Source organism: Plectropomus leopardus, chromosome 8 (assembly GCF_026936395.1).
Source record: "Plectropomus leopardus strain MGB_pleo_1.0 chromosome 8, ASM2693639v1, whole genome shotgun sequence".
NCBI classification, from domain to species: Eukaryota; Metazoa; Chordata; class Actinopteri; order Perciformes; family Serranidae; genus Plectropomus; species Plectropomus leopardus.
This window is the reverse complement of record NC_142183.1, coordinates 38,265,578-38,337,666: the sequence shown is the minus strand read 5'-3', so window position 1 is coordinate 38,337,666 and position 72,089 is coordinate 38,265,578. Positions and strand designations below refer to the sequence as shown.

Sequence of the window (72,089 nt, the reverse complement as noted above, 5' to 3'; positions counted from 1 at the left end):
CAATCTCAGTATCACTACTTACGATGTCAGTCAACATACAACATCACACAACTTTGTCAGTGCTAGATAATCATTAGGTGCTGGGTTTTGGACATTCTGACTTAATTTACCCCAAAGGGCAAAGCAGAGAAGAGTCAGGTTAAGTGCCTAGGTGTTCTCGGAACAAATGAGTTTTCAATTGTCTCTTAAAAGTAGAAAGGGACTCAGCAGAACGCACAGAGTTTGGAAGTGTGTTCCACCATTTGGGAACAACAGAAGAGAAGAGTCTGGCAAGAGATTTAGAGCCGTGCTGGGCTGGAAGCACCAGGCGTCTTTCACATGCAGAGCGTAGTGGGCGAGAAGGAGAGTAGACCTGCATCAGGGATTCCAGGTAGGCTGGAGCAGTTCTTGTGATTGTTTTGTAAGCCAAGAGAAGTGCTTTGAATTTGATTCTGGCTGCCACTGGGAGCCAGTGAAGAGAAATTAGCAGCGGGGTGACATGTGCTCTTTTGGGCTGGTTGAAGACCAGACGTGCTGCTACATTCTGGATCATCTGAAGAGGTTTGAATGAGCATGCAGGGAGGCCTGCCAGAAGAGAGTTGCAGTAGTCAATGCGTGAGATCACAAGAGCCTGAACCAGAAGCTGTGTGGCCTGTTGGGTCAGGAAGGGTCTGATCTTCCTGATGTTGTAGAGGGCATAACAGCAAGACCGAGAAACTGAGGCCACATGAACCTTAAAGGTCAGCTGGTCATCAATCATGACACCCAGGTTTCTGGCTGAGTTTGTGGGCACAAGTAGGCTCGAGTCAAGTTGGACACTGATCCGAGGCTGAACAAATGGACAAGCTGGAAAGACCATGAGTTCGGTCTTAGACGGATTTAGCTGAAGGTGGCGTTCCTTCATCCATGTGGAGGTATCAGCCAGACACGCTGATATCCGAGCTGAGACCGTTCTGTCATCAGGTGGAAAGGAGAGGAAGAGCTGAGTGTCATCAGCATAGCAGTGGTAGGAGAAACCATGGGAGCGGATTACTGCACCGAGTGAGGTGGTGTACAGAGAGAAGAGTAGGGGACCAAGCACCGACCCCTGAGGAACCCCTGTCGATAGGCCATGTGACCTAGACACCTCTCCTCGCCATGACACTCTGAAGGATCTGCCTGTGAGGTAGGACTTGAACCACCATAGGACAGAACCTGAGATGCCGAGCTCAGAGAGTGTGGAGAGGAGGATTTGATGGTTCACCGTGTCAAAGGCAGCAGACAGGTCCAGCAGCAGTAGGACAGAGGATTGACCAGCCGCTCGAGCCAGTCTCAGTGACTCAGTGACTGACAGGAGTGCAGTCTCAGTGGAGTGGTCACACCTGAAGCCAGACTGAAAGGAGTCAAGTAGGTTATTGTTCCGCAAGTATTCAGAGACCTGGTTAAATACTGTGCGCTCCAGTATTTTCGACAGAAATGGTAGAAGTGAGACTGGCCTGTAGTTTTCAACCTGGGCGGGGTTGAGATTAGGCTTTTTGAGCAGTGGAGTGACATGGGCTTGCTTAAAAGTAGCAGGAAAAGTGCCAGTTTTTAGGGAGGAATTGACAATGTGTGTGACTGCAGGTTTGATAGTGGGCAGGATGGTCTGCAGGATGCGGGTGGGCATTGGATCATGATCATGTTGTAGGTTTTGAGCTCAGAAGAAGTCTGGAGACCTCATCCTCGGTCAGAGGAGTGAAAGAGCAGAGTGAAGCAGCAGTAGTGGATTTGAGCTGACTGGGCCGGTCAGGCTCAGAGAACTGGTTGCTGATTGCAGCCACCTTTTCAGTGAAAAAGGAGGAGAACATGTCTGGAGTCAGTGTAGGGGAAGGCTGAGCAGCTGGAGGAGAAAGCAAGGAGTTAAACACCATAAACAGTTTTCTGGAGTCAGTAGCAGCACAGATCTTGTTCTGATAGAAGGCTTTCTTAGCAGACTGCAAGGAAGAGGTAAAGGATGCAAGTTTCTGTTTGTATGAGGACAAATCAGTGGGTTCTTGGGATTTACGCCACTTTCTTTCTGCTGCCCTGAGTCCAGTTCTTTGTTCTCTCAGAGCTTCAGAGAGCCATGGACTTGGTTGTTTTTTCTTGGCTGGTTTGGACACCAGGGGGCAGAGTTTGTCCAGAGAGGATGCCAGAGAGGAACAGAGTGTTTCTGTAGCCTCATTAACAGAAAGTGAGGAGAAGTGTGAGTGGTCAGGCATGGCAGAGCTCACCTCATCAGACAGCTGTGCTGCTGTGAGGGACTTATGGTTTCTGCGGAGGGAAATTTTCTGAGTGGGTGTCTGCAATTTCGGAAAGGTAGCTGCAAATTTTACCAAGAAATGGTCTGACAGGTGAAGTGGGGTAACTGTCACATCTGCTATGGAGCAGTTACGAGTCAGCACCAAGTCAAGGACTTTACCAGCTTTGTGGGTGAGAGGAGAAGGAGCTAGTACAAGTGCAAAGGAGGAGAGTAGTGCCAGAAAGTTGTTTGCTAGAGTACTGTCAATGTGAATGTTCATGTCTCCCATGACAATTAGTGGTGTGCCATCATCAGGGATGTCAGAGAGTAACATGTCCATTTCAGAGACAAAGCCATCCAGATTACCCCCTGGTGGGCAGTACACAACCAGAATATATGCTTTGATGGGAGCAGTGACATTTAGAGCATGATATTCAAATGTTGTGTTGCTGCTCAATGGGCGCAGTGTGGAAAAAGACCAGTTGTCAGGAATGAGCACGCCAGCACCGCCTCCTCGTCCAGTGGAGCGAGGGGTGTGGCTTAGCGTAGCGGACTCGGAGAGTGCAGCTGGTGTAGCTGAGTTTTCTGGGCGGATCCATGTCTCAGTCAGGGCTAGGACCTGAATGTCTGAGAGTTTCACCAGTGAACTGATGAATTCTGTCTTGTTAACTGCGGGCTGACAGTTCCAAAGACCAAAGGTAAGTGAGTGTGGGCTGGGACCACTTTCTGGGAGAGCAGACAGGTTTTGCAGATTGTGTGTACGGCAGACTGTGCGTCTTTTCCGGTTGCCGATAATGACTGGGATGCATGAGGGACACATTGTGCATTGTGCATTATACTGAAAGCAGACTGAAAACAGACAGGCAGCGGTAGTCGGTGTCCTTGCTCGGTGGACTCGCGCAGGTAGACTCGCAGGTCTTTACCCTGTGTGGGCTGTGGCAGCCTGTGCCTATTTGGGTACCTGAACACAGTCACAGCTGTTTCCAACTTGACTGATTGCGCCCAGCTGAACCGCACCTGTCTGGTTTCACTTGGGCAATCAATAGAGGGTGTGACCCGCGTCAGCTGACCTCACCTATTGTTGCAGAGAGAAACTGAAACTCAGTGCTAAGCACTTAACGACCCCCCAGCACAAAAACAAACCCAAGCAGTCTTAACCTGGAAATTAAATGAAGTTCAACTCCAGTGAAATTGGATCCTAGCAGCTCCTCTAACATGGGCTCTGTAATTTAGTCTTTCTTTTCTTTCCATCTTTGGCTACAGCTTTGTATCAGTGTGTGGTTCTGGTGATCCATGGTTTCTTGATGTGGAGTGATTTAACTGCCCATACATCCCAACCCTAACAAGATAGCCACGTGGTTGCTCTTCCTGAACATGGGCATGCTAGCCACTGCTAGCAGTGATCCACAGCAGGAATAGGACAGCTGCTCACATTCCCACTGACACACCAGTCCTTGCTCACCATAAAGCACATAGCTCCACTCCAAAGTCTGCTCTCTGTCAGATCAGCATTTAGAAAAAAAGCCTCCTGGGTGAATGGCTCTGTTCAGGATTTAGCCAAGTTTCAGTGAACCAAAGGATATTACAGGTGCGTAAGATGCTAGTTCAGCTGGTGTCCATTCTTCTTCATCTTTTACTCGATGTTCACTGATGTTAACATTTGAAAACCTCAACCTGACAAGCTAGCAAGAAGTCAACAGAATGAGAATTGTGAATTAATTTCCACATCCTGATGATGACCTAGTCTGAAACTGACTGATGTATGTGATTTTAATTCTTTGGTAACATTACCCATGTACTTCATTTGATTTGTTGATGTCAGGAATAATACTTATTTAATTTATATTTTGGATGTCTTTCAAATGTAATGTATTTCTGTGTTTAGATAGAGACTTTGCTGTTTCAAATGTCACTGTTGCTTTGTAAACTCTATCAAAAATATGTATTTATATATAATAAGTAATATGTATTTTCAGAAACACTTGACCTTGATGAAAAATGTCATGAGGTGAGTGTGTGTGTGTGTGTGTGCGCACACTTGTTTCATGTTTTTTTTTTTTTTTGACGTCCTCATATTTCTGAGCACTCTGCAATGTTCTAGACCCCCCCCCTCAAAATGCTCCCAGACCAAAAATCTCATATCTCCTGTCTCCTAAAATGCATGTAAATGTGTTAAGAATTTTTTGCTCATTTTCAATTTTGCCACCTAGTGGCCAGTTTTGGAACTTAAGACACTTTTAACACACTTCCAGTGTCGTCACTCTGCCAGTCCTCATATGTCACTTTGTTCAGACACCCTAACACACTCTCCATCATTTGAGATAGGTGTTAGCATCACTTATATTCCATATAATAAGAGTCAAACAAAAGCATTCTCAGTTGTCACTGCTGATCTAAACCCTTTTTGTTATTATATTAGGTTTGCCTGGTCTTCTCTGTATTTATAACAATACAGTATTTATAACTTCTGCCTTGTAGTGCACAATCAAGTTAAGTACATCTTTTTTTCAGGTCAACCTGAGGTATCAAAATATGTATGCTGCAGTGATGTCACATGAATGGAAAGTTATATGACCAGAAAGACAAAAGACAAAATAAAATAAAATTAAATCTCATAGAACTTTTTTCAAATCACACAAACAATAACGGACAAATAAAGCAGGGCTGTCAGTCTTTTAACATCACTTTTCCAAATAAAAATGTATATAAAATATGTAACATTATTTACTACACTGACGATCCTCTACTCACGATTATAACCTGCTGAAAGAAAAGGACACATCTCATGTTATTCCACAGCACAATGTATTTGACATCAGTGCTATGGCACACATCAGAAATACAGCCTCTGGTTGGTCAACAAGTTAGAAAGGCAGCCTCTGATTGGGCGACAGACTCAGCTTTTGGCCTGCAGCTCATGGTTGGATTGCAAAGCCTCTGAATTGGATAGGACCACACCCGGCTCTTGATGAATAGCACATCCGGGATTTTCAGCACTCAGGAGAGATTTATCTTTGTGTATGAGGTATTCTTTGATGACTATGCTACAATGCCCACCTGATGCGGTAAAGTTAGCTAATTAAGGAATGCAAACAACATGCAGTAGACTCAAACAAACTGAAAGGAGTGCATGATAAGTGGTAATTATTATATTATATAATATTATCTTTGCTTTATCTTACACAACAGGAGTAGAAGTTGTTAAATATAACTGTTCTTAACAATGTCAGTTAGTCAGCTAATTAGCTAATTAGCTAGTTAGTTAGTTAGCAAAAAAGTAATGCAAATGACGTGCTGCAGGGATGATTCTCCAAACAAAGTTTTTCTTCAGCTTCAACTACAGAGACAGTCTTAATTGTTTTTAACTGTTCTTAAACACACATTTTTTCAGCACAAGGTTTGTTTTCTGGCATTTAAATTACAACATTATTTTTTTCCTATTTCACACAAATTGATGATATTAGTTATTCAGTGCAGGTACGTTTTGGCCTATAATGATAAGCAGTATTTATCTTTGAAGATGCTTTCTTGGTGCTTTGGTAGGTTAATATTTCTTTGATAAGGTAATTTAATGCTACACTTTTGTAATCACAGTTGCACAAGGTTTGCACTGATCTGTTAGCCTGATCAGCAGATGAGTTATGATTTAAGGCAGAATAATACCATTTTAGAAGTCCTGTTTGATTCAAAGTAAGTATTGGTCTGTTTTTGTATTTGTCTAGCTGACTTTTTTTTATCCTCCCATGTAGATGTTTGCAGGTTGAGGAGCATATGGCCAAGTGAAGAGCATTTCAAAAAGAAGAGCCAGACCTTGTCCTGAAGCTGAGACTATTACGTTTATTTTATCATACTGTCAGCTGTCGGCATACAATCTAAACATCTCTGCAACGCAGTGAACGATGTCATAATCACGTGACAAAACAAATTGATAATGAAATTTGTTGCCAACTTTTTTAATAACTGTTGTTTTTAAAAAATCAATGTTATTGATTCGTTGTCGCAGTCCTAAGAATTGTGATTCAAATCTTTTTCTCACTGTTTAAAAGTTCTGAATGTTCTGCATATGTTTTTTCAATAGCTGATCAACTGCAGTAAGTAGTGGTGCAATATGAGTTGCATTACTTGACACTAATTAGTGAACTTTGGTGTATTAGGATGTGGTGTAGTTGCCTGTGCGGCAATTGAAAAGGGATCCTTTGTGGTTGAGTAACGTGGGGAATTGATCTCACAATATGAACAGGACAAGAGGCAGAAAAAGTACACAGAGAAGCAAAATGCTTTCCTGTTTGATTTTGAATGGAACAATAGCAAATGGTGGTAAGTAAAGGCCAAAAAAGGATCAGTTGTTCTTTACACCACAATGGTATTACTGGAGAAAAGTTATGTTAAATATGTTTCTTTGTTCAATTTTATTATTGATGCCTCTCATGAAGATGGCTCAATGGGCCGGCTGGTGAATGATGCCCACAAGTCTCCAAAAATTGCAAAATGAAAAAGTTGACGGTCAGTGGTTAACCTCATCTTTTCTTGTTTGCTATTGAAAACATCCAAACAGGGAGTGAAATAACCTATGAATCTCAGTGGCCATGGCGAGCTTAAGGGAATATTATGGTCCAGATGTGAAGTCAATCAGATGAAATCTATAGGGCAAGATGGTTTTCAAATGGAGGCTACACTCTAAAGCTGTGTCCCAACTCAGGGTCTGCATCCTTCGGAGGACCCAGCCTACGCAGCCTTTGGAGGCGACTCCTTCGGAGGCACCTCCGAAGGCTGCATTAACGGTTGTTAATTGGGACAGTCTAGCCTTCGGAGGATTTCCTGGTTGCGTCACCAGATGTTCCCGCCCTTACCCCCACATCAGCTGAGAGGGGGTGGGGTGGGGGGGGGCACTAAAGCAAAGAAATTATTGTATTTTTAAAATTCACTTTTTATTTAAATTTTGCTGGAGGAGGAGGACAAGCGCCTCTGTCCGCGTCGGAAGCTGATTTTTCGCGCAGTAAAGCCTCCGTCAGGGGACGGAGCTCTCCGCTGCTGCGGACGGAGCTCTCCGCGGCTGCGGGCAGCACAGCGGGGCTGCTAGGTGGCTACATGTTAGCATTACTAACGTCACGTATTATGAATGAAATTATGAGATTTTAATGTCCCTCTAAGTTTAACATATGTGGCGTTTGATTTTCAAATGAGTAAAAACCCACATTAAGTTAAATCAACGCTCCGATCTCCGCTCTGTGCCGCCATTATTTTTGAAGATCGCGGGCGCGCAAGGAATCTTGGGAAATGGAAGGCCGCGAAGGATAGTAGCGATGTGTCCTCCAAACAGAGGGAAAAGGAGGACGCATTTGTGGGCTGCGAAAGGAGGAGCCTTCGACTTGTGACCAAATGGGACAGCCTTGGCAAGAGCGCCTCGTAATTGGCCTTCGAATGCAGCCTCCGAAGGATACAGACCCTGAATTGGGACACAGCTTAAGAAAGGATTCTGGTGGTTAGTTAGTATGACTTAAAAACGTGAGCTTTTTCAGCATAATAAATACAATTTGTTACATGTCCATTGTTTTATTAAGTTGATAACTTGTTTCAATAAGTTGATCAAAATTATAAATGAAGAAAGTTGTCTTAACTCAGAAATATATAGATTTTGCATAAGCATTTCTGCCCTCTCTTAACAAGGAAAAGTATTAAGTTAATGAAACTTAATATCGTATTATAATATTAAGTTAGTGCAGCTTCCTATCACGTGTGCATGTATTAAAGCAGAGAACCTGACCAGTGGCCATTTTATGCTGCCAGACTGCGCCAGCAACAGCCAGGGAGAGACCGTGAGGACTGAAGGTCAGGGTTGGATTCACTTTACTTGGTGAGTAAATATATATATTTTTTATTTTCTTAATTTTATGTGCAACAGCAAATAACTATCAGCGCTCAGTCCAGTTACACAACACTAAAATTGAAATGTCCGCCGCGTGCTTTGTCCTCAGCTTTTAGCTAGCTAGTTAGCTAATGTCTTCAAAGTAACTTAACTTTTAAAGTTAGAAGTGCATTGGAGTCGGCTATAAGGTGCCTAAACTTGCGGTCTCAGAACTGCTGCGGGCATGAATCTTCAGCCCTCATGTTTGCAGACACATGTATGGCATCGTGAGGAATATGTTGTGGAAAGGTGCTAGTTGTTAGCCGCTAACGCTAATAATGATAAATGAACAGAGAAGCACCAGCCATTAACCGTTTTTTTGTTTTTAGCCGTTAGCTGTTAACGCCTAGCTAGTTATGTCTTCAAAGTAACTTTTAACGTTAGAAGTGCATTGGAGTTGGCTATAAGGTGCTTAAACTTGCTGGCCTAGCAGGCAAAGCTAATGGCAGTAGCAAAGCTAATAACAGAACGTCAGCTGTTAAAACCCTCCTGTTGTTAGACACGAAATTAAACTACTTCAGTTGGCTCAATCTTGTCGTAGCTAAGATATCCACTGGAAAAAATATTTTCTCATGGACCGTTTATTGAGTCACTGAGCTATTAAAGTGACACAGGTAATGGTTAACCCTGCCAATTTACCATAACCATGACTAATTACAAAAACGTGCACACTGAAATAGTAATGTTTGTTCAGTAATTGGTTTTATCGATATAAACAACATCCGATTATTCTAAACGGTGATATAGTGATGTGAAAAATGAGATAAATATAGGAAACTTGTCTGACAGTATTGTTCTCATGCTGGTTTTCTACCCGAAGTATGTGTAAAAAACAAGGCCATTCGTTTTTTAATCTGAAAAGCTCTCTTGTTAGATGTTAACTGCTGATGTTAAAGACGATCTTGCAGTGGAAACATGGTTTGTGCGGCACATTAGGCTCTATATGGATTTAGCTTATGTAACTTAGTCTTTTTAATATTTGGTTTTAACGTTACAGTCTCAGCCGAATTACATTAATACTTATCTGCAAGTTAATTTAAAATTGAGCTAAATTGATAGTTAGGTCAGCAACAGGCTGTATGTGGGTCGTTTGACATGCATAACAACTTAAACATTAAACCTCGAACAAATGTAGGTCATATATTTCAGATTTAAATGGATGTATGTTGATGTTTAAACTAGCATTGTCAAAGATAAAGCATATGATTAATCTAACCCCGTGCAAAAGAATTTCCACTGCAATCACAGTAGTAATACAATTAATCAGTTAATTTTTTAAATTATATGACTGCTGTAGTTTAAAAATTGTTTTTATGTTAAAAATTGGTTAATTAAAAGAAAATAATATTCCCCACATGCACTCTGCAAATGTACACTAAGAGCCAACACCACATTAAATAAGTTACAGCCCCTGAAAATAAAATTAAGGGCCGTGTTTTCAAACCTTGAATATGGCAAAGAATATTAATCTTTTTTATTGAACGGTTAATATTTTCTGCAAATAAAACCAGAGAAACCGATGATTTGGCAATGATCTCTTTAATTTTTTTCTGTAGGTTAGTAATAAGCTATTTATTTTGATCACATAACCATTTCTGGTACGACTTGATTCTAACTGTGTTTTTTCTTCTTGTTTTTCAGAAACAGGAGAATTGGTCACAACATCCAGTTAGGAAAGCAACATTTCCCAACAACGGTTCGGAAAGCAACATTAAAACATTAAAAAACATCATATGTACAGCAAGTTATTACTACAAGACTACTGCTACCTAAAATCTAAGTTCAAATAAACATAACTTTCATTTTTAAAATGAATTGGACCTGTAAAATTTGCAAATTTGAAACACCAAGGAAGACTGACCTATTAAAGCATTACAGACTTAGACATGGCCATGGTGGAGAATTACTCCCTTGTCTTTATTGGGAGTGTTATTGCTCATTTAAAACATGGGGCAGCCTGCGAACCCATTTGTCAAGAAGCCATTCGACCCGTGAGACAGTGATACACACAGAAGTCCTGTCTTTTAAATGTCCGTGTTGCTCTTTAAACACCATCTCCACAGAAAAGAATATTTTGAGCACATTGGCCGCCATTTAAAAGAACAGGAAACTGTGTCTTGTGTTTTTGAAAATTGTCCTTTCAAAACTAACATTTATGGAACGTTTGCCACTCATAGGAGTCGGAAACACAATCCACACTCACTGGATGACTTTAAGTCTGAACTTTTGCAGAGGCATGTCAATCCCTTAAATGCAGGGGATGATCCTGGTGTTGATGAGGATACTGAGAGTGCAGTGAAGTAAAGATGAGGAAATGAGAGAATTGCCTGACTTGATAGAGAAAAATGTAGCCCACCTGCTGCTGAAAATGGAAAGTATATTTAATGTACTGCAAAGGTGTATTAATGAGTTAGTGGAAGATCTGCACTTTATTTCTTCATCAGCTTCAGGACCTATTTTAAAAGGGATTATACAGTCACGTTTACAGAAGCATAATTGTGAGGTTGATGATTTGATTATCTCAGAGATGGTGACAGACCTATGTGAGTGCAACCCAACTACATTAGCTCTTGGGAGTAATGGTCCTCTTTCCACCTCCTACAAAAGAAAAGAGTATTTCAAGGAGCATTTTTTCGTGGTGGAACCCATAGAATATTTGCTCAGTGCCAGGGAGCAGAGAAGTTTCCAATATGTACCCATTTTGAAGTCCTTACATGAGGTTTTGAAGAAAAAAGAGATGCAGGATTTCCTCACACACAGTTGTGAAGTAAACAGCAGTTCTGAAACTCAATACAAATCATTTCATGATGGCACACACTTTAAAAACAATACACTGCTATCAGAAAACAACCCTGCCATTTCTCTCATTCTGTATGTGGATGATTTTGAAGTATGTAATCCACTTGGCACATCAAGAAAAAAGCACAAAATAACTGCTGTATATTGGGTCTTAGCTAATGTGCCACCTCTGCTCAGATCCTCGCTGACATCAATCTACCTTGCCATTCTCTGCAAGGCTGATGACATAAAAAAGTTTGGCTATAGTGCTGTGTTAGAGCCACTGCTAAAAGATCTTGCCAGCCTAGAAGAAGAAGGACTGACACATTCCTTCATTAGGCAAACGAGTCAAAGGTACTGTGTATTATGTTGTTGCAGATAACCTCGGCACCCACTCCATTGGAGGATTTGTGGAGAGCTTCTCAAGTACACATGTCTGCAGGTTCTGTCTTGGAGAAAGATCCCAGTTCCAAGTAAGTGAAGTTAGAACTGGAGCATTTTATCCCAGAACCACACAAGAACACAGAGAGCATATCCAGACAGCACAAGGAGATAATGGTCAATCTCATTGCTGTGGGGTAAAGAGACAGTGCCCACTGACTGAAAAACTAAAACATTTTGATGTTTTATCTGGCTACCCACCTGATTTGTTACATGACCTCTTTGAAGGTATTGTACCTTTAGAATTAGCACTGTGCCTAAATGCCTTAATCAAAGGGAAATATTTCACGCTTGATGAATTAAATAAACTAATTAAAGAGTTCCCATACAGATAAAACAGATGCACCACAACCAGTTCCAGCGACATTTGCTGCAAGAAAAACTGTGGGTGGGAATGCCCATGAAAATTGGGCTTTGCTTCGCCTCCTACCCCTCATAGTTGGAGAAAGAATTCCAGAGAATGAACCGACATGGCAGGTCCTTCTGAATCTTAAGGACATAGTAGAACTTGTCCTTTCTCCTGTTCATACAGACTCAACTATTTGTTTCCTTGACAGCAAGATTTCTGAGCATCGGCACAGATTCCTGAAGGCTTTTCCTTAGGACAAACTTATTCCGAAGCATCATTTTTTGGAGCATTACCCACAGCTGATAAAGGCTTTTGGTCCTCTTGTGTCTCTGTGGACTATGCGCTTTGAAGCTAAACACAGCTTTTTCAAGCGTGTAGTAAGGCATACTCACAGCTTCCGAAACATATTGCTGTCTCTTGCAGTGAAACATCAGTTAATGATAGCATACCATCTACATGGCAGTAAATTTGTTCAACCATCTCTACAGGTAACCAAACTGTCCACAGTGGATTTGACTATACTGAGGGAAGACATCAAGAAAGTACTGGAAACAAAATTCCCCGGTGAGTCAATTGTCCAGATTGCAAACACATTGTGTTTCAGTGGCACATTGGTGGAATGGTAGAATGATCCTGGCACATGGCTCAACAGGTGGTCTGCCAGATTTTGTGGAGTTAATTCAGATAGCTGTTGTTAATGGGAAGGTCGGCTTCATTGTGAAATGTTTAAATACATGGTATATTGAACATCTTGGAAGCTATGAGCTTGAAAATACAAGAAGTGTTAAAGTGATTGAGCCAAGTGAGTTGTCTGACGTCTTCCCAATGACAGCATACACTGTTGCAGGGAAGCGTATGGTGACACTGAAGTGCAACATTTACATACCATAAATGGCAAAGTGGTAATTACAGTACACCTTTGTCATTTGTTTGACTTTACCCACAAGACCTGATAAGACTACCATGCAGATGCCAAAAAAGTAATGAGTGGTTGGAACTATGAGCTCCATATATTTAGAGAAGGTGAAATGTCATAGTTGTGGCTTTTTTGTGAATTTATCACATCATTTTAATCCACGGGAATTTCCTAATCTCTGTAATTTTACTTTGATTATGTAATCAAAGTGAAATCAAATCAAATCAAAGTGTGCTTCAGTGAAATTCATTAAGAAACTTAAAAATTGCTGTCCCCCTACTCTTGTCATTTGCCATGGAAAAAATGTCTGTAAACAGATATATAATGGGCAGGATTTGTAGAAGTTTAATTTTGGACAAAAATAAGTGAGAAAATGTCAGTCTAATGGAAAAGCTAATTTCTTGAACTAATGAGCAGCGTAGTACCTTCCTGTATGCTGGTTAATGTTGCAAATTTGATAAAGACCAAATCCAATGCTTGTATCAAATACATTTCAATGTTAGTACTCTCCTCTGATACTGAATGTTTAGGAGATGTGACTGCATGTATTCTATAACTTAAATTTAAGGGAATCGTTCATTATTTCCTCGCCCTCATGCTGATGGAAGTTCAGGTGAATTTTTTGAATCCATGAAATACTCATAGGGATTCAGAGGAAAACAGATTACAGCATTCATCCAATTGTGACAACCTAAAGAACGAAATTGTGATTACCAAAAAATGTTAAATTACTCAAAATAGAAAAATAAAAATGCCCTCAAACTGCTTACTTGCCTTAATCAAAGTATTCTGAAGCGTCCATGTAATTTACTTTTTTTTTTTGGCCAAAATCTACACTGTTGCTGCACACCTCAGAGCTGCACACGTGTGCACAGTCCTCACACACCAATCAAATAAGCTATAAGCTAGGATGTACAATGAGGCTTTAGTATAAAATCACGGTGTAAATAACGTCTTTTCAAGTCAACTCTGCATGTAGAGGCTTGAGGAGATGTATATGAAAGCACATGAGCAGTTTGAATGAATTTTTGTTTTTATTTTGTGAAATTTAAAATTTTTTGGTTGTCACGATTCAGATCTTTTTTTGTGGAAGAATGCTGCAAGTTGAATCTCCAGAAAGATTTTATGGCTTCAAAAAAAGTTGCTCGACCTGCCACCAGCATAAGTGTGAGTATATGACAGTTTTTTCATTGAAATGGAACAATTCTTTAAGTGATGTGTGTTCACATACAGATGCTCCAATGTCTCAAGCCAAACTTCGGATCATTCTTCAGGACCATGACATATGCAAACTGGACTTGCCTCATGGAATCCCTGAAACTGTGGAAGAACTTGAGTCTATTGTGAGAGAGACATTCAAGCTTGATGGTAACTTCACTTTGCATTATAAGGATGCAGATTTTGGAGAGGAATATTTTTCCCTTTCCTCAACAAGAGACATCAAGGACAAGGACTCTGTTAAGGTGGTTCACATTGTTGAACCTCCCACATTTACTGTGACCTTCACTGATGTGGAGTATCCTGCTGAAAGTGCATCAGAGACCTCCATCACAAGCCCAGATGCTGCCTCAGTTAATTCCTCAGAGATTTCCACCTGTTCTTCTACCAGTGCTGGCTCTTCTGGATCACAGGATACAGTGATACTTCCATCCTCTGAACATGAGCGTTCACAGCGTTGGCCGACTGAATTCCCAATACCTCGCTTTGCCTACGACACAGAGCTTGTGCTTACCACAGGAAATGAAGCTTTCAAGAAAGATGGAATTCAGCTCAACTTTACCACAATTCTTCCAGACATCCTTGAGAAACTGGCAGAGAGCATGTTTCAGTATGTTGCCTACCCAACAAACGCGCATAGAGCTAATGTTGCTGAGGCACTGTTTCGCAAGCATCCTTGCCTAAAAGAGCCAGGATCGTATAATGGAAGCTATGGATGGCAACAAAGACTAAAATATAAAATGGGCAACTATAGATCTAAATTGAAAAAGCTTGGATGTCCTGAACTTGAGGTGAACACTCTGTCAAAGAAGCGAGGACATGAGAAAGCACCAGCAAAGAATATCAAAAAGCCAAGAAAGGCAGAGGTGAACTTTCTTCCTCCTCACCCACAAGAAGAAACAGAAAAAAGTTTGGAACATGACAGAGTGGATCTCCTTAGTGAAGTAAAGAAGAGGAACAACCGTCAGATCATCAGCGAAAAAATGGCAAAAACATTCTCATTTCACAGACAGGAAGTTGTCAATGAAGCACCACCAGTCAGTGACTTAAAAGACCGATGGCCTGCTCTCTTCAGTGCCGCCCAGGTAAATATTTTTTCATGCTATGGTTTACATTATGTGCTATATTGAAATCAATTTCACTACATTGACAAATTGCGCTTTTTTTATTTGTGCCTTTTTATTTTTATACAGATAAACGAAGAATTCAGAAGAATCACTACAGTTAACTTGGAGACAACATTTATGGCGAAACTGGAAGAGTACACCCCGAAGATAATGTCCTTTGTGTCGTCAAGAGGAGGAGCTGCAAGAGTGGCTATTCAGCGCATAATGAAGATGCTGCAAGAGGTATGAATGTACATAATGTGGTTCATATCAAATAGAACCCCCCCCCACACACACACTTCCTCCCCTCCTCTTCCATTTCTCTCTTTCTCTCCACTGCTCCTCCTGCTTGTCTCCTTTTCCTCCTCTTCTCCTGTTCCTTCCACTCCTCATCCTCTCCTCCATCCTCCTTTTGTTCCTCTTTGTCCTGCTCTTCTTCTCTTCCTTTCCCTCCTCTTCTCTCTTCCTCCTTTTCTCCACAACAAAAACTCAAAATCTTTCATTGTCATAAACAACATTTTGTTTTTTTTTCAATAAACATTTGTCATATTTCTTGTCAAAATGTCTCATTGCTCTTAATGAAGACATTACCTAAAAGTAAGCTGTTTATGACTTGTTTCCAGAAAAAGAAAATAAATCTTATTTCACTGGCAGATTTTGCTTGAAAAAAGTGAAATTTCACTTGGAAACAAGTCATAAACAACTTCATTTTCAGGTAATGTCTTTAAGTGTAGTGAGACATTTTGACTAGAAATGACAAATGTTCTTGGTAAGATTTTGAGTTTTTGCAGTGTTCCCTAATCCTTTCTTCAGTTTCCTCTCCTTGTCCCCATCCTCCTCTCTTTGTCCTCCCGCTCCTATTCTCCTCTATTCCTCCTTCTTTTCTCCTCTCCCTCCTCCTCATCTTCACTTCCTCCTCCGTCCTTGTCTATTCCTGGTCCCCTCCATTTCCTCCCCTCCTCCTCTTCTCTTCTTCCTCCTCCCCCTCTCCTCATCCTCACTTCCTCCTCTCTCCTTGTCTGCTCCTGGTCCCCTCCATTTCCTCCCCTCCTCCTCTTCTCTTCTTCCTCCTCCTCTTCTCGTGCTTTTCTCACCCTCTCCCTCTTTCACATGTCATTGTCCTCCTTTTTTGTTGTTTTAGTTTTGAAAAATCATCAGTAAAAATGTGTGTGCACCCTGGTTAGACATCCTTCCTCACGGAGAAGTAGTTTAACATTTTTTGTCTTATTCACAGGATGATTCTGTGGAAGTGAGGAGAGAGGTTGCGATCCGTGGACTGGTGGTGTACCTCGGAGAAAAGGAGGAGAATCTCTTTAAAGAGCAGTTGGTAGGTAAATCCGACACAAAAAAATTTATACTTTGTGTTAGTCTTGTTTTTGATTGTTACTCGTGTGTTTAATTCTGACATTAATTCTGACCTATTTATGCTAGGTTGATGGAGATCTCACCACCGAAGTTTTGAAGATCATTGTAACCAGAGGTGCCACATCTGATCCAGCCAGCGCACAGATTGTGATCGAGGGAACAGAAGTCCTGGAAGACGTAGACGTACCCAGAGCCTGTGCCTTGCTAATGGGGCTGATCTACTCACTCAATCTCAGCTACCCGAAGGAACTGAAAAACACTTTTGAAGTGTTTCAAAAGGTGTTCCTTGAGCTGGATGGTCTGAAAGCAAGTCCGAAGGTAATGTCTCTGAAAAGTAAACTGCTGCACTAAAAAATGTGAAGACAGTCCACTTATTGAGCAGGAAATGTTGCATTTATGTTTATACATTGTGTACTTTTGTAAAGTTTTTGCTGTATCCACTACTTTTGCTGTATGCACTTCAGTTTAAGTTTTTCAGAATATTTAAAGTACTTGAAGTACACGTTCACACCTGAAGTACACTTGAAGTTCAGTAAAAGTTAATGTCTCAGGTAAAGTCTTAAGTAAACTGTTGTGCTAAAAATGTGAAGAATTAGGCTGTCCACTAATTCAGCAGGAAATATCGCATATGTTTTATACATTGCATCTGTACACTTTATTCTGTACAAGTTCAGTACATTTAATACATAATGCACAAACCAGCTTCAAGTATACTCAAGTAGTACTTAAGTACATTATACTGTAAGTATATTTTTCACAAGGTGAATTGAGTGAATGTTGATCAGATGGTTTCTGTTCTTCAAGTGCTGACATATTTTGCACCGAAACAGGATATTTAGGCTGGGCTGTAGCCCATATGCAACCATGTCTTTCACCTGATATTGCTGGTTGATGGCAATACAAAATGTTATTGATATTGAAGTTGGTTTCAATAAATACATTTTGACAGTAAAACTGGAATTGCCATGTCTAATTTTTTCTTACTGAAGTGAAATAAGTTACTTATACTCAATAAAATTGAGGTAACAATTTGCTGGGACTTTTCTGAGTAGAAACAAAGTAAAATAAAGGAGTTATAGCAACTTAAATAGAGTAATTTGACCACTTATTAACATTAAAACTTTGATATGAAAATTTAGTTGGTTTAACATAATTAAGCTTGTAGAGGACAAAATAAATCACGTTGGTTGTACTAAATTAATTGAGTTAGTGCAGCTATAACAGTCTCATTGCAAATACTCAATAATGGCTTTGTTGGAATTACTTAAAAAGATAAATGCAAATTGTTACAAGAATTTTTTTAAGTTGAGCCAGTGTAATTTTCTTTGGAGGGTAGAATTACAAAAATATGAAAAATTAAAATGAAAATGGCGCACTTCCTGTTGAGTTTAGGGCATGGCTGCAAGGCTTCAAACTTGACCCCTGTTTTATGGCGAATGCCACAGAACGGCAACAGCGTTTGATGAAATAAAAAACGGCGAGCGACTTAACATCACCAACTTTAGGAAATACTGGTGTCCAGATTTGAAGTCGATCAAATGAAATCTGTAAGACAAGTGGACAAGTTCCTGTTTTATGGCGAATAGCGCGTTACTATGGCGACAGCGTTTGATAAAAAACTCAAGTATTTTTTCTGTGCATCATGAAAGACACATTAAAGAGTAAAAAAACAAACTTCCTGTTACCACTAGTCGGCGCTATGACTGTGATTCAAAATTGTGCTGTAGATGTGTTCAGGCATGGACTGTCATCAAATGTGTGAAATTTTGTTAAGATCTGACCATCTGGGGTCAAGTTATGACAGTTTTTGATGTCATGTTGCAACATCGAAATTCGCCATGACGTCACGGGAACATCATTCAACAAAAACAGAATATTCATTTTCAATCATCACCAACATCTTAATGATTTTTTGACAAAAAATTGAGATCAATCAAGTCAAACTGCGAGGAGCTGGACCTCTTAGTGTAAAACTTTCCTGTGTCAATAGGTGGCACTCTCAGTATCGATGAAAATTGTCATATAGGTGTGTTCAAGGCGGGACTCTTATCAAGCATGTGAAGTTTGGGGCAGCTTGGACAATGTACAATTGAGTTAAAAAATAATTCCTGTTTGGTGGCTAAACACATAACTTCTTGGCCCCATAACTTCCACCCCGTTGATCAAAAACCAAAACTGCTCACAAACTAAGGTTGTCCACATCTGAAGGTGGGATTTACAAATTTTGAAGTCAATCCGTTGAAATCTGTAGGACTATTGTTTCAAATTTCATCACCATGAAATCGCAAAAAATGACATTTCAATTCAAAATGGCAGACTTCCTGTTAGGTTTAAACTGACTTTTTTGTCCGTCCTGACATGTTCTATGTACCTCTAAATTTTCACCCTCTGCATGTAATGGTTTGCCAGGGCTGGCATTTAGGGGGTGCTACTGAGCTCATTTTTTGACACCTATACACGACACCTATAAAATATTAAAAAAATCACCAGTCCCCATAAGTATGCCAAGTTTCATGAGTTTTCGAGTATGATAAAGCCCTCAAAAAAGCAACTCATTTGTCGAAATAATAATAATAGTAATAATAATAATGATAAAAATAATTATAATAAAAAGCGGAGCAATTACAATTGGGTCCTTGCACCCTTGGTGCCTGGGCCCTGATAAAGTCAGCTGGTTGGTAGTCCTCTCCTCCTGTACCTTGGAACCTTAGATCGTCTTGTTCATTTGCAGGAAGATGAGGCCATTGTTTTTAAACATAGCAGTATGTACTTGTACAATGTTGCTTACCGTAAAAATACTCTGACTGACTGCACCACCATCCACTATTCTGCGACACTCTCTGTCACAATGTCCTTGAGTGTTTAGAGTAGTTTAAGAATGAAGTAAGAGAGCACTTTGACTCTCTCTCTCTCTCTCTTTCTGTGTGTGTGTGTGGTAGAATTAAACCATCGGTGAACAGTGGAGTAAGAGCTCTATCTAGTGGACAGCGATAGAAGGCAACTATATCTAAAAACCCCTAGCATCATTTCCTGCATTATATGGTCAGTGAACAAAGTTTTCTTTTCAGCGCATTTGTGAAAAAAACATGTACAGAGGCTGATATGCTGTTTTGTGTCTGCAAGGCTCATATTAGCTGATTATATAGGTATATTGAAAAATCAGTCGGACTTTAGCAGAAATGGCAAAAAATTGTTGAAATTTTTATTTATTTATTTATTTATGTAAATTAAAATTAAAAATGGTGGACTTTCTGTTGGGTTTGGGGCATGGCTCCAAGAGGCTTTTCTGTAGGTCTTGGGCTTTTACATTAGTTTCTTAAATTTTGTAGCTCTAGGTTAAACGGTTCCTGGGAGCTGCTTTGTTGAAAATTAGTAGCTACAGAGCACATTTTGGCACATCACAGTGAAAAAAATCATGCCAAAAAACACATCATGGGACTATTGATGTGTATGCCACGTTTCATGAGTTTTTAAGCATCTTTAGCCCCTCAAACACAACTTCTTGTTTTATGGCGAAGAACGCGGCGGAATGTCGACAGCATTTGATGAAATCAGAAACAGCTTGCAATTGAACATCACCAACTTTTAGAAATACTGGGGTCCAGATTTGAAGTCAATCAGATAAAAACTTGTAGGACAAGTGTTTAAAGAAAAATATGAAAATTAAAATTAAAATGGCGCACTTCCTGTTGGGTTTAGGGCATGGCTCCATGAGGCTTTTTTGTAGGTCTTGAAGTTATACACATGTTTCTCAAGTTTTGTAGCTCTAGGTTAAACGGTTCACAGGGGCTGCTTTGTTGAAATTTTCTAGGGGGCGCTCAAGAGCGATTTTTGCACATCAGTGCAAAAAAATCATATCAGATATCACAATTTAGGACTTTTGATGTCTGTGCCACGTTTGGTGAGTATGGGTGCCTTGGCCTTTAAAAAAGTGATACCTGTTTTATGACTAATAGTGAGTAACTATGGCAAGAGCTCCTGATGAAATTTTTTTTTCTGTGCATCATGAAAATCCTTCTGTTAGATATTTCATGTGGGGTAATACTTCCTGTGGCCACTAGGTGGAGCTAGAGACCACACAAAATGTAAGTCATCTTGGAAAATCCTAGATGACTTACATTTTGTGTGGTCTCTAGCTCCACCTAGTGGCCACAGGAAGTATTACCCCACATGAAATATCTAATAGAAGGATTTTCATGATCATTTGTACACCAAACCATGTAAATGTCATGTAAATCAATATATAGTTGTGTTAAAAGGCTTACGTCCTTTTTCCAGTTGGTGGTGCTGTGATTATCATGCTTAATTGACATGTTGATGTGTTCAGGGCTGCACCTTATCACACTTGTAAAATTTGGGGCCAATCGGTTGATGCAATGTGAAGGTACAACAACTTCCTGTTTGGCAGCGTAGACCATGTTGCCATAGCAATGATGTTCATGAAAAACCTTCAACATTGCAAGGAGGCATCATCAAGGTCTCAACACTTTTCTTACCAAGTTTGAGCTGAATATGGTCAACCTGCAAGGAGGTGCACATCAAAATATAAAACATATAACTCCATGTCTCCAGTAGGTGGCGGTATGATGATAAAGGGATGTAAAAAAAGGAGGTTACCTCAAAACTTTAAAGGAAGAAGTAGAAATCATTAAGCAGACCCTCCCAGACAAAGGAAAGAATAGAAAGATGGACCTTTCTCCTTATATACCACCGATAGGAAAGATAGTCTATTTTGGATATTTGGCCAGACAGAAGGTACACAGAGGTGGAAGCTGTAGTAAAGAGTGCATTGACTTCTTCAGACAAAGATTAAGGTTAGGAACTTGATTGACCCAAGGGAATTTAATAGTGAGAAATTCATTTCAAATAGCTAAGCAAGCTCAGGCAAACCAATATGGGGCAAAATAGGTCTCAAACAAAGGAGGACCATGGTAGTGGAGCCGGTATGCCGACAAGAGGAAATGGTGAGGTGTACAAAGACTGTGGCACAGGCTAAGCAGGGACAGTGGATGAACTGGGAAAGTGTAGGGAAGCTGGCTAAGCTGGAGGGACCTATGGAGCACGGAGGAAGAAGTATTAAGTCCTGATCGAGACTACTTATGATGTGCTACTGTCATCACAGAACCTGAAACAAGGGGTAGATGGGGACCCATCATGACCTCTGTATTCAGAGAAGGCATATTCTCTCAGACTATAAAACTAGTTTTTCTTAAGGCCAGTCTACATGGCAACTAGGTTTTTAAAAAGCCCAGCAGCAGGAATAGAAAGCGAAAGACTTTTAGGGGAATTCAGTATGTAATCAAGTGCAGGCATTTAATTTGAGTCAGGCCACATAAAGGGTCACACGGATCGGGAGATGCAGGTAGATTTGGGTTGAAAGCTTGTTCCAAGGGAGATGTTAGGCCTACCTTTAAGCCTGACCCAGTGTTGTGGTCTGAAGTCAATGACAGAGGAGGAATGTTATTTAAGGAAAAAGCTTAGATTTGAAGATTTAGGTAGGGATTTCATAGTAGGGATGGTTAGAATCTGTCCTGTAGAATTTGGATGCAGAGGTATTATAGCGCAATAGCAAGATGATAATGATGATCCTATCTGATTGTAAACAATCACATTGTGATGCGTAATTCTACATTTATGAATTTATGGTCAGATTTTGTTTACGTGTAAAATATTCATGTCTAATGTAGAGTTACGTACACAGTGAGCTTGCTTATAATGCAAAAACAAACAAAAAAAAAAGAAAACAATCATATTGCACTGCACTCATATTTCATTATTACCTTTTAAAGGCTCAAGAACTGAAACTTTTGGGGGCCAAGCCACACACCTGATTCAACCATCCTAGACAACATAGAGGGTGCTTCTGCCTCAACTACGCTGGACAACATAGAGGGTGCTTCTGCCTCAATTACCATGGACAACGTGGAGGGCACTTCTGCCTCAACCACATTGGACCACATGGAGGGCATTTCCACTTCAATCAGAATCAGAATCAGAAAAAGATTTATTGCCAGGTATAGTTAACACAATACGAGGAATTTGTTCTGGTGGGTTGGTGCAACATAAATATAGAAAAAAACCCCAGATAAAATAGAAGATACAAATATAAAATATAAAAGTACGAGTCTAGCAGTGCAAAACAAAACAAGTCACACAAGTAACAGTGTAACAGTGCATGAAACAGAACCATGGAATTAAAGTGTTATATACAAGAATGATTGGAGTGCAAGATATATATTGATATTTACATTGAAATTCACATTTATACAGGTTTGAGTGCAACTTTATGGTGTGGATGTGCCGCATGACCAGCAGCAGTGCCGGTGATGTGCATTAATGAACACGTTAATGTAACGTACAGTCTATGAGGAGAGTGCGTCAGTGGGGGACCTGGGCCTTGTTTATGAGGCTGGTGGCAGACGGGAAGAAACTGTTCTTGTGGCGTGAGGTTCTGGTCTTGATGGACCGAAGCCTCCTGCCAGAGGGGAGTGATTGAAAAAGTTTGTGTCCAGGGTGGGAGGGATCGGCCACAATCTTACCTGCACGTCTCAGAGTCCTGGAGGCGTACAGGTCCTGGAGGGAAGGCAGACTGCAGCCGATGACCTTCTCAGCAGAGCGGATGATACGCTGCAGCCTGCGCTTGTCCTTGGCAAGCTGCAGCGTACCAGATGGTGATGGAGGAGGTGAGGATGGACTCGATGATGGAGGTGTAGAAGTGCACCATCATCTTCACTGGCAGGTTGAACTTCCTCAGCTGCCGCAGGAAGTACATCCTCTATTGGGCTTTTTTGGTAAGAGAGCTGATGTTCAGCTCCCACTTGAGGTCGTGGGTGATGATGGTACCCAGGAAGCAGAAGGACTCCACCGTGACCACTGCAGAGTCTCTCAGGGTGATGGGGGTGAGTGGGGCTGTGTTCCTTCTGAAGTCTACAATCATCTCCACTGTCTTTAGAGTGTTGAGCTCCAGATTGTTCAAGCTGCACCAGGACACCAGACGGTCTGTCTCCCTCCTGTAGGCGGACTCATCTCCATCAGAGATGAGCCCAATGAGGGTCGTGTCGTCCGCGAACTTCAGGAGCTTGACAGACTGGTGACTGGAGGTGCAGCTGTTGGTGTACAGGGAGAATAGCAGAGGGGAACATTCAACATCATTGGACAAGAAAACACTCAACCAAGAAATGGTAAAATATAAAAGGCACCGAAATACAAAATGTTTGAGGTGAATGTACTTTTGATGAATAGAAAAGTTTATTCTTCTCAGAGATGGCAGTATGTGAATGTGTGCTTTTATCATAATACATATTTTAATTCATCCTTTTAGATTGCCAGCAGAACACAGTACTTCACATGGGTAGGTCCTCAAAGTGCTCCAATGCAAAGCAAGCTTAAAGAGCACTTTCACCTTAGAATAATTTCTGTCCTATCCTACATGTTTCACATTAGCAGAGCCATTGTTCTATTATAAAGGGATTGCTGCTCAGTGCTGCCAAGCATTCAGCTTAAGGAGCATATGTTTGTTTTTTTCAACCCCCCACTCTGTTTTTATTCATAGTACCTGCCATAATTAATTTAGAAAATGAGGTTTGAGATGATAGGTTCATACTCTGCTCTCAGTTTCATTGTTACTTCCACAGTTATCGCCTTTATTTTGAGTATTGCATTGTGCTAACCTATAAGTTGTTGAATCTGTTTTTTTAAGTATCAGGAAATCCATTGGAATGGGAGCTCAGTGTAACAGGGGTCATATATAGTAACTTGTATTAATGTAAATATGATGTAAATTCCAACTTTATTTAGACAGGTTAGCTGCATATACTGTGTCATAGAAGCTTTAAGGTTATTTGCATTCTTTTTTTATGGAAACACACTAAAGAAATATTTCCTGGTTCAGTTCAAACATGCCTTGTCTACTGCTCTACCCTCTGTTGTGGAGGAAAGGAGGCAATATTTCTATATTGTTTGTGATTTGGGTGTAATTTACATATTTTGCCAGCAAATAAAAATGTAAGAAAGGCAGAAAGTGTTCCATTTTTCCATTCACATGAACATTTACTACAAAATTAATAAATGCAACACAATAATAAGACTTAAAAAGTAGACTGGACACATTTTTTAGCTATGTCTCTTTTTTTAAGTTTCTACACAACACAGATTTATTATGTTGTATTGATGTGAATATCGTCAGAGGTTACATGACTGGTGAGCATGACTATTACACCTTTGCCATTCTATAGATATTTCAAATATATATCACAAAAGACAAGTTGAAAATATAGACCCTTCCCTGACCAGGTCTTTATAAGTCACGTATACTTGAAAATGTTGTGTGTATCCATGGGTTTCACAATTCACCTAAACTTGAAATATCAGTGTGTGATGTTATGGTACTCATAACTCACATAAACCTGACAGTGTCCTCATAAGTAGCATTAAAATCAGGTTTGACCAAAATATGGCCCTAGCCAAAATTGCAACAGATGGATGTATTCCTGGGAGCATGTGTAAGAAACACGTTGATTCCCAGGCCTCCAGGACCTCGGGAAAGGCACGTCCCCATTTTTTGTCATATGTTCTGATAAGTCCTGAAAACACATATGTGTGTGTGTGTGTGTGTGTGTGTGTGTGTGTGTGTGTGTGTTGGAGAGAGAGGGGGAGTGAGGGAGATCCTATAGAGATGTGTGTTAATCGGTTAGTCATTGCCATTTGTCCTGGTTCTGTTCATTGATGGCTCCTTATTCTGTTTCAGGACTTTGTGATGTACTAAAAACTATATTTTTTTCATGTCAAAAGTTAATGATTATGATTACAATATTTTACTGGAAAAATAAAAAGCATTTCTTAATATATGTCATGAACAAAAAATTAAAACTGAATTAATCAACAAATTGGCCTGGAAAAAGGCTTAGGACCCAACCATTACTCAAAATATCTGCCTCCAATTCAACCAAATGCTGGTCTTTCTTAAAAACTGACAGTCAATGCCAACTTAAAGCGTGTGACATCAAGTCCTGACTTCAAGTATTTAACCCTTTGAGCTCTGTGATAGAAAAAGTCCTCTGATGCCTACATTGGTGTGTTTTTCTTGTTGTCACGTCATTTCATGGAGTATCTAATGCTTCATATCCCTAAAATCTGTACAACCCAAGCTAAAATGATGTGTAAGTCAATAAATCAGAATACTTGATGACAGTATTACATTTGTGTAAATTTAAAAAAAAAAAGAAAAAATTGGACATGATTTTTCATCAGATTTTACAAAATAAAAAAACACAGGTAGTGATTCAAAATAGTTTTTAAATTGAAACAACACAACATTTCTTATCAATAACTTATTAAACCATGCACATTATTTAGTTTATGAGTTATGCTCATTTTTATTGATTCATCCTCAGGCACTACCATTCATTTTTGCCCTGCGGGTGGCATAATGCATAATGATGTTATTTCTTGTGTTTAAAGTGATGAAACATAACATGGAAAATTCAGCTTTCTTCTGCAAATTGAATAAATGTTCTAAATATAATGGTGTTCTTTAGATTTATATATGCAGGATTATTGAAGCTGTATCCCATAAGGTAAGGTAACATCAGGAAATGGAGAGATGATGATTAAAACAGAAGTCTTTCCTTCTCTTGTAATAAAAATGAATGTTTTAGCTGATATGGTTTATAATTTTCTCATCTGACGCCATCCAGCCATGAATCGGTTGGATGCTGAAGGTGGCTTTTAACATGCCTAAATCACTGACAGAGTGGACCTATTTGACGAGTTTGGTGTAAGAACAGGCTGGGTCACAACATGATGAAAGGGGAGACAGAATTGTTCCTTTCTGCTGCAAAAAAAGACTGAACGCTCTAGCTATTATGGTTCTTATTTTAGTTCTATTTCTGTCATCTGCAGGAGGTGCAATGTCAACGGGTTAACCAATAATCCTGTTTTCGTGGCCTAAATCTAATATGAGATGCAGACTGTGAACCCTGGGATTATAATTTTCCCAAAACATATCTGGCAAAGCAAATCAGTGGTATAGGAAGAGATTTCTTATAATGTATTGTATGTATAATTTTTGCAAAATCACACACATTTTAACACACATTGTCAGTACTTTGGCTCTGTGGAAGGGTCATAGAGACTTTATCCACACAGGAAAATGTTAACAACTGTCACTTATCATTAGCTGTCAGCTGGGAGAGAAACCGTAAGATTAGAGCGGAGATACAGCACATGGGAAGGTTGAGTTTAGCTCGGAGAGTCCTGCTTAGAGGGAATGACCTGAAGGTGCCCTTGAGCACAGCTTGTAGCTCATTACTCCAGTGAGTCCTGTAGAGCAAAGGTAAGCTGCTGACCCACTCCCGGTGGTGGTGGGCTGGTTATACTGGGCAACTCCCAATGTGAAACTGGATCTGGCTCTTCCATGTAGGAATAAAGACTTAACAGACAAGGTAAGGTAAGGTACGGTAATTTATTGGTCATTTTTTAAAGCTACATCTGCTTGACACCAGTTGAAAGTTGAAAGTTGATTAGAATCAGCAGCTACTATGAAGATTCCATCTGGTTGCCTGGTGATGTTGCTGCTAATAGCATTGTTGAATTCCTGCAGTGTATTTTTTGAACTTGCATCTGAGTCCTTATGGCTCCCAACATCAGCCCATCCAGTGTAACAGCTTGATTCGTGATGTTAGGGGTTAATCATGTCCCTGTGAAGATTTGTGCAGAGCATTCCCAGATCCCCCACTGCTGAGTGAGCCAAAATCACATCTCAACCACTTTACTCTTCTGCATCAGACATTAGATAGAAGAAGGCTTGCTAGAACAGCTCCCGGTCCAAGTGAGGCCAGCCTCACCGTGATCAGTTTCCTTTTTCCCCTCCAGTCTGACTGGCTTGTTGGCATATGCCGTCAGTGGGGACCCTCTCGTGGTCTGCTGCATTCAGTCCAAGCCCCACACAACTTTTCCAGATGCTGGTAAATTGTAGAAAAGTTGTGATTCAGCAGAAGGGGCCATGATGTTGGAAAACCGCTGCTGAATGAACCTTGGTCGCATCTCATCCACTTTCTGCCAGCAGACATTAGACAAAACAAGGCTTGGTAGAGGAACAGCTGTTGGTCCAGGTTGGGTTAGTCTCACTCCTACATCGGCTCTCCTCCCTCTGTTCATCTGGTGCTTTTGATTTTGTTTTTCCCCTCTGGTCTGACTCACCGTTAGGCACAGGCCACCAGTGGAGATCCTCTCGCGGTCCAAGCCCCAAACAACTTCTCCCAATGCTGACAAGTGTCACGCTATCGTAGAAAAGTCGTGCCTCAGCAGAGGGGGCCATAGTATCAAGAAAACAGAAAAATATAGTGGAAAAAGTAGCAAGGATTTGCGGAGGTACCAGCTGCTGCATCTACATGCGCTGCCGTCGCCATAGCAAAGGAATGATGTCATGTTACAGGGTTTGCACAAAACAGAGAAAAGGTGGTTAATTGAAAAAAAAGATGAGTGACAGACACTCCAGACAAGTTCCAGAGCATTTGTGTGGTGTAAATGGTCATGACTGAACTCAAACAAAGCTGTTTTATTGAAGCTGAGAAGCTCCAGCAGCAGTAAACTAAGGCAAGAGAACAATGCTGTGTTCATCGAAAACCTGCTGAAGGATTTCCGCACGTAGTTGATAGGGCTGCCTTTCAACAGGAAACTATTTGAAAATAAAATTAGCGTTCCCAAGAAAGCCTGATTTATGAAGAATGTGCACACACACACCCACACACACACACACCTCTGCCACAACATATACGTCAGTGTCGTAATTCACACCTGCCTCACATAACTCAGTGCAGTTGTGTTAGTGCAGAGGGATTCATTGCCTCCAGGGTGTGTGAGTATGTGTGTGTGTGTGTGTGTGTGAGAGAAAGAGAGAGAGAGGAGAGAGGGATTAAGATGACACATTTCATGGCAGAAGAAAGGATGTGATTGCATGTGAGCTGACTGTCAAGGTATAAATTGTGTCACCAAGGAAGTGATGCATGGATATGTGTGTCAACTAGAATTACACACATTAGCATTACAGACATTAACAAAGGTGACTTGGAGGGAGCATATGCACAACACACACATGAATGAGTTGGGACGGCAGTGCATGTAGATGCAGCAGCCAGTAGCTCTTCAAATCCTTTTTATTTTTTTTGCTATATTTCTCTAGATTTTCAACTCCATGGCCCCTTCTGCTGAAGCATGACTTTTCTACGATAGAGAAGCACTTATCAACATCAGGAAAAGTTGTGTGGGTTTTGAACTGAATTCAGCAGACCACGCTAGGATCCCCACCAGCTGTGTGTGCTGAGTGGCCAGTCAGTCCAGAAGGGAGAAACGAAACTGAAAGTGTTGGACAAAGAGATGGAGCTAGCATCAGGGCAAGGCTGACCCGAATTGCACCGAGAACTGTTCCTCTACTAAGCCTTCTTCTGGCTAATGTCCAGTTGAAAGGAGAATAAAGTGGATAAGATGTGATTGAGGCCCATTCAGTAACGGGAAATCAGAGACTGCTCTGCACACATCTTCACGGAGACATGGTTTAACCCCTAACATCCTGCATCAAGCTGATGCACGGGATGGGCAGACCTTGTTCAGAGCTGACAGGACACAAGATTCTGATGCACATTCAAAAAATGCACTGCAGGATGCCACCAGCAGCAAGATGCCTAAATGACTGGATGGAATTTTCGTAGTAGCTGCTGATTTTAATCAACTCCTCCTTCAACTTCAAAGATGTAACAGGATCAAGGTTAAAAGTAATTTAATTTTTTTAACTCTGTTTAAAAATGACTAATAAATCTATCGTGTGAAGCCTCAGTCTCAAATGACATCACACAAATGGGGTACAGCACATGCCCTGTAAAATCTGGTCTTGTTTTAGTTTATAGTTTATACCATTAGTGCTGCTGCCCTCTATTTGCATTAATAATTTCATGTCTCCTGGAGCTGTGATTCAGAAATTGCGGAGTAATCTTTTTAGTGCTGAGGCAGGTGTGCTGCAATGGATATTATACAACAGTTAGTTCCGACCAAGCAATTTCATGGGTCGAGAGGCATTCCATAGAAGTACAAAGTCACTGGGACTGTTAATTTTTTACTCAACTGCATGTATCACTCTGCTTCATGGCCGTTAATTAGTGTAAGAGTGAAAGTGGGATATGTTTTAAAAGTGGGATATGTTAGTAGTATGGTGTAAGCATAGGTTCAAACAGCTAGTTGGCGCTGTTCACATAGCTGTCAGCTGGTCAGGTTGAGGAAGGAGAGAAGGAGAGGAGAGAGAGGAGTTTGCGGCGAGCAAGAAATGATGTGGATTTTGAAGTGTGGTTTGAGCTGACTGTACATGCATTGAAGTTACTAAAAGTTATGAGAAAGCCAAGGAGGAGGGGGCAGCTGTGACAGACGGGTTTTGGTAAACTGCATTCACTGGGAGTAAACCAGATGTTATAGATGTTACAAGGTTGTGCAGTGAGACAGGGACACACTTGTCTGATACTATCCACAGCCTGAGAGACACTGTCAAACACACACACACAGCCACACACACACACACACACACACACACACACACACACACACACACACACACACACACATGCTGTCTGATAGGGACTCGAAGTGACAAAGATCACAGCAGTGAGTGGACACACGCTGCAAAGTGTTTGTTAACAGACTCTGATTTCACTGAAAACACAGAGATAAATGTTCATGACACTAAGCATCTGGTCTGTGCATAACATGAAGACCAAGCTATAACAGATTAGCAAGCAGCATGAAGGAAAATGTTTATGCGTTGCTAGGCAACGGCTGTCACGTCCAGCGGTTGCTGAACTATTTGTGTCGGTGGAGCCAAAAAAATCATTAAATAAACAAATAAATCATAATCTGTTGTCTCTTGTTAATATTAACAAATAAAATACGCTTTTAGAACTGTTGTATAAAAGCAAAATCACACTCGAGGTCTTGTTTTGTGCTGTATATCATCATGGCTGTGATTATCTTCAGCGACTGAATCACAGCCGTGATGATATAAGAGCATATCACTCCCTCTCAGTGATATTGCTTAATTTGAGCATGTATTAAAAGTCTTGTGGATCAATCAGATTGCTTAGTCGAAACTACTTGTATAATTCTCCTTAATAACATATTTCATTTAATTTTACAAAATGTAAACATGTTGGCATAGAACACAAAGTTGTCATGATTCACATCATGGCAGCCCGTCCTTCTCCTTTGTGTGTTGTCTGTTGATCCCTGTCTGTGTTCTGTGTGTGTGAGTGTGTGGGTGTGGCTTTTCTGTTGCAGGCAGTGCCAGGTGCAACTCATTTTCACAATCAAGACCTGTCCTATAAAGACCTCATGGTTACGCAGGTCTGCCATTGCACGTGGCTGACGCCCAAACAAAGAGACTTTGAACACTTGCCACTGTTAGAGCCAAGGACACCTCATCACCCCTCCACCCTTGCTCTTTTATTGTTGTGTCACAATAAATATTGGCTTAAGTCCCTCTTCATTTGGGCACACTCTTGGTTGTGAGCCGACCACGTGGTTACGCAGGTCTGCCATTCCACGTGGCTAACGCCCAATCTGGTGTTCGAACTGCAACCCTTGACCTACTTTGTTGTTGTTGTACTCTGTTGTTGGTCCGCTTTTTGGTCTTGGGGGACCGGTTTTTGGCATAGCCCACACACTGCTAATGCTACTTTTGTTGATTTTTCTACTGACAGGATGTCTGTTTTCGACCACCCCATTTCCAGCAGTGACACTAGCAACCATTTGCTTAGTATCCAGCAGGGTTTCCTCAGCGCTACTCATTACTCGGTTGAATTCCATACTTTAACTGCCGAGCTGGCAACTTTGCATCTATTGTGGTGAACCTGGTCACCAACTTGCTACCTGTCCCTAGCATTTCAGTCAAAGTCCTCACCAGTCACAGACAGAGCTCTGGTGAGTACCACTGTAGTACCGTATTTGCCCCCGAAAACATGTTAATATTGATGCATGATATTGAATATCATGCTAAATGGTAACATGTTTAAACTTGAGGCCCTTGTTGATTCTGGCTCCAATTCTAATCTGCTTGACTTTAACTTTGTTAAACAGGCCCAAATTGCCACTGAACTCATTGACACCCCACTTGAGGTTAACACTCTCAATGGTAAGTCATATTAGCTCATATTACAGAACAGATCGAGCTGTTACCCCTCCTGTTGGCTGGCAGTCACCGGGAAAACTTAGCGTTCCTCGTCAAGCCTTCCACTCACACACCTCTAGTGCTTGGCCTCCTGCGGCTTCAGATCCACAATCCCGTTATTGATCGGGCAGCCGGAAAAATTGTTAGCTGGAGTTCTTTTTGTCATTCCTCCTGTCTAAAGTCTGCTCAGCCTCTGTGTTCCCTCAAAACATGTGTTGCTCCACCAGAACCCCCTGACATCTCCCCTGTGCCTCCAGAGTATCACAACCTTGCCGAGGTTTTCAGCAAGCACAGAGCCATGTCATTACCTCCTCACAGACCATATGACTGTTCCATCGCCCTGTTGCCTGGGGCCTCTCTTCCCACCAGCAAACTCTACAACCTCTCAGCCCCAGAACGTGAAGCCATGGAGAGCTATATCACCAAATCCCTGAACTCAGGTATCACTCGACCCACTTCTTCACCACTAGGAGCAGGGTTTTTCTTTGTAGACAAGAAAGATAAGACCCTGAGATCGTGCATAGACTTCCGTGGCATAAATAACATCACCATCAAAAACAAGTATCCTCTGCCACTTTTTAACTCTGCCTTTGAGCCTCTCCATGGTGCCACCATTTTTATTAAACTGGACCTGCACAGCGCCTGTCATTTGGTCCACATCAGAGAAGGTGATGAGTGGAAAACAGCTTTCAACACCCTGTTAGGCCACTTTGAGGTCATGGCCATGGTCATGCCCTTTGGACTCACCAATGCTCCAGCTGTTTTCCAGACATTAGTGAGTGATGTAATGAGAGACGTTTTGAACCGTTGTGTGTTTACCTTGATGATATATTGATCTTCTCCCACAAACATGATGAGCACATTGTACATGTGTGGCAGTTTCTTCAGAGGTCATGGGAGAACATTCTGTTCGTTAATAGTGAAAAGTGTGAGTCCCATGGCTCCTCAGTCCTGGGCTACATTCTGGAGAGCTGGCAGGTGAGGACCGATCCTGCAAAGATGGGGCCGTACTTTCTTGAAGAGCCGCAGTAGACAACAAGCTTCACCCCTGTGTCTTCTCCAAGAAGCTTTCACCTGCCGAAAGAAACTATGATGTCTGCAACAGTGAGGTGGATGATGAGGACAACTCTTGCTAAGAAGATATTCAAATGCCTACACTACATCATAGAAACTGACGATTTATGCCTTTTTTGCACAACCAACACGTGACACACCCGCACATCTCCAGACCACATTAACTGATTTTCATATTCAAAGTAAAACGTACTTTGAAATGTTGTGTGGAGATCTCATACCTGCAGAACTGGAACTTTGCTTACATGCTGATTTTGAGGCCAAACTCACAAACACAAGCTGTGCCTGTGTGTGTGTGGAGAGGTGTGACCTTTCGTAACCCCCTGCCAGCAGTGTGCTACACACTGAATAGAAAGACTCTTAATACGATATGATATGCATCTCCTCTATCTGTATCTTTATCATCCTTCTTTTACACTGTTGTGTGCAGATGTTGTATTGTTTGTAATCATGCAATTTGTGATTTTCTAATTATAGGTTTTGTTGATAGACCTTTGGTCATATTAAGTACTTTCATACTTTGTTACATTTTGATGCTAGTACTTGTATACCTTTACTCAAATATGATCTTTAATAAGCTTTAATTATATCAGTGTTTTGACACTGTGATATTACACTTAATTATTTTCACACATATTTGTTATGTTTGTAAAACATGGGATAAAGTATCTATCTTAGCATTCAGGTTATTTGGTTATTCAACAAGACTTACATTAGCTGAAAGGACAGAACAGAAAGGACAGACAGAAGAAGTCCTCTTCCTTCTCTCCAAGGGAGCGGATGGCTACTTTCCTGTGGGCCTCATCTGTGTTCTGCTGTTAGAAAAAAAAGGGGGTGGGGTGTCAGGATAAAGTATCCATCTTAGCATCCAGGTTATTTGGTTATTCAACAAGACTTACATTACAGTAAAAGATACATAGTGAAGACATTTTACCTGTCATCCATGAAGCAATGGGAAGTATCAGGTATTTAATTGCAGCAGGATGCTAATGCTTCAGATCATTGTTCTCCCATTGTTTCTGGCTAATGACCAGCTGAAGTGGGACCACCCTGCTGTGGTTAAATACTTGATATACCCCTAAACTAAATCAGAACTCTAATCAATCAGAGTCTCCTCTGTGTGAACATGACTCACGACAAGCTCAACAATATCTTTGAGCAGGCTGGTTCGCCCTCAGGGATTTTGGTTCCAATTATGAGGGGTAGGAATCGCAGCAAGGACCAGTTTTCATGTGCGTTTCCTCCAACATTTTTTTTTGTAGCAATATTCAGGGATACCTGCTGTGGCACATCAGCTTTATCTGACCATTTGAAAGGAAATGATCTAATGTTGTTGTTGTGTCCATCAAGTGTGAAGTATTTTTTTCTGATCAACACTTGAAGACAAAGAGCCACTTCTCGTGGGACAATGCCCTCAAACACATCATGCAACATGCCAGGTGGGTAACCTGACATAAGGCTGAAGTACTTCAGACTCTCTGTAAGTATGCACTGCCTCTTGACCCCACAAACATGTGTCAGAGAAGGATCAGCCTGCACACTTTGGACATGCATTTCATGTTGCTCTTTGGTTCTGCGTTGAAATGTCCCTGTCCTCATTTTTGTTGCCTGAAACTCTGACAGTTCACTGAGACAGAATTTGCAAACATGAGAACTGGAGAAGTTCTCGACAAATCCTCCAATAGAATGGACACCGAAAATATCTGCCACAACACAAAACACTGTCCCTTTTATATTTTTGCCTAATGCTGGGACATAGAGACCCTCCTCTTCCAAGCTCACAGGGTCCTTTAGCAGTGGCTCTAGTACTTTACTATAACCAAATCTTTTCACATAATCGGCCTTGCAGAGAACTTCTAAGAAAATGGAGGTTAGTGAAAATCTGAGCAGTGCAGGAACATCAGCTAGAACCCAGTACACAGCAGTGACTTTATGTTTTTTCCTTGATGTGCCCAAAGGATTACAAATCTCAAAATCATCAACAAAGAGAATGAGAGCAATATTAGGATCTTCTCCAGAAAACAGCTCATTTATCCTGTAGTAAATGCCATCAGACATTGCCCTGTACTCACTTTTAGTTTTCCTGTCATGGACAATCGAATCCAAGATCTGTTGTTGGGTCAAAGCCTGAAGCAGTCACTTTAGAACTAACATACTGGAAGCTTCTGTCTTCCTCTTTACTGAGTACATACTCTACTGGTTCCACCACAGCAAAATGTCCCTTGAAATATGACCTTCTAATATGAGGAAAGTGGACCACCACTTTTAAGCATGGAGGTAAATGGGTTGGCATCGCATAGTTATCTCCCTATGTCTGACACAACAGTCTCATCAATCATACAATAATGGTTGCTCAAACGGGACTGTAAAATATCTTTGATAATGGGACCTGATGCTGAATGCGAGATGAAGTGTAATTCGTCAACTTCATTAATACACCTGTGAGATACATTAAATGTGCTCTCAAGCTTAAGAAATAACTGCCATTTTTTTTCACTGAGGTTAGGCAGATCTCTCACATCATCATCACTGTGTCCATCATCAGTAATAGACAGTTCCATTTCTTGAACATTCAGATCACTCATATTACCAGCATTTGAAGACGATGCATACCTCCTTAGCAGGTCTTCTTTAAAATCTTGAAGTGAGTGCAGATTCTGTGGGAGGCAAATGTTTCATAAATATTAGAGCTGAAATTGCAGCCCTTAAAAACACGTTACAGTCTCATTTTTCAAATGTCATTCAAGGTGTTCAAAAAACTCTCTTTCTGTGGATATTGCGCTTGTAGTACAACACTGGCAAGTGAAAGAAAGACTTTCTCCAGATCTGACACTTTCATGAGATTCCTGAGAGTGATTTATTGACAGATGCGAACGAAAACTACCCCATGTTTTGAAGGAACAAGTGAATACATGGTAAACGCTCCCTTGCATGACCATGACGTTATCTGTAATCTTTAGCAACCCTACCTTTGTAGAGATTACAGATTTGCATAGTTTGCACTCATAACCCATTATTTAAAAAAAAAAACAACAACAGCAAAAAACGTCACTCGCTAGACTGATGGTATCTATGCAGTAAATGTTTTTGCTATCTTCTACAACCTTCTCTTTCTGAGCCTATATCCTACATTAAACTTTTAAAAGTATCATGTATGTAAACTTGCCTAATCTCAAGGTGGTCTTACTATATAGTTTTGAGATCTGAATATCACTAGTAGTGCTGCAACACTCAACATTGACTAACATCCTTGTGCAATTGCATCCACTACTGGTCAATTCACAATTGTCAGGTACAAATTTTTTACTTTAGTAGTCTATTACAATTGTGGATCGTTTTTTTTTTAAGTAGTGCACTTTGTGGCCCTTCCCAAGCTGCGCTCAGCTGCTGAGACTGCGGAACTGTTGGTGAACCACGTTTTCCGCATCCATGGTATCCCCTTGGATATTGTTTCTGACAGAAGCCCCCATTTCACCTCTCGGGTGTGGAGAGAGTTTTGCAGGGCGAGCTACAGTTAGTTTGTCATCAGTCAAGTCAATTCGAGTCACTTTTATTTATAGAGCCCATTATCACAAAACACGGTTTGCCTCAGAGGGCTTTACAGTGTATGACATCCCTCTGCCTTTAGATCCTCACATCACCCAAGGAAAAACTCCAGAAAAAGAACCCCTGTCACAGGGGGAAAAAAAGATGAAGAAACCTCAGGAAGAGTGGCAGAGGATGATGAGGGATCCGTCTCCCAGGATGAACAGATGTGCAATAGATGACGTAAATAACAAATGAAATACAATTATGGCAAAAAGGAGAGAGAGAGGGGAAGAGAGGGGACGAGAGGGGGATAGAGGGGGAGAGATGCACAGCAATAATGGATACAGACGCATGTCATATTACAATAACGATAGGTGTAAAATTACTTATGTAGTGGACTGCCTTGGCGTGGTCATTACATTTTTCCTCTGAGGAACTCCAGAGCTCAACGTTCCTAGGGCAAGTGGGGGACACGTCAAGAGACACTGTTTTACAACCCAAAACATCCAACAGAGGGTTGTTAATTAACTTAACTGATACTCCATGTAGGTATCTGCAAACACATTCTGCTTTTAAGCCACAGAAAGTGTCAGTACTTGTATAAGTACTTGGCCCTTTCTATCACGAGATGCGTGGGAGATAGGCATTCTTGAGGCCACATCCAGCATACCACAGGATGTAAGACATCTGAATGACCTCCTGGGGTCACTCAGGCACGTGAAGCAACAATCATTCATTGCCCCCACTGCTGAGATAACAAAAGGCAGAACATGTTGTAAAGTCATTATAAATCCTTGTGTTGAGACGAACATCTGATAGAATCACTTGGACCAAGGTTGTGAGTTAAAGTTTAACTTAATTCTCTAATCCTTCTCTTTGTAGGTAAGAGTTTGTCTATGTACTTTGATGAAGAAGTAGGATCAACTCCCATTCTTTTATCATTTAATTTGAATGATTTAGGTAAAAGCATGTTTTATTCCCTTTTTGTGATGGAGCCCTATTGCCATCTAAGTGACCTTAATTATCATTAATCTCGTAACCAACTTTATAGTTACATCTTATATTGCATTCATTGTATAATGTTAAAAGTAATCCTATATTTAAGTAACCACCAAATTTGTTAGGATCCATGGTACAGTGTTATGTTATGTTCGGTCATTTCACAGCATTGAGCAAAGGATCTTCAGAATCATGTGTTACGTTATAAATTGCCTTTAGGTCTCCTAACATGTATTTGAAGTTACTGTGATGAGACTATAGTGGTGATGAGATACGTGAATTTATACACCATGGGTTAGATCGCGTAATTCGTCATAAAGTTCATAGACATAAATGTCTCCTAAATTATATTAGGTCTTTTAGAAACTAATGCCAGATGTGCGATCTCAGTGCAAAAGTTCGCTAACGCTGTCTTCCATCCGCATCCCCAAATCGAAAGATAAAAACTGAGTGAGCTTCTCAAGCTCTGCTCTCTGTCACAAGTTTTTTGCTCTCTCAACTTCTCGTCTCTTCTCAAGGCTTCTCAAGTCTTCTCTCTTCTGAAGTTTTTCTTCGCTCCTTTTTACCATGGTAGCGTCTCGTGCATCCTTTTCATAACTTTTCTTTTCTTAAATTTTAAAAGCGGAGCCGCCACAGCTCACCAGAGCTTTGCTGAACTTTACTTTTGAAGCCATTTTCTTTTAAATCTCTTTGACGCTTTTCTTTATACCAGTTTTTGGTCAGTAAAGACACTTTTGGTAATTCGTTTAAAGTAAAATCGTGTTTTAATTGAGAAGGACACTCCGCGATTCGCCATCAACTCTGCCACGGATCTAGAAGCAACACCTGCTGCACAAACTATCAGCATCCGTTGCCTGCCCTTAAGGACATATTTAAAGACTTTTACCGGTTCGCTGAGGCGAACACCGAGGCCAGTTAAAGACTGCCGCACACTGACTCCACCTGCCCAGCCGCCGCCGCCTTTCAGCTGGTCACCTCGTCTGGAAGACGTGCCGCAGCTCTCCCCTGGAGTGACGCGAGGACCTGGATCTCCCCGGAAAAGTCTAATCAAGTCGGCAAAAGTAGGCAGAATAACATTTCCTAGTGATCAGAGTTGATGTCATATAGCAAAGCTTTAATGCCAAATTTCTAAATTCTACTTCACCGTTCAGTGCGCATCCACGCTTTAGACGGTCACGTATTTTCCCCACTATCATCCATAATTAATTATTTACATCACCTGAACATACATCACATAGGTTCCCTTTCATTTGTTCACTGTCCTTTTATATGTCATACTATTTCCTCTATTTACTCATCATTTTATTAGTCTAAATAAATTATTCTCATTTATCGCCAAGTCGTCTGTGGATATTATTTCATGAGAGAAACGAGATCAATGTATATAGAATAAACGGTACAGATTATGAGATTGATTAAAGTAATGACATGTCTTAACACTGTCACAATTTAAGATTTAATTTTCTCCTGAATGGAGAATGGTGCCCCTTTTACTTTAACGAGTGCAAAATCCAAATTCTAACGTAGCTATTAATAACAGCTACACTTAATGCACTCTATTGCGGGTGTTGATAAGAGTCTCATGTGTATATTGATAGTGGAGGTGTGGCTCATAATAATGGCAGTAGAAGGTTGCGTCAAGCACGATCACGGTATTGGTGCAACCAGGACCAAGACCACGATCAGGGCGAGCTGGGGGTGCAGTGTCAGTGCGGCCACAGCATGAGCACGACCAAAGGCAGGGTCATAGCACCAGCACAGCTATTACCATGATCGAGCGCAGCCAAGGTTGCAGCCAGGATCCGGGAAAACTCGTAAAACAAGGGAGCAGGAATCCGCAGGATCTGGAGAAAGTCAAGAGCAGCTCTCCTGCGCACTCAGGCCCAGAACCAGAGGTTGGCTGACTGTCTGCGGACCTCTGCACCAGTGTACAGGCCGTGTCGGAAGGTCTGGCTCGATTCTAAGGACATTCCGCTTAATGTGGCATCCAAGAAGCTGTCTCCCCGTGTCATTGGCCCATTTTAAGTGGAAAGTGTTGTTAATCAATCTGCTACTCGCCTCAAACTCCTTCAGTCTCTCAGGATACATCCTACCTTCCACATCTCTCTGCTAAAACCGGTCTCTACCAGCTCTCTCTGCCCTCCTCCTGTCGCCCCAGCACCCCCGGCTCATCGATGGACACCATGTTTATACAGTCAGTCAGATCCTGGAAGTTCGCTTCAGGGGGCGGGGCTTTCAATATCTGGCAGACTGGGAGGGGTACAGCCCTGAGGAGAGGTGCTGGATAGCGAGGGGGCTTATCCCGGATCCCTCTCTCCTCCGGTTTTATATGAGGCACCCGGACAAGCCCGATGGACAGCCTAGAGGCGGTCATTGAGGTGGGGGTACTGTCATGATTCACATCATGGCAGCCCATCCTTCTCCTCTGTGTGTTGTCTGTTGATCCCTGTCTGTCTCATCCTCATGTTTCTCACCCCTGTCTGTGTTCTGTGTGTGTGAATGTGTGGGTGTTGTGTGGGTTTTTCTGTTGCAGGCAGTGCCAGGTGCAACTCATTCCAACAATCAAGACCTGTCCTATAAAGACTCAGGTTTTCCATCCACTCATCGCCAGATTGTTCCATCAACCAGCATGTCCTAGCTTCTCTTGTGTACCTGTGTCGCTGCCTGCTTGCCTGCCTGTTGCTCCTGCCTGTACTGTGCTCAAGCCTGCTATGTTGCCTGCCTGCCTGTGTTCCTGACTGACCACCACCTGTTCCTACCGTGAGTCCCTCTTCATTTGGACACACTCTTGGTTGTGAGCTGGCGGACCGTTATGCAGGTCCGCCATTCCACATGGCTGATGCTCAATCAAAGAGACTTTGAACACTTGCCACTGTTGGAGCCTGGGACACCTCATCACTCCTCCCCCTTTGCTCTTTCATTGCTATGTCACAATAAATATTGTCTTAAATCTGCCTCTTGTGATCTGTGTTGTTCTCTTGTGTCCAGTCCCTGTTGAAACCAAAACACAAAGTGATAAAACATATTGCAAGAATAAACTGACTTCAAAATAAAGCTCTGCCAGAAAGCTGTGCCAGAAATTCACTGTACCTCAAAATTAAGCGCGTTGTTTCGTGCAGGTCCATTTAGAATGGACCCTGTTTTGGACTATGACCCACCAGTTGGGAACCACTGTTTGATGCAGTCCCTCCAGGATTTTGCTGACTGTTTTTGTGATTGTTGCAGCCTGCAATGTCTGATTTCACAGCAGCTGTTCTAAAAATGCTTTGCAAGCTACGATATTTAAGGGCGTGTTTTTTGGTGATGAATTGGTGGGGGCAAATAAGGGAAAACTGCAAATATAGTTATGATGCTCTCTTAGTCTGGAGCATATTGTTATAAGGATTCTGACTTTCCCACAGAATGAGAATCTTTTTGAAATGGTGGGGGGGGGGGCAGCAACAGCTGATCGCTGCCAAATCAACTGACTGCAGCAATCAGCTGTTGGACACAGCATTTAAGGACTGTCCCATGAGCTGCTCTCCTCCTGCTCTCTCTGGCCAGTTAGTGTGAGCTAACAGCACAATGTTGCTTTTGGCGTTGGGATCGTTTACCGAAAGTGCTGTCAAAGTTTGACAACTTTGGAATGGGAACAGCCTGGATTTATACACTGAGAATCAGGACTGTCATCGACTTATGATGGACTCCAACCTGCAAAACATATAGAACCAAAAAAGTCCCGTGATAATGACAGACAAATAGACACAGATACAGATAAACATGTGCAATGTGATCTTTGAGGTCGGCATAAGTTAAAGTAAGTTGAAGTAGTTGTTGGTATAACAATTGTCTCAAAAGTCAAACAAACCACCAAAGGTTGGACTGATAAAGAATATTGTACAAGGATTTTCAAGTAGGGGTCAAAATGACATGAATTTCTTTCATGAATTCCCAAACCGTTTATGTCTTGTGTTTTTTGCTTCACCAGATTTTGTACAACTCAGGCAGTCCACCTTCTAATATTTCTGACTCATTATACTTCAAATTCTGTATTTTTCTCTGTGTGGTGGAGAAAAGTGTGACCACTGAAATGTTCCAATGCAGATTTTACTTTAGATCTCTAGTGTAGTTGAAAGTCAGTACCCCTGAAATGAGGGCATTATGTGCAGGATGGCTCATCTACAAAACAGCTGGCTGTACTGGATGGATGTGAAAGAATTTAATATTCTCTTAAATGAATGTTGGAACAAAAGGACATAAATGATACTTGACTCCCATTCAGCTCCAGCTCTGGAGTTACAATAAATCTCGAGCTGTACTTTGTGCTTTCCCTTTCCTTTCTCTGTCTCTTCTTCCATCTGTGCTGCTCATGTCCTCTCCTGAGGCACACACACACACCAAACATGCACAGGTACAGACAGAAAGCTCAGCCTACAAGATTGGGGCATGAGTGTGAGTCACCTTCAAATCTCAGGTCATCTTCAAATGTCAAAAATGTTACAAGAAACTGTGGTGAGAGATCAAGTCACAAGTCATGAAATTCTGATGATATGGTCAAATGCTGCTTTTTTGCCTACATCTGACCATTCAACAAGACAGTACTTTAGCTAATAGGGCACAGTGACATATATTTCTTTGTGGGTTTTGTAGTCACTGTTGAAGCTGGATATTGTGTCAGTGATTTTGAGCTGCAGACCTTGAATGTTGCTGTTCTCCTAATACCATAATCAACAACATAATCCTTGAATCCAAATTATTACAAGCCCCCTCCATGATAGCAGCCTCGCAAACTGGCCTCTGCTGGTCTGCAGCATTCTAGTAGAAGGGCCTGAAATTAATTTTAATGTTGGGGGAAAATTCCCCCATTGCTTTTTCTCACGTCCCCTTGCTGTAACTTGTTGTCTCTTTTTTCTCTTTTCTTTTTCATCATTAAGTGTTGCAAAACAGTACAAGACAAGTGAGACATATGACAAACAGAAATAATACTTGTGGAAACAATACTACAATACTACAGTACAATACAATAATACAATACAATACAACAATACTATGGTCAAACACTTAGGGCAACAGAACATGGAAAAACAAAAAGACACAGGGACTAATAACAAGTGTAATATTTTAAGTTGAGTGTGTGTCTATGTCGTGTGTTGGTGCATAAGTGCATGTGTGTATGCGTGTCTGGTGTGTGTGTGTGTGCATGTGTGCCTTGCTGAGTTTGAATGAACAAATGGGGAATGATTTAAAGAGAGATGGGATGACAGCCTAGCAGTCCTCTCTTAGCTAGGTGGTATTGTATGTAGAGAAGAAATGGTTACTTGTTAAAATAATAATTATGGAAACCTTTTCCATATGCTTGAAGTAAGAGAGAAGTTAAAAAAAAAGAAAAAACTGGACTATATGTAAACTTATATATGAAATAAAGTTAAAAAAAGATAATATAATAATAATAGTAATAATATTCACAAAATATTTTTTTGAGTAGATAAATAATTAGAAAGATCGATAAATAGATAAATAAATAATTAAGAGGGGGGAAATAAAAATAATAATATTAATAATAATTTAAAAAAAAGAACAACAGCCGGAGACAAGAAACATGAAAAATAACGGAACAGAACAAAAACATTCAATAATGATGATAATGATGATGATGATAATAATAATAATAATAATAATAATAATAATAATAATAATAACTACTAAATAAATAAATAATCATAAAAATGACTGTTTTTGATGTTCCATGAGATAAAGTTTAAAGGTTTAAACAAAAAATGAACGGAGAGGGCAGGGGTTTTGGGCCCTGTACAGATATATTATGTTCATATGTGTCATTATTACCACTATAATAATCAGTCAGTCATTTTCTGTAACTGCTTGTCCTTGTAAGGGTCGCGGGGGGGCTGGAGCCAATCCCAGCTGTCATCGGGCGGAAGGCGGGGTACACCCTGGACAGGTCGCTAGAGTCACCAATCAACCTGAGCTGCATATCTTTGGACTGTGGGAGACCCCGGAGAGAACCCATGCAGACACGGGGAGAACGTGCAAACTCCGCACAGAAGGGCCCGCGGACTGAACCCCACTCCAACCAGGTTTTGAACCAGGGACCCTCTTGCTGTGAGGCAACAGTGCTAACCACGACGCCACTGTGCACTGAAAAAAGTGAGACTTTGGATCAACTTAAAAAAATTACTGTAATTTGTTACACCTAAATTTATTAGTTTTTCACAAACTAAATTTATGATGTGGTAGAACACGTAAATTTTGATTTAATGTAAATAAATTTTGTATTTTAAGACAAAGCAAAAAATTTGCTTTCAAGCAACGTAAAAACATTATTCATTAAAAGAACATAAACTATTTTTTTTACTCTTTTACAACTTATTTTTTTAATTTGGAAAACCTAATATTTACCATTACATCCAATTATAATTTTTACTTTGGATTAAACTTGGATTAAACTAAATTTCTGATTCAGTCCAAAGTATTTTTTTAATCATACCATAATCAATATATTTTCTTTAGTCACAAGCCAAAGTATTACTTACTTAGATATACAATGACATTTTTTGCCTTTTCAAAAACTGATATATAAACAAACAAAATTTAATTCCTTATAATATAGGACTAGAATTCACTGAACTGATTAACTTAAGAGATAACAGGGAAAAAAAACTGGAAAACTCTCTTCAAAAGACCATTTATTTTGATGACTTTGAAATAGGCATCACCTCAAACTCGCAATCAGCAGCCAGGAAAGTATGCGTTTTACACATAAAAACAAAACTTGTGTGTAAAATATATTAAAATTTGGTCTTTTCAACATGTTACTTTTTAAACCATATAAGCCATCAATTTACATGCACATCTTAACATGTAAAACTGGTTGTACTCTTCTTTAAAACATGAGATGCAAGGGAACAGCCATTAAGTTTAGACTTAACAGAGATAGAGTTTAACAATCTATCTAATAAAATCTTTGCTATCCTTTGACAAAAAGGTATGAATATCATTAGTTTGAACCATTATAAATGCAAGGAAGTCACAAAAAAATAAACCAAGAATACACACAGTTGCTATGGATACAATTATGAACAAAGGCAGTTCAAGAAAAAAAGGAGGAACCATTACTAGTGCTCTTGCTGATCATTCTGAAATTAGCATCATTCACATTTTCAATGTTAATATCAGTGCCACAATATTTAACAGAAAGAAGTCTGTTAACAGAGAATACCAGAAATGAAAGCCTGTTTTGAATCAAACCTGTTTTTTTTCTTATTTATAAGGACCCCTAATATTATCCTGGGATGTATTTGAACAAATGCACTTAAAACTGATCAACATCCTGCATCCAAATGTCTTTCTTTGAGCAACCCCGTATTTAGAGCTTGACACTGAGACTGCACACTCTGCGTGTCATTTTCTTTGGCTCTATCTCCATGAATATTTTCTGCAGTGCATCGAAAGTGTGTTTGAGCTCACCTGGATAGCTCAAGTTTAGAGCATATATGAGGCCAAACAAGAGGGCACAACCATGTGCAACTGATGGCAGTTCATTAAGCACCTCCACACCTTCAATGATGATGCCTACGTCACGTGGTGTCTGTAACGGATCCTCCTCCTCTCTGATGACAAACACAGCCATTATGCACTGAAGCACTGCATTGAAGCTCACTTTCGACGTCATCCTTCTCACCAACCTGGCAAAAGACAAGACATTCACATTGTATAAAAAGCTACTCTGTATGTATGCACACAAGTCTGTCTCCTCTTTGTGTAGCAGGGAGTGTTTTAATCATAAAGCAGAAGACCAAAAGACTTTTTCTCTCATCTGAAGCAAACTTTCAGTGGACAGTTACTCATAGTTCCTGCCTGTGATTATAGATATTTTCCTTTGGAAGGGTACTCTTGTGATACTCTGAGTGTCAGGTGAATAAAGAAGTACAATTTCTGGGGTCCGTTTCACAAAGCAAGTTCAACAAACTCTGAGTCTAATCCTGAACTCTGAGTTGATCTACTCTGAGATAGGAAACTCAGAGTTCTGGGTTTCAGAACAGGTGATAACAGTTAGTTCATTCAACTCTGAGTAACTTGACCCTGAGTTACGGGGAGATGAAAAGCCCTCATCAATGGAGCAAAGATAACATGATTCACCATGGCAACCAGCAAAAAAAGCCTCGCCCCTCCCACTTCTCACGGTGGAGTGACGTATGAATGCTGACGCAGAATCACGTCCGCCTCCACCCCAATCATTTTTTTTTTTATCATGAGACATTAGGTGAGTATTAATATAATATTAGAATGTCTCTGGTATCAATCTAAAAAAAGAAATCTCAAGAGTTATTCAACATTGTGTGTTGAGCAGGTGCAACTCCGAATGTGTGTTTGATATGTTCAGGTTTGTCTCCATTATAATGTGATGGGGATGAAGAGAGAGAGAGAAGTGCAGCGTGTCCGTGTCGTGTCATGAGGGTTGTTGAGATAAAGTGACGGTGCAGAACAACGGGAACAATCAAACAAATCCTCACGGAGAATAAAACATCCAGTTGAGGAGTTTACACGTCCTGTCAGCCGCTGCTTTCAGTCTGCAGCTTCAGATAAAAGGGAAACTCAGGTCTAGTTGGAGAAAACCTGCTCCCTACCAGGTTAGGTTCACAGAGTGTGTTGCCATAGTAACTGACCCCGAACGGGTTGGAGTTACTCCTCTTCCCTTGGTTTGAGTTACCCAGAGTTTGCCTCATTTCAGGGTTAACAGACTCAGAGTTTTCACTAAACCTGCTTTGTGAAACGGACCCCTGTTGTACTTACATTGTGTTTATTGAGTTGCATCTCATTAAATTCCATACTCCATACTTTAGTGATAGATAAAAATAATGATGAATGGCTTGTGTGTTCAGTCATCTGTAACTCATCTGTTAATTACTCCATGGGGAGCAGATGTGCAATTTGAGAGCACTTGTTGCTGACCAGCAGATGGCGCTTTTGGACCTTATAACTAATTTTAACTTATAACCTTTTTGACTAATATTTGTTGATACATACTTCAGTTACGATTGTCTAAAGCTTAATAGAATAAATGCAAAACTTCTTACCAGAAACTCCTTGATGAGTTTTTGTACATCTTCCCCAAGGTAAAGGATGAGGCACTTCAGCAGACACTCTCTCCTTAGGCTTACATCAAGGCTCTAGGTAAGTGCAAACATAAACGATGAAAAATCATGCTGTTGAACTGTGCAACTTGACTGAATATGCAAACATGAAAATGCATCAATGGGAACTTAGACTTACAGTAATTGTCCAGTAATCAAACAAATGGTTTGCGCAAACGTCGAGATGCACATTGTGCGTCTTACAACATGTAATCTAACTCCACAATCAAATGTGATGACAATATGACACATTAACACAATTGCTTCTATTTACATTGTTACTATTAATGTGATGTAAGGTGAGTTTTGCAGTATTACAGTAAGTACACACCTGATCAAGAACTTTCAGCACATCCCGGGTGTTCTCCCTGACAGCTCCTCCCTTGTTCCTGATGATCTCAATCAGCTTGCTGTGGTGCTTGTCCAAGGAGGCCAGGAATCGTGGTTGAAGTGGAACAGTAGTGATCCTCATGAATTCAGCATTGATCTTTATAAAATAAAACATCACATAAGTAAGTTATGACATTAGATATTGCATTAAAACTCTGTGCTGTAAGATCTTTTGTGACATTTTTGTGACTGCTTTGGCTATTTTTTTTTCACAGGTTTCATATAATAGGAGATATAAATATAATTTAATTTACAGGCCACCACTGACCTATTGCTATTGATTGAAAAAATTAATTACCTCATCCACTGTAAACAATGCAGGCCATCTCTCTTTCACCTCCTCCACTCCTGATTCCTTTGCCACAATTTCCTGTCTTCGCAGTGAAAAGGTCTTGTCCATTTTGTTCTTTATCACTGCACGATTGTTTTGCTTCTTCACTTCTGTCAAAAGTGACAGTCTTTCATCTTCCAAATTATCTGAGGTCTCTCCAGTTGGAATGTCAGGTATGTGGTTGGCTTCTCCTCTCCTAGGTCTCTTGACTTTTTTTGCAGGCAATGCATCCTCTGGAGCTTTGGATTTCAGCGAATTTGCAAGTAATTCAGCACATCCAATGCCCTTCAGCTGAGTACGGTAGTTGCCCATTTTTGTCTTCAGCCTCTGTTTCCATCCGTAGCAACCATTGTATGAACCGGGTTCCCAAAGGCATGGATGCTTCTTGATTAGCGCTGCAGCTACATTGCTAAAGTCAGCATCTGTTGGGTATGGTTTGTACTTGTAAATCTCTTCAGCTACCTTTCTCAGAATGTCTGATATTGTCTTAGGACTTGGAGTCAATGGTGTCTTGGAGGAGATATACACTGCATTTCCCTTCTCTAACTGGAGCTCAGTGTTATAGGAGAATATGGGGATGGGAAACTCCCTTGGCCACATCTGGGTTCTTGTAGAGACAGAGCTTGAGGGTGAGGACAGGATCTCTGTGTCATCAGTTTCAGTGGACACCGGATCATCACAGACAGGGATGGTTTGGTCATCATCAGTTAGTGGAATGACCTTGATAGTTGCAAAATCTTCAAGTTCAGCAGTAGATGTCAAGTTCACTAGTGCATCTCCAAAGTCTCTGTCTTGGTACTGCAGTCTAACATTGAAATTTAATCCACACACTTTCTTCACTTGATTGATGAGTTCCTCGACTGTTTCTGGAATACCACCAGGCAGAATTAGCTTCCTGGTGTCATCAGGATTCAAGATGATCCTCAGCTTAGCTGGCCTTTTCTCCATTGTGTCAGTCCACCCAAAAGTATCTAGTAAAAACAAGAATAAAAAATAGTATTAGTTGTTGTAGTACATAATTGGCCACAACACAGATCTAATTTTCAATTCTGTTGAAAATAACGGTACATTCTTGGCAAATGTATTTCTTCTGAAAATTAAACAGACTGATAAAACAAAAGCTACTTTTAAAAATTTTACTTTTCCAAACCTACACCCATTCATATACAACCTTATGCATGTATGTATCTCTTCAGAGAGATGATGCGCCTTGCGCCAACCATGTAAGGAGCCAGAGGGTAGGGATCAGTCAGTTCCTGCACCCCAACAAGCTGTAGTTGTTTACTGGCAGATATGACAAGGTCATAAGCTCGATATTGCTCCGGGTACCAGGCATCCAATTTTTTGATGATGAAAAGTAGTGTCTCTTGTAGAACAATCATATGAACTATTTCAGAAAACTCTGGAAGTCCAGCCAGAGACCCATGGGCTACCACCATTCCAGTCCTGTAGTTTTAGCCGTTGTAGGATACATTTTTTGCAAGGTTCACAGTGTCCATATGTGGGTGTTTCTCTTTGACTGCTAGTGCAATACCCTGATTGATAACATCAAGGGAAAGTGTTGAAATGTCAGTAACCTCCAAAGATGGTTTAGCAAATTCAGACATGTGCAGATTATATAGTAAGTATTGGTGCCTCTGGGCTAATGAACACAATACATTTTTATAACAGTTCGTATGACGGATTACTCTTTTGAAAAAGCTATGTTTGGCTTCATATCTCATAGTCCATAGTGCAACAAGGGGGCCAAACTGGTGTATCAACTGGGGATAGTGCTCAAGAAAATGTAGTTTGGGCCGTATTCTTTCGTGGGGGAAAACCTCTTGGAATACTGCCCTGTGTTCAGATATCTTGAAGTCCAGATAAGAAATGGAGTCCTCAGTATGAAGAGGTGCAACAGAAAGTTCTACTATGTCCTTTAAATCACACAGGACCTGCCATGCTGGTTCGTTTGAAGGAACTCTGGCTCCAATCAAGAGAGGAAGAAATCTCAACAGGCTCCAATTCTCATGTGCATTCCCTCCAATCGTTCTTTTTGTAGCATAGGTGAGGGGCACAAGATGGGGGCGGTTTGTTTTATCACTCCACTTGAATGGAAATGTTGCTATTGCTTCATTCAAAATTCCTAATGTAAAATATTTTTTGGAAATTAGCACAGTAAGACAAAGAGGAATAACAACAGGAATAATTCCTTCAAACAGATCGTGAGCTATATCTGGGGGAAAACTCTCTGTCACACTGAAATATGGCCTTGAATGAAGATGCATCATTCATCATCATGCATCTGCATTAGACAGAGAGCGCACAGTTAACAAACGCCACAATGAGCGCGTTCACAATAACGTTCATCAAGCGGAAATACATATGAACGCATTCAGGCACAACACTGATGATAGCAATGCTAATTTACGATGCTAAAAATAAACGGCTAACATTCCGACGTCGTCTGTTGACACAGAGAAAACGACCGGCAGCATCTACAGTCATTAGCCAGCACTGTCATAGACTTATAAAAAGTTATTTATGTAACAACTCACACAATAAAATTCGACTGGAGCTTCCTCCAGCGGTGAACGGATGATCCGATATTGACTCGGCTGTCAGTCCAGCGTTGCTCACTTCCTCATCGTCTCTGCCTTTTCCTCTGCAGACTTACGCTTTCTCCCAGCTTTTGCAGTGGGGCTAGCAGGGGCCGCTGCTGCTGTCACTGTCTTTCTTCTCTATCCTTCAAGCACTTGTTGCTAAGCTGCTACTCAGCTACTTCCTTGCTGCAGGAAGTTTACAACGCAGAAAGAGGCGAGCTCGAGGCGGGGACGCGGAGCACGGGGAGTCAGAGCCAGCTCTCGGGGGAGTGTGAACTAGAGCGAGGAGATTGGATGAGAGATGTGGACCGCCGGGTACAGCGGCTTCCATTGGTCAACTTCTCTGCAGCCCTGCAGCCACTGGAGTGAATTGCTTTAATTCATTTTTTTCCCTCTTCACATTGTGTAGATTATACTATAGGACCATAACCGCCATATAAATGAGGTCATTAATAATGACCAAACTTTCAAATCGTAGACCATAGCTTTAAGAAGCGCCGAACACAACAGTAAACTTACAATGAACTCCCTCACAAAATCACAGTTCTCCTGTTGCAGCTACCTGCGTTCACACACCTACAGGATGTGTTCATTGACAGTGGCAAATCACAATTACTTGACATTCCTCTAACCCACCGCGGAGTTTCACCGTCTTTGCCCCACTCTGCTGCAGAGACAGCAGTGTGTGTGTGCAGCCCACATGGGGAAAGAAAAAACATAGCCAGGCAGACCCACTCCCGTTTCTAGTTTACCATATTCAAGTATTGTCACAACTCACCCTTCACCGCGGAGTTTCACGGTCTTCGCCTCACTCTGCTGCAGATACAGCACTAAGCGTGTCTGCGTGATGTTGACCTGACTGCAGCCCTCCTGAAAAAAAAAAAAAAAAGGCTCCCATTTCTATTTGACTTTATTCAAGCCTTATCACAATCATTTACGCGTATTCTTTCATAACGCGACTTCACAATAATATTAACAACAACATTAACTTAGCACTTGTTAAACACAGGCAACTAGCTAGAACAAACGTTTAGTTGTTGCTAATGTTTCCGCAACCCACCTCATTTCGCTAGCATTTGCGTAGTGCACAAAATTCAAAGCCAGTCTTTAAGATAATGTCAGTTGTTCACTCTGCCACTGACCATAAATGTACACAGAAAGCGTGTGTTGCACTAAGATAGCACAGTTTTGAATTCTTACCTTTTTTTTAAGGAGTTTCCACACAGGACAGATTGTCCACTCCTGCTGTGGCGGACTTCAACGGCCGAAAAGAGTGGCCTGACGTGACGTCACATGGTCACGTGACAGGAAAACGTTTGGTGTGAAGTGAAAATACCATTTGAGTAGAAGTGTTTTTTTAATTTTGTCCACAGGTAGTGACATTTGCTTTGAAGCAAACGGAAAATATCAGTTTTAAACATGAACCCATAATTTTTCATTAGACCAATTTAAAAATACACTTTAAAGGAATGACACAGTAGTTTCACTTTTTTCAGTGTGCTTCCCCCACAATGATAATAATGACAATAATAATAATAATAATAATAGTAATAATAATAATAATAATAATAATAGTAAAGAAAAGATGATATATAGAGTGGGAATGAAAATGGAGATGGCAGTTACATGATTGTATGATGTTAATGAATGATTGTCAGGTAGAATTGTGATTAGTGTTATTGAAAGATGAGTTTGTATTTTCCAGAGAGATGTAGTCTATGAGCAAGTTGTCCCAGTGTGTGATGTGTGTGGAGCTCCTTGATTTCCAGTTCATGAGGATAGTTTTCTTTGCTTTTCCAGCACTCGTTTCGTTGAGCTGCATCAGAATTCCAAATGTATACTTACTTTAATACAATTTGGAGGTGCTTGTCCTTGACTGAAGTAGCCTGTTTAAATTTGGGGGCTAACACTTAATTTGGATACCCCAAATACCAAAGGTTTATAGAGTCTGTGTAACATTTCAGCCTTTGATTAGTTGAGATACAACAAGTCAACAGTTACACTTCATACTATAGCTGTAAAACAGAGTATTGACATATTGTCCGAATAATTTGGCTGACCTCCACTCTGCAGTAGAGGTTGAGTGAATTCTTACTTTAACTACATTATTCTGAAATTAACATGTAACATGAAACACTGTGCTGAACTCTTTAACACATTCACACAGTTCACAAATGTGAATGCAGCCCTGCACAGCAGTGACAATAAATACTGCTAAATGTTTCCATATCACACACACAAGGTGGTTAACAATTGAACAACGAAAGACACACTTTTATTTAACTTGTTACCCTGCTTGTTACATACTTCCATCACTCGTTTCATCCTGCATGCATAGCAATGGGTGAACTGTGTGCAGTAAAGTGAAAGTGAAGTGAAGTATAATATACATATATATATGTGTGTGTATGCGTGTGTGTGTGTGTGTGTGTATAACAGAGCTCACACATAGACCCAGACAGAAATACAGCTCAGTTCAGTCATATAGATACAGCACTGATATAAATGTTTTTTTTGCAAAGCAGTTCAATATGCCAATATCAGTGTCTTGTTCCTGTTTTACAGCAAGTGCTGTAATGGAAATGGAGTACATACAGAGACATTTACAGGTGTTTAAAGTACATGAGACATGAAAGTAAGTAGATAATGACTGAATTTTCATTGGGTGAAATATCCCTTTAATGTACTATTCAAATATGAGTCATATTTATTGTGAAAGAACAACAGCAAATGTGGAAACGGCAGTATCACACCATCAGTCACACTGAGCTATGCTGCAACTTCAACACTCACTCACTCACAGACAGAGAACCACATTCATAAGGCTGGCCTTGCATGCTGCGGTCCTGCCAAAAAAAAGGAAAAGATCAGAACATTTACATCTGAGTATATAGGTCTGGTGTCTCGAGTGTACCCATGAATACTTTACTCTCCTTATGTAATAGTACAGTACGCCACAGTTCCTTACACTCAGCACTTCACTGTGAGCAGATGCACAGAAGGCTTGTGTGAGTCCATTGTCGTCTTCTCATTAATACATGAGTGTGTGTTTGTGATTGTAATCAGAGTCATGTGTGCTCTGCTGACTGCACTGTTTAGCTCCTCTAAACAAATACCAAACAAAGTTCTTCCACTAAAGCACTTTAGTACCAGCTGACATTTAGATGGAACATATCGCCTGCTCTCTGTCTCAGCTTATGTTTGTGTCTCTTGGCGGTGACGCTTGCCATCTATGTCTTGGAAGGTTTTCAGACAATACATCATGTCAGAGTCCTTCAGGGGACTCACCATGGCACACAGCACATCCTTGGTTGTTGGGAAACACCTTCTGTGCATTTCAAAAAGTGATTTGGCTGTTTCATCCAAAAGTAAAAGAATAATGTGTGCAATTTATTTCAGAAGGGACAATGTACTTTGATCCACACTTAAACAAATGTAAATGCACCCAAATTAGTTGGGGAGCTAGCTCATGTGGTGGAAATTATAGTTTTTCCATTCAGAGAAGTGAGCAAATAAATGATGAAACATAAGCAGCTGTCTTTTGTATGTTTTAATGAACTAATAAAAGAGGGGAAAAAAGGAAAGGGTTTAACAGAGTCAATCTATTTTAGCTGAAAGGACAGAACAGAAAGGACAGACAGAAGAAGTCCTCTTCCTTCTCTCCAAGGGAGCGGATGGCTACTTTCCTGTGGGCCTCATCTGTGTTTTGCTGTTAGAAAAAAAAGGGGGTGGGGTGTCAGGATAAAGTATCCATCTTAGCATTCAGGTTATTTGGTTATTCAACAAGACTTACATTACAGACAAAGATACATAGTGAAGACATTTTACCTCTCATCTAGGAAGCAATGGGAAGTATCAGGTATTTAATTGCAGCAGGTTGCTACTGCTTCAGATCATTGTTCTCCCATTGTTTCTGGCTAATGACCAGCTGATGTGGGACCACCCTGCTGGGGTTAAATACTTGATATACCGCTAAACTAAATTAGAACTAAAAAAATTTCTACGTTGAGTGGCAAAACATCTTCCTTGAGGTAAGTCAAGTTATTGAACCTGAACACTATGATGACCTGGATGATCCTTGGATGACTAACAAAATGCATTTCAATAGAGACGCTATATTAGTTTTCATTATTATTATTTCATTATTCAATTATTCAAAATTCTAAAGAATTATCATACCTCAAGAGGCATGTTCTTGATCTTCTCATCAGTTTAGATGTGCACAGGTCAAGTTTGGCCATTAAGGTGGATTCAAGGTTTACAGTGGTTATTCTTTGGAATTCTTCATTTATCTGTGGACCAATTAAACAGAACAGTAAAATCATGCACACAATTTTGGGACATATGAGACAATTTAAATTTGAGATAGTTTTTTTTTTTTTTACCTGTGTAGCATCAAATGATGCAGGCCATCACTGCAGAGACTCTCTCTCTCTCTCTTTCCTTTTTGTCATTATTGTAATTCATCTGTTATTTACGACATCTATTGCACGTCTGCCTGTCCTGGAAGAGGGATCCCTCATCATCCTCTACCGCTCTCATGAGGTTTCTTCCTTTTTTTCCCGTTACAGTTTCTTCATTTTGGAATTAGTCCATGTTTCATTGTGTGATTTAATGACTTCCAACATCTGGGCTTTTTGTTCAGCTGCAGTTTAGAGGGGTCTGCTAAACTGAACTCAGTGGTGTGTAAACACAGCTGCATGCTGTGTTGGACCTGATCATGTTAACCTGAATCCCAGCTGTGCACAGATGAACTGGATGCAGATGTAGACGTGGCCACTGTGGCCTCCTGCCGTCTTCCCTACGGGGTATTTGGTTTGGCCCGGGGGCAGTGGGCTGGGTCGTTGTGGTGGGCCATGGCCCGCCCCATTGGGGCCGGGTGTTGGTGGGCTCAGATCGTGCCGGGGTTGGAGGCCTTGGGCTGGGCCAGGGGGCTTCCTGTCCCTCGTCCCTCTGTGGGCTTCCCCGGCCGTGGAGGTGTTGCCTCTGTGTTCTCTTGCTTGTTCCCCCTTGGGTGGGGCGCGTGGTTGTCTCTGGGGCACGTGGCGCTTGATCTGTCGTGTTCTGGGGGGCTGTTGGGTGCTCTGGTGGCTTGGGTTTTGGCCTGCTTCCCCCTGGGAGTTTGGGGGGTGTTATTGCGGCCCCCCCGTCAACTACAAACCACATCCAATGACAAACCCTAACACACACACACACACAGCACACAACTGTTATACAATCACACACGTACAGCAGTTACAAATGTTGATGTTATCCATGTCAAGGTTATTTTGGGTAAGTATTTATGCAATCTGTTTGTTTGTTTGTTTGTTTTGTTTTTTATTAATTTATTTTTTCTCTTTTTTACTTATTCATTTTCTTCCTGCTTCCACCGTTAATACTGTTGTAAATACTTGCAGCTATCATTATTGTAGTTAGCATTGTTGTCATCGTTTTCATTGTCGTTGTTGTTGTTGTTGTTGTTTTTGTTGTCTCTTGTGTCTTCCCCTCCCTTCTGTGTCCCCCAACCTCTCTTCTCTCTCCCTATCCACTCAAACTTTGTACTGTCCGGTAGCCTAAATCTCAGTGCAGACTGCAACAGGAAGAAGTATATCAGACTCCTCCTTTGCAGAGCAAATCTGTTATGGCACCTCAAGGCACCCAGACCTCTCATACTGCATGCCTAAGCTGCCGAACAGGACAGGTTAAAAAAAAAAAAAAAACAACATCACAGAGGGAATTTGGCAACTCAGGGCTTGAAAATCCATCACCTCAGCATTTCCTCACTAAACTATTTTGCTGTATAAAGGGACATTAAAAGTGATCATCAGTCCAACTGAAAAAAAAATGCTTCAGCAGTCTGGTTTAGTGAACTCAAGCTGACATATTTCAAAGTTTTGGCACTAAAATCACCTTGTCTTTCCCTCCAGAGTTTCTTTGATGAGTTGCAGTGGAGCGAGAGTAACACCAAGAGGGAGCGTGATACTAAGCAGCTGGATTTACATCAAACCACAGCACAATTTCAACCATACTTCTGAGCATGCGACGATGGCTTCTGTTTCAGAAAAGTTAGAAGTCTGTTTGCTGGCAGACAGTTTGATTTTGTAATAACAAGAAAAGCAGGTGTAAATGATATGATTAGCAATGGATTCATTCCTTTTGGATGTCCCCAAAAGTCATACTAGTGAGTGAGAATGCACAATACCAGGGCCTTAAAACTGAGTGAGCTAAATGGAATGCAGCCATCTTTAATGTAACGGCAGAGCCCTGTGCTTTTCCTGTTATCTGCTGCTGAACCTATCTTTTGGCTGTTGTTCATACACCTCTTAGAATACATAAACAACTCTCTCTCAAATCCAAAACCTATAGTGCTAAAAGTCAAATGAATGATGCCATAGGGTATAAACTGGAGGTCTGCTGAACAACGGGCAGCAGGTCAGAAGAACAACAGAAACTTTTCAAGCAGAGAACTTTGACTTCCCTGTCGGCAGGGCCAGATTAACACTTCACTGTACCCTGGGCAACAATATTCAAGGGCCCCATCATGACGACCCCAGGATCACTATAATCTGGCAAAATACAGAATAAATTCCAGCAATATATGTAAATATACTCAATACTTCAATATCTAATTGTCATCAAGTGCATTTTGATGTACAGATGTGCAAATGCTCATAGAACTACAAATGCACCACTATGTCCTCTTGTCAAGGCCACTCACTCACATATGATGCTATTAAAACAAAACACATCTGCATCAGTATAATGTGGCAAAATTGACCCAATACATTAGAGAGGGAGGGAAGTGTCCTCCATTTTCACAAAAAAATAAATAAGCAACCACTTTAAAAGCATGGATATTTATTTAACAACACTTATTGCCAACACAAATGTATTAAATTGATAGAGCCATCACAGAGGAAGTCCACAGACAAGACACAAACAAAAATCCATAATCTGATAGAATTAAGTTGCTCCTCAGCTCATTTTAAACAGAAATCACCCTGGCATCTCAGAATTCAACAGGACAATCAAGTACTGCAATGTTTAAATTTTGAAATCTGCCAGCTTTCTCTCAACAACAGTAAACAATTTACAGCATTTTCATGGAGCCACCACAAGGAAAAAAATAAATAAAATGCAGCACCATCTGGGTCTCCGGTCTCACCTCCATGATGGAGGTGAGACCGGAGACCCATCACGGCTTCCCTCAACGGTCGCACTCACAGCAGAATTCGGGACGTCGGCTGAAGATGCTGCCAGGAGCTCTTCTCTCTCTGTGCTGTGAACATGAGCTGGCGCCGGCGGCGGCAGTGAAGAAATGTCCTGGCTAGCTGAGCTGTCCGGCTCGTTAACAGACGCTGCCTTAGCAGAATAGTTGGTATCAGTAACTGGAGTGAAGAAATGACCTATTTTCGGTATGTACTTCAAATTTTCTGCGTTTCTGATTGCCTTCTCCTTTTTTAATTTCCGTTTAGCGCTCCCACTTAGCTGCTTCTCCATGTTTGCATTTTTTTGAGTCGCGTACGTCGCGTAGAGGCGCTTGATGTCACACATCCTGCTCAGTGCACGTTGATTTGCGTCACCTTTGATCCGCCTTATACGAGCTGACCAATGAGGCCAGGGCCTCAGTCCACGGTCACAGTCACGGGCTGACCAATGAGGAGAGGTTCTCAGCTCACGGTACAGACAGCCACAGGCAGGTGCAGGATTTCTGTGCAATGCAACGGCTCCGGGCAGCGGACAGTTTAACTTATAAGCAAGAGATAACCGGATATTTTCCTTATGCCCTCACTGCCCTGGGCCCTTTAGAGGTCGCAGGCCCCTGGGCAATTGCCCAGTTGCCCATATGGATAATCCGGCCTTGCCTGTCGGAGTTATGTTGAAAGCCAAACTGAAAAAAAACTGAGTACAAGATCAATGTAAAGGTGACAGATTAGTAAAATGATGTTTACTTGCATGCAAGACTCTGTCCATGTGAAGGATTAACTAACTAACATGAACTTCGCTCTGGCAAAGCCAACTACTCACTAATATTAGAGATCACCACAATAAAACTCACTAGAAAAAATCAAATCTATACATATAACAAATATATTGGCATAAGATAACAGTCTTGACAGTCTGACTTTAATAGTAATTATTATAACAGACTGAATTGTTGTTCAGTGTTTAATAATTAATAAATATACCAACAGTAAGCCATAATTTTCTTCAAGTTGTGCTTTCCTCCAGTTTGCTAGTAACATGTTCAGGTCTGGGAAGTGTTCCACATTTTGAGAAACTTCATTCTGGGAAATAAAATCTGGTCATAAAATGATCATTGAACAGTTAACTGAATAAATGAAACAATGGGCAGAAATAAACAAGGAACTATAGAATGCCACCACAACCCCATCTATATAGGCTGACTCACAGGAGAGCTTGTCCCTTTTTCACTATAACAGAAATTATTTTAATTGAATGGGGGGTTTTATTAAACATTAAAAATGCAAACATACATATAAACTAAAATAAAATCAATTGGGTAAATAAACAATAAATATCCTCTGTGCCACATAAGCACACTCGTGTTTCTTATATACGTGGTTATTGGCAGCCTTATTACCTGATGCCGTTTCATGCGCACACAACCGGTTCCATTGGACAGCATTCTCAGGTGATGCCGCCCATGCGCGCTGCATGTGGACACACCTGGTGTTGTCTGGCGTCGTATAATAACAACGCCACAGGCTCCATCAAGCGTGTTCTCATTTGATACAGACCAGCCACATCCCAGCTGGACGTGGAAGGTGGCTTTTGGCGTCATGCTTGTACTCCAAAGGCACGAGTTCAAGTCATGAATGGTCTGGTATTTAACATGTAGCATACAACAGCCTCTATGAGTCATATATGAGGCAGCTGGAGGCTGCTACTGGCAGCTCATTGACTCAGATATGATGATATTGGTTTGAGCTGAGCTTTGACCTTTGTTGCCTTCCCTCAATGCTTCACATAGGGCACAATGAAATTAAACAGATATTAAACAAAACATTCATCTTATAACTACTGATTTGCAGCTGCACTGTGTAACAAAGGGAGATGTCTGCAGCAAAGGCAGTTAATTATGGCATCTTGTGTCAGTGAGTCAGAGTTTGCATAACCCAATAACTGTCATCAGGTTTTGCTTGTGTGCTGTAATAGCTCCTGCTGTTCCCAATGGAGATGAGAGTGTCAACAGGCTTCAGCCCACAGATGCTGATAATTATTGTTCTCTAGTAGCAACTGTAGCAACACACAGATACACTTACACAGACACATACTAAGGTTATACGTACAAATACTTTGACACATTTACACGCACTGACAGACAGCTGTGCCTTTGTGTACAGAGCTGAATGGAATACATTGTTTCATTTGGTATGAATCCTCTCACAGACTGCGTCTTACAGCAGTGTTGCTCTGTCATTTCAGATGTGGTAAAATGCAGTCTTTCGTTTTCTTCCTTTTTGGTATGTGAAGATATGTATCAACTGTTCTTTTCTGTGTATCAACTCTGTTATTTATCCATTTATTGAGCAATAGAATGGCAAAGCAGCTTTACCAACTATACTGCAGACACCCATACAGTATGAACCTACTAGAGGACTGCTTTGAATCACTCAGCTGAACTGACTTTGGTCCACTCTATACAGAAATTTCAGGATCACTGACTTAATGGTAATTTTTATTTTATTTTAAATTTTTCATATAATCTGAGGAATTGCATCACTGTTAATTTTTGATGTTTTTGTGCTGTTCAAACAGTGTGTTCATTTCATTTGTTCACCAGTGTACATTTCATAGACATACACGTAGACCTAGCATTGACTGTGTTTACCATACGTCAGTGCGTCCACCATATTGGCAGGTTTGCCCTGTAAAAAAATACAAGTAGATGTGAAAACTGGGTTTTCTGAATAAAAGGCACTAATTTTGATAAATCATCATATCCTTATTATATTAAATAATTTATTCAATAATGATTTATATTCATTTTGTTTGATATCTTAGGGGACAAAATGCTTTTTTGTTGATTTGCAAGACAGCAGATGCAATAAAAAAAACCCTACTCCCTTTCTCCTCCTCTGACTTTTAATATGTGCTCAAATGTACATAACATCACACCTGCCTCAGCACAAAGATTACTCTGCCATTTCTGAATCAGAGCTCCAGTAGACATGAAATTATTACTGCAGTAATGCAAGTAGGGAGCAGCAGCACATATAATTGCCATTACACAGATAACGAAAACTGTGGCTCGTAAATACAGCTAACAAATTAAAAGTAACAGTCACATCACTAATGGTGTAAATTATAAACTAACACAAAGATGACATTGATCAGCATAAACCACCACGTTATGCACAGATATGTATAAGCTCTGACAAAAAAAATGACATTTGTGTGTATGACCAGGAGGTCATACACACCTCCCTGGAAGAATGATGAAATTAAAAAATTAAAGAGGAAATTTCAAGTCGCAGAGAGAAGATGGAGAAAGATTTTGCAGCCCACTTCTGCAATAAAATAGAAACTATCAGATCAAATGTATGTCAATCACAGTCTATGAATTTTAACCCTCCAGAACCTGTGTTTATATGTGACAAAACACTAGAGAAATTGGTCCTGGTTGATGCCAAGATGCTAACCTGCCTTTTACATCCAATTCCCACATCCTTTTTGAAAACAGTTTTTAACTTTTTAGATAAAGATGTTCTTAATATTGTAACCTATTCTCTTCAGACGGGTGTTTTCCCCACCACTTTAAGACTGCTATGGTTAAGCCCCTTTTGAAGAGAAAGAATTTAGATCCATCAGTTCTTAATAATTACAGACCAGTGTCCAATCTATGATTTTTAAGTAAGATTTAGAGAAACTTGTTTTTAATCAATTAAATGATTTTATGAACACTCACAATATGTTTGATAAATATCAATCCAGTTTCTGGGCAAACCACAGCACTGAGACAGCACAGGTCAAAGTTATAAATGACCTCAGATCAAATATGGACATGAAAACACTTTCTGTACTGGTCTTACTTGACTTAAGTGCTGCTTTTGACACTGTTGATCACTCTATTTATTTACAAAGACAAAAAAATTTGATTGCCGTCTCTGGTACTGTTTTTAACTGGTATAAATCTTATCTCACAGATAGACAATTTTATGTCACTTTGGAAGAACGGTCATCAAAAGGTTATAAAATAAACTACAGAGTTCCTCAAGGTTCAATTTTAGGTCCGGCACTTTTTAATCTCCACATGTTGCCACTTAGGAATGTCATCAGGAGGCACGGCATACACTTCCATAGTTATGCTGAGGGTACACAGTTGTACATTCCCGTGTCTCCTAATGACTCAGGACCAACTGATGCCCTTTTTAACTGTATTTTAGATATAAAAGCATGGATGGCAGAAAACCAAACTGAGGTCTTAATTATTGGCTCTGAAACACAGTGAGAGAAACTTATTTTAAAACTACAAACACTATCACTGAAACCCTGTTCTCAACTAAAACACCTGGGAGTTATCTATGATTCAGATCTTAGTTTTGGACCTCACATCAGAAACATCACTAAAACTGCATTTTATCATCTGAAGAACATTGCCAGAGTCTGGCCATTTCTCTCTCGAGCCAATGCAGAAACATTAATACATTCTCTACTTCTGGTCTTCCCAAGAAAAATATTTCTCAACTGCAATTACTACAAAACTCAGCGGCACATGTCCCGACAAGAACCAGAGGTAGAGCTCATATAACATCGATCTTCTTCTGCATTGGCTCCCAGTATGTTTCAGAATTGATTTTAGGATCCTTTTACTAGTTTTTAAAGCTCTTAATGGTCTTGGTCCTAATTATTTGTTGGATCTGCTTTTATCTTATCAGCCCTCTCGTATCCCCAGGTCTTCTGGCAGTGACCTTTTAATAGTCCCAACAATTAGAACAAAAACTTATGGTGAAGCATCTTTTTATTACTATGGTCCACGTCTGTGGAACAGCCTGCCTGAGGACCTGAGGGCCGCAGAGGAGGTTGATATCTGTAAAAGCAAACTCAATACCTACCTTTTTAGTTTGGCTTTCAGCTGAACGTTTATTTTTGATGAACTTTTATTCTGTTTTATTTTATTTTATAGTTGGTTTATTTATTTTTTAATAAATTTTAATCTGTTCCACAGTTTTAATATTTCATATACAATTTTATTGTTTTTAACATGTGTACTCATTTTACTTTGTGCTGTTATCTTCTCTTATCTACAGCTTGAGTTTTTAAGTTATTTATCTTTTTATTATGTTATTTATTATTGCTATATTATTTAGATTGTTATATTTATATTGATATATTTATTACAATTCTACAATTCTACAATTTCATTTAGCAGACGCTTTTATCCAAAGCGACGTACAACACAAGCAAGAATTTAGACTTAAGGAAAAAAACCCTTAGTAAGTGCAAAAAGTGCTTCAGATGTGATTGGTCACAGGTATTGCCGTCTAGTGGCAGTAGAAGTGCCGCACAGCCCCCTTTTTTTTTTTTTCCTTTTTGAAACCAAAGTAATAACCAGTAGCGACCTCAGCATCTGAGATTCAACGATCTCAGTATCACTACTTACAATGACAGTCAACATACAACATCACACAACTTTGTCAGTGCTAGATAATCATTAGGTGCTGGGTTTTGGACCTTCTGACTTAATTTACCCCAAAGGGCAAAGCGGAGAAGAGTCAGGTTAAGTGCCTAGGTGTTCTCGGAACAAATTAGTTTTCAATTGTCTCTTAAAAATAGAAAGGGACTCAGCAGAACGCACAGAGTTTGGAAGTTTGTTCCACCATTTGGGAACAACAGAAGAGAAGAGTCTGGCTAGAGATTTAGAGCCGTGCTGGGCTGGAAACACCAGGCGTCTTTCGCATGCAGAGTGTAGTGGGCGAGGAGGACAGTAGACCTGCATCAGGGATTCCAGGTAGGCTGGAGCAGTTCTTGTGATTGTTTTGTAAGCCAAGAGAAGTGCTTTGAATTTGATTCTGGCTGCAACTGGGAGCCAGTGAAGAGAAATTAGCAGCGGGGTGACATGTGCTCTTTTGGGCTGGTTGAAGACCAGACGTGCTGCTGCATTCTGGATCATCTGAAGAGGTTTGAATGAGCATGCAGGGAGGCCTGCCAGAAGAGAGTTGCAGTAGTCAATGCGTGAGATCACAAGAGCCTGAACCAGAAGCTGTGTGGCCTGTTGGGTCAGGAAGGGTCTGATCTTCCTGATGTTGTAGAGGGCATAACGGCAAGACCAAGAAACTGAGGCCACATGAACCTTAAAGGTCAGCTGGTCATCAATCATGACACCCAGGTTTCTGGCTGAGTTTGTGGGCACAAGTAGGCTCGAGTCAAGTTGGACACTGATCCGAGGCTGAACAGATGGACAAGCTGGAAAGACCATGAGTTCGGTCTTAGACAGATTTAGCTGAAGGTGGCGTTCCTTCATCCATGTGGAGATATCAGCCAGACACGCTGATATCCGAGCTGAGACCGCTCTGTCATCAGGTGGAAAGAAGAGGAAGAGCTGAGTGTCATCAGCATAGCAGTGGTAGGAGAAACCGTGGGAGAGGATCACTGCACCGAGTAAGGTGGTGTACAGAGAGAAGAGTAGGGGACCAAGCACTGACCCGAGGAACCCCTGTTGATAGGCCATGTGACCTAGACACCTCTCCTCGCCATGACACTCTGAAGGATCTGCCTGTGAGGTAGGACTTGAACCACCATAGGACAGAACCTGAGATGCCGACCGCAGAGAGTGTGGAGAGGAGGATTTGATGGTTCACCGTGTCAAAGGCAGCAGACAGGTCCAGCAGGAGTAGGACAGAGGAATGACCAGCCGCTCGAGCCAGTCTCAGTGACTCAGTGACTGACAGGAGTGCAGTCTCAGTGGAGTGGTCACACCTGAAACCAGACTGAAAGGAGTCAAGTAGGTTGTTGTTCCGCAAGTGTTCAGAGACCTGGTTAAATACTGCACGCTCCAGTATTTTCGACAGAAATGGTAGAAGTGAGACTGGCCTGTAGTTTCCAACCTGGGCGGGGTTGAGATTAGGCTTTTTGAGCAGTGGGGTGACATGGGCTTGCTTAAAAGTAGCAGGAAAAGTGCCATTTATTGTTATTGATCTTATTACTACTATTATCATTTTATTTATATCTTTACCTATTTATTCTTTATTTTATTTATTTATTTTTTATTTATCTTATTTTATCAATTTATTTTATTTTATTTTATTTTTTTTTTTCTTTTCTTCACAGGTTTATTCTGCCTCTGGTGTTTCCTCACTTATGGTAGCGCTTCCTCAGTTCGGCGATTTCTGGTGTAAATTAGTACTTCAGTGCTTTAGTGCTTTCTTTAGTAACAAAGTCTCGTTATTTATGCATGCGTGTGCGTTTTTTTTTAAAAATGATTTTCTCATTTCAAAAAAAAAATTGGTCAGTCACCATGTACATGGAACATCAATACATTGACCTGATATTTTGATACTTCTGCTAAGCGGCTTTGTGAATTTGCATAATAGCTAAATATTTAGAATCATGACATAAAGATTACAGCTTTAGATTTAACATTTAACATATGACATTTAGATTTAAGATTTAGATTTTACATGTAATATTTATATTTAACATTCAACATTTAGATTTAACATATAACATTTATATCTAACATTTAACATTTAGATTCAACATATAACATTAAGATTTAATTTTAAACATTTTTGTCCAACAGTGACATTATCTTGAACATATTTTTTCACAAATGGATAAATATGACAAAGTTGGCAAAATATTGCTCTAAATGTGATAAAAAAGTGACTGTTTCATGTTTTAGAGCTACATGTGGAGAAATATTGTTTCATTCAGATTGCACAACTTTACAATCAGCGCCCTATAAATCAGAGCACTGAAAATTAACTTAACTGCAGTTTCCTATAAATCCAGTGCAGGGACTAATGGAGCGCAGGGCTGAATCATTCATGCATTCACATGCAGTGCTTACAACTTTGTATGAAAAAATCATCCCCACAAATAAACAAGATATAGAGCCATTAAAAAACCTAGACTTTTTTAAATAAACAAATGTACATGGACACAGAGTCATAGGGACACAGGGACAAGTGATCAAAGTTTCTTACATCATTAGACAGAGATCAGTATTTGCCCATTTGCCCATGAAACATGATAAATAAATGCTAAGATTAGCAAGAATATTGTCAGTCACTAAAGGGGAAATTAATACACCTGAGCTAAAAGACCTAGTGATGTGTCAGTCACAAACGAGACGGTTCAAACAGCCGGCTCTTTTAAGTGAACGGTAGGAGCCAGCTACCGAGCTGAGGCCCAAACAAGAGTGTATTGCAAGGTGGAATTTAACATTTTATATGTTAAAATGGGTTTTGGAGTCCAAGGATGCAATCATCTCTACCCTGGCCATTTTCACTTTTCTGGATCCCTTTGAGCAGGTCACTGTGGAGATCAGCGCAGACAGATACAGTGGACAATTGTTATTACAATATTTAGTATTATATGATAACACATTAAGGCGCATATTGGAGGTGAATGTCAGTAATAATAAACAAGAATATTCAATTCATTCATTCATTCATTCATTGTCCATAACCGCTTGTCCTCGCAAGGGTTGCGGGGGGGCTGGAGCCAATCCCACTGTCATCGGGTGGAAGGCAGGATACACCCTGGACAGATCGCCAGACAGTCGCAGGGCTGACACGTATAGACAGACAACCTTTCACGCTCAGAGTCAAACCTAAGGACAATTTGGAGTCACCAATCAACCTGACCTGCATGTCTTTGGACTGTGGGAGGAAGCCGGAGACCTGGAGAGAACCCATGCAGACACGGGGAGAACATGCAAACTCCACACAGAGAGGCCAGCACCAACGGACCGAACCCGGTTCCAACCAGGGATCGAACCAGAGACCCTCTTGCTGTGAGGCAACAGAGCTATTGATGAGGCACTTCAGACAGTAACACCAGCAGCAAGCCAGCTCCACCACCAGGAGGCCAAGAAGGAGGAGAGGGAGCACATGCATAAGAAGTGGAGCCACAAATGTCTGCTGTTTGTAGGCTCTTTGATGAAAGTGCAACGGAAGACATTGCAAGAAGGAATCCCTCAGCAGATGCAATACTGGAAGTAAGATCTTATCTTGACGAGCCCCTTATCCAAAGAACCACAGACCCTCTGAGCTGGTGGGAGTCCAAAGATTCAGTCTACTCATGACTGATCAAGGTGATGGCAGGGAGACTGTGCATCATAGCAACATCAGTTCCCTCGGAAAGGATCTTCTCCAAAACAGGACAGATAATAACAGAGAAAAGAAGCTGGATCAGCCCTTCTAAGCTGAGGTGCTAGCCTTTCTCAATGCCAATCTGCTCTAAAGAAAATGTTAAAATGTTGGCTGAGTGATAGTTGTAAGTTGATAGATACAACTAAAACTGTTGGATGCTGCTGTTTTGCATGTTGTAATTTATTTTTAAAAGTTATTTAATTATTTGTTATTTGTTATTTGACTGTTATGTATAACGTTCAGCACAAATAAAACATTTAATACATGTGCAATAGTGTTTGATGTTTTTACATTTAATCTTTTTTATACCAAACACAATGTAAAATTATGGTATTCTAGAAATGATATGCTTTACTATATTACACTTAATAATTGAATATTTAATATATATAATTGTATATAATTAATATATTTGTAGTGCACTGGCAGAGGTGGCGTGGTGTGGATAAGGGTGGATTAATGAAAAATGAAAACAAACATGTTCTCTGAAGAGTTCTGAAGTGACATTGTAAATGTAATAATATTACTCTGAATCCTGCTGGAAACACGTTATATTACTCATTACTGCTAAAAAGTAATATATTACTGTGGCCAATAAACCCCAACACTGGCTTATTTTGTCATTTTCCCTTGATGCTGTGGTCATTTTTCCTTGATTTTAGTGATTCTACCATGGCACTTTGTTGGGCTGCAGCCTGCAGTCCAGCCACAGCAAAGTAGATCAAAGAATTTCGGCCATTTTTCAGTCAAAACAAAACAAACAAAAAAAAAAATCCAGTTACACATGAAAAATATAGAAGATTTGTGACTGTGATTTAGTTAAAAACATAGCGATGTTATTAATTATACAGATGGGTAATGATAGTATGAGTTTTCTGTCATGACTTCTTAAGGATGGAGACACCTGTTGAAGCTTTAATCAGCACATGTTTAATATGAGTAAAAATATGAGTATACAATTATGATTACAATTACAACGAACATGAGTACAATAAATGAATACAACATAAATGAAGATGAGTACAAAAATAAACTAAAACGAAGACTACAAATGAGGACAAGTACAATAAAGACGAACGCTTGGGTCAGCCCAGACAGAGACAAGACTAAAAGCAGACTAACTGACACAGAACATAGAAAGCTGGCTGACACCGATCACATAGAAAGGCAGTAGTATTTATGCAATGCTGTGAAGTAGATGTTAGGTATCAATTACGAACATGTCAGGTACTGGACTTCTTTTGAGGAATGAGGCATGTATTTGTGTTGCTAAATTTACTGGCACAGGTCCAGCTCAGGTATTCATGGTCAAGCATAACTTACAGGCACTAAGACTTCACCATATATGGATAGGTATTACCTTGAGGTAGACATAGAGTCTTGAACTAACTATGGAGGATGCATAATCATAAAAATACATACTAATAGGTAATTAATAATTTAATCGTAAACAAAATAGATATGAGGTGAATACGATTTTAACTGTGTTTTTGTTAACAATACAGTGGTTTTGTTAATTATTATCTACTTTCCTGTACAGTGTCTGTTAAGGAGCATTAATTCTCCTGCTGTACAGAATGCAGAGGGCTGCTGGGCAGAAGCAGCGGATGCTGTCGATGTAACGTTTTTGTCATGAATCATATTTTAAACATGATCCCAAATCTGTGCAAGGCGATTTAATTTGAAAATTCACATGATGCAATGCTGCTTGATTTTCTGCCTGATATGATCTGCTCTGTGTGGCTTGACAGTAGCTGTCTGTGTCCGGCAAAAAATAGACTCGCCGTGTATTTCACATCGTTGCCGCTGCTGAGATGTTGCTGAGACTTTGCTGAGACATTGCTGAGATGCGCTCGGTAGAATAACAAGCTTGACTACAACGTCCGCGACCGGCTCCCGAGACCATGCCGCAGCCATGACGTGCTGCTGATAGACTCAGTGGAATTTAGGGGTAAATATTCAGGATTCAGTATTCGCGTTGTTCACAAATCAATGGGATGCACACTCGGAAAAAATGCGTGCAGCTGAGTTTTCAGCAAATAAGTAGCAGTTTCTTATGGAAATGTATGAGCAGAAAAAGCATACAATGTGCTAAAAAGGAAATACCGATGCAATAATCAAACACAGACAATGTGTCATGCTTGACAGACAAAAGCGGACTTACTAAATGTAGTAAGTAGTTAGGCTAATACAGAAATGCTCCATAAGCCTAAATGGAAAGTATGGTATAGTGGACAATTAATTAGACTTTTGTCCACGGGTCTTGGGAATGAGTCTCCTTCAATGCGATCTTTGTCTCTTTAGATCAAAACTTCTGTAATAGTTGTGCGGTTGGGCGACCAAAGCATAAATTTACTGCCACCAAGTCAGAGCAATCAAATAACCACAGAGAATAGCTCTGTAGAAAAATATAACAATCTTTATTTATAGGACACAATTCATAAAACAGGGCAAAGAGGCTACTGCAGAATATTAGGTATTGACTGCGAGGACACCTGCAAGGCTCCCACTATTGTCCACTGCACACAGTGTAATACAGAGCTAGAACTCCAACTTTATGGCACACCTATTGACACAGCACACTAACACCCTCTAGACACCCTCTAGCGGAGGCACTACAAATTACACTGTCAAATCACACTGTTTGTAATGCACTGCACTGCACACGTGACCACACCACAATAAGAAGTGGGAACCTATTGGCTGTCGTGCAGTCCACATGACACATTCCCCATTAAGCCCCTGCCCACATTATTATAGTTGACAACTCTTTAAAATACCCCCAATAAAACCATACAAAGAAATATAAAGTTAAGTAGGATAGTACTCGCCCGGTCGGCGAGGCCCCTCCCTTCCCCCCAGGGTCTGAGCTTGAGGGGCCATCCAACTCCCCGGGGGAATGCTTTGTTGGACACGTCGGCGTCAGCTTAGATTTCAGTGTTACTCGGCTGGGCTTCAAAGCTGGCTTCGTGGTGCTTCCGCAGGGCTTCGGGAGGTGTTGGTGCTGCTTTAACGGGGCCTCAGCGGGCTTCAGAGCGGCTTTGATGGAGCTTCAGCGGTACTACAGTGGAGCAATGGTGGCAACGGCACTCACTATACCCTGCCCTGGCTATCTACAGGAGGTGTTTGTGCCTTCCCTCCTAATGCAGGAACCATTAAACCTGCCAAACTTTCTTCGTCGCTGGCAGCCCTAACCAGCTGCGAATGACACCCTCCCCCCTTACCAAGAGTGCCGTACCAACCTGACGGGTGCTCTCTCGTGACTGCCACAAAGTCAGTATCTTTTGTCTCTTCTCACAGAGTCTCTCTGCAATCAGGCACACCTGCTACCAGTTCAGTCAATCAGTTCAGGCTATCAGTCAATCAGTCCCAGCTCTCAGCCATATCACACTTATATTCATTACTCGTTACCTTTAACTGTAGCCTCACTGACACGCCATAATTATGACCCAGGAGATACTTGTTATATTAACAAATCAGTTGGACACTTTGCCTTAAAAGTTAGCAGTGGAAATTAATAATTCGTGAAAAATACTATGAAGACTAATTACTAACACTTATAAAGGTAATGAGTATTTAGCAGACACTTTTATCCTCCTCCACCGCGCTCATAGAGTTGAGGACATCTCATCACTGACACATTGAAATCACTATTCATTAGCCATTTCTAATCATCTCAACAATTTCAATTATCAACCTTCCGGTTTACGTTACATATTCATTGAACTTCTGAGAGTAACATGATCAGGAGGATAAGTGGTACAGAGGGGAAAGACAATCATGTTAACACTGTCTCCTGTGTTTTCAAGGGTTGTTTCTTTCATTCGCAAAGAAAGAAGAAAAGCATTAAAATGTTCTTCAAGTCAAACTTCAGCTACACAAAGGGTTAAAAGCTGTTTATCCTTCAGTGGCTGTACAGGAGAGTTTCTCAGTCTACTGTATAGTTCTGATTGGCTTATTTTATCTGCTTCATCTGTTGTGTATGTTCTTTACATTCAGTTCATCATTTATTTGCTGTTTTATGTCTTTGTTTCACCATCTGTGTATTACTTGGTTGAATTCATGTCCGTTTTAGGATTGTTTTGGTTTGTATTTTTTCCCCCCCTCAGTGTTCTGGAACCAGGTGTTTACTGACAAAAAGTTTGACCTTCAACATCAGTTTTTCAATGACAATGTCTGTAGAAAGTTATGTTTCAAGAAAAAAAAGGAAATGCTGTACAAGGTCAAGAGACCTGCTGTTGGTAATACTAAAGGTGAAAAATTTCTGGTGCTCCTCAAGGGTAGGCCGAGTTGTCAAATAAGAATAAAAAAGAAATACCACCAAGTGGTTTTATGCCTCTGCACATCAGTCAACACACACACACACACACGAACATGAATAATAGGGGACTATAATTCTTTACTATCCAAGAGGGAACCTTTCTTAGCAGTCATTTTAAAAATACAAAACTAGAATTGAAAATTTACTTTTGAGGTCTTCTTTCACAATATTACTGCAAATGTGATTTTTTATAATTTCTTAAATAAATTGCCAAGAGGGGACCTGAAGCCTTGAGCGACGTCTGCCTATCAAAGAGGGGACATCCATATACTGCAGTCAAACTGTCTATCCTGGTTCTCTCACCTATTGAGTGTTTCTTTTCCACTAAAACGTCATTTGTATCTTTAAAAATGGGTATGTAAACTTTATTGCTCGCAATATATCAACATTTTTTGTGATAATAAATATTACAGAAATAATACTTGCCAAAGCAAAGTATACCTTTTAAAGAAGGCTCCCATATCCTGTGAATTCAGTTTTATCTTTCTTAGTATTTACTGTTAATAACTTTGTTGTCTTTGTTGTATATATATATATATATATATATATATATATATAGACCAGACCAATTGTAACTACCAATGTATACTACTGTATACTAATGCATATTACTTTAGAATTGCTAAAAATTCAGAAAAATAAATCTATAAACAAATAAGATTATACATAAAATGATCAGCAATATAATTACTTATTTTAATAAATAATAAATGTATTTTAATTAATTAATCACTATAAAATGATTTAACACAAGTCTGTGACTAGACCTTAAAAGCTGTTTGCTTCCAACAGAAAGAAATCAAACTGTGACATGACAGATGAGCTCAGGTCCAGAGAAGTCGGTGGTGTTTCTGGATTTTGTTGATATCTGGTGTTCACTTTGCATAGTAGAGTCTAAACATTTATAGTTGCAGTGATGAACTGTGTTCACTGTCAGTGGTTTTCAGTGTCCCCAAGCTCATTTTGTGATATCCTTCAGTCATGTTGGTATTTAATGCAGTGCAGCTATGGGTCAAAGGTCATGGCCATTCATTTTTGGTTTTTAGCCTTGTCCCTTTTATGCAGAGATTTCTCAAGGTTCTCTGAATCTTTTCATGCTATTATGGCAGATAGTTAGTGGATTTGAACATCAAATATCTTGTTTTGTAATGTATTCCATTGTGTTCACAATGAATAGTTTTTCAGTGATGGATGAAACACCTGTGTTTGTAAGTGTATTTTAGCATTATCTAATCTAGACCCCATTCAAAGATGTTTGTTTTTTAATGACTACAGTCTGTGACACATACTACACACACTGGCATGCAGCATTGTCACAGTGCACAGAGTGTGCATGAAGTGAAAGGCACATAATAAATGTTACGATAAGTTCACAATGACACTCAGCTTTACAGGACTTTAAATTCCAGTATTGTAAACTAAAACTTTTCTTTAGCACTTTAAGTTTAACTGGTATGTTAGTGTTTTTGATGGGCATTGAAATGGGGATGAGCCACCAACACCTCATCTCAAAACCATCACAGCAGGATACACATCTATGAATGGGCCTTCATAAGTTGACTTCTGTTGACCCCATTCCAAGAGGTTTGTGCAACCCAGAACTAAGTTTTTATTATTGTTATATCTATTTTTTGGTTGTTTTTTGATAACTACAGTTGGTAACACATAAAGTTGTAAATTAATTGGCAAATACAGGGTACCAGCCCTGCCAGCATTGTCACTGTGGCACAGAGAGTGTGCATGAAGGCACGTGAGATTGCTAAAATAAGTTTACAATGACACTCAGCTTTACAGGTCTTTACATTCCAGTGTTGTCAACTGAAACAACTCTTTAGCACTTAAAGTTTAACTAATGTTAGAGTTTTTGATGGCCATTGCGTTAAAAATTCAGACAAACAGAGCCACTC

The 72,089-nt window shown here is 40.4% G+C and overlaps 1 protein-coding gene and 2 pseudogenes across 2 annotated transcripts; 2 read left to right on the top strand and 1 right to left on the bottom strand.

Moving 5' to 3' along the window:
* The first annotated feature begins 5,738 nt into the window (after positions 1 to 5,738).
* LOC148189052 (N-lysine methyltransferase KMT5A-like) lies at positions 5,739 to 6,817 on the top strand (annotated as a pseudogene).
* Positions 6,818 to 14,528: 7,711 nt separating this feature from the next.
* Positions 14,529 to 16,647, top strand: LOC148189051 (uncharacterized). The gene is made up of 4 exons (XM_088080676.1): positions 14,529 to 14,910; positions 15,019 to 15,174; positions 16,166 to 16,258; positions 16,363 to 16,647. Exons 1-4 carry the CDS (start codon positions 14,566 to 14,568, stop codon positions 16,645 to 16,647), a joined length of 879 nt encoding a protein of 292 aa, XP_087936802.1. The 5' UTR covers positions 14,529 to 14,565.
* A 27,174-nt stretch (positions 16,648 to 43,821) lies between these two features.
* On the bottom strand, positions 43,822 to 47,433 carry LOC148189050 (uncharacterized; annotated as a pseudogene). Its single transcript, XR_015777148.1, has 4 exons — positions 46,922 to 47,433; positions 46,565 to 46,720; positions 46,177 to 46,269; positions 43,822 to 44,784 (listed from the first exon to the last, which is right to left on the bottom strand). The product of XR_015777148.1 is annotated as an uncharacterized LOC148189050 (transcript).
* Between the last annotated feature and the right edge of the window lie 24,656 nt (positions 47,434 to 72,089).

Excerpts from the sequence above, each read along its gene's own strand:
- LOC148189051 (XM_088080676.1), top strand. The coding sequence starts at position 14,566 with ATGGGCAACTATAGATCTAAATTGAAAAAGCTTGGATGTCCTGAACTT. Across the intron at positions 14,911-15,018 it reads CTCTCTTCAGTGCCGCCCAG|ATAAACGAAGAATTCAGAAG; the intron begins GTAAATATTTTT and ends ATTTTTATACAG. Across the intron at positions 15,175-16,165 it reads TAATGAAGATGCTGCAAGAG|GATGATTCTGTGGAAGTGAG; the intron begins GTATGAATGTAC and ends TCTTATTCACAG.